Source organism: Odocoileus virginianus, chromosome 24, assembly GCF_023699985.2.
Source record: "Odocoileus virginianus isolate 20LAN1187 ecotype Illinois chromosome 24, Ovbor_1.2, whole genome shotgun sequence".
In the NCBI taxonomy this organism is placed as follows: domain Eukaryota; kingdom Metazoa; phylum Chordata; class Mammalia; order Artiodactyla; family Cervidae; genus Odocoileus; species Odocoileus virginianus.
Genome location: NC_069697.1, coordinates 50,655,366 through 50,727,454, shown reverse-complemented (window position 1 = coordinate 50,727,454; position 72,089 = coordinate 50,655,366). Strand labels below are relative to the sequence as shown.

General features: G+C 41.3%; 1 long non-coding RNA gene across 1 annotated transcript; it reads right to left on the bottom strand.

The window, feature by feature from the left end:
- Window positions 1–43,552: 43,552 nt before the first annotated feature.
- On the bottom strand, window positions 43,553–71,030 carry LOC110124765 (uncharacterized). The gene is made up of 3 exons (XR_002309880.2): window positions 70,438–71,030; window positions 61,137–62,164; window positions 43,553–43,892 (listed from the first exon to the last, which is right to left on the bottom strand). It is a non-coding gene; the product is annotated as an uncharacterized lncRNA (long non-coding RNA).
- Between the last annotated feature and the right edge of the window lie 1,059 nt (window positions 71,031–72,089).

The following is a 72,089-nucleotide window of genomic DNA, read 5'->3' as shown; positions in this document are numbered from 1 at the left end:
ACTGATTGAGGTGTGTGTGTGTCTGGTTGTGGTGGGGGTGTGATATTGTCAAAAACACACTGGAAGCATCCTAGGATCTCTGTTTCACCTCTGACTCTGTGCTTTTCTTGTAAGTTACTTAAATTTTTTTCCTTTTTTTCTGGTTCCTTTCATTTATGAATTTTTATTGGGGTATAGTTGCTTTAAAATGTTGTGCTACTTTTTTTTTTTTAAGTCTAGAAATAAAAGGGCAATAGTTATGAGACATCATGCAAAATGCCAGGCTGGAAGAAGCACAAGCTGGAATCAAGATTGTTGGGAGAAATAACAATAACCTCAGATACGCAAATGACACCACCCTTATGGCAGAAAGCGAAGAGGAACTAAAGAGCCTCTTGAAAGTGAAAGAGGAGAGTGAAAAAGCTGGCTTAAAACTCAACATTAAAAAAACTAAGATCATGGCATCCAATCCCATCACTTCAGGGCAAATAGATGGGGAAACAATGGAAACACTGACAGACTTTATTTTCTTGGGCTCCAAAATCATTGGAGATGGTGATTACAGCCATGAAATTAAAAGACAATTGCTCCTTGGAAGAAAAGCTATGACCAACCTAGATAGCATATTAAAAAGCAGAGACATTGCTTTGCCAACAAAGGTCCATCTAGTCAAAGGCTATGGTTTTTCCAGTGGTCATGTGTGGATGTGAGTGTTGGATGATAAAGAAAGCTGAGCGCCGAAGAACTGATGCTTTTGAACTGTGGTGTTGGAGAAGACTCTTGAGAATCCCTTGAACTGCAAGGAGATCAAACTAGTCAATCCTAAAAGAAATCAGTCCTCAATATTCATTGGAAGGACTGATCCTGAAGCTGAAGCTCCAATATTTGGGCCACCTGATGGGAAGAACTGGCTCACTGGAAAAGACCCTGATGCTGGGAAAGATTGAAGGCAGGAGGAGAAGGGGACAACTGAGGATGAGATGGTTGGATGGCATCTCCGACTCGATGAACATGAGTCTGAGGAAGTTCTGGGAGTTGGTGATGGACAGGGAAGCCTGGCGTGCTGCAGTCCATGGGGTCGCAGAGTCGGACACGACTGAGTGACTGAACTGAACTGAGTAATGAGACAGCAGAGTCTCTTATGAAAATTGAATTAGACAAACATGAATATTAACATAGCTACCTGTCATACTGTACACCTCTGCATTTCTAAGTGGTCACTATGCTGAAAACAATTGCTGTGTTAGTAAACGTGTGGTCAGAACTCTAATGATGTGCTTCCTTGTTGATGTAGTGTTGTTTTCCCACAATTTAAGACAATTCAAGAGAACAAAGCAAACCCATTGCGAGGGAGACCCTGGGGATACAAAGGCATCTGTGAGCTCAGAGTCCATCCAGACCAGGCAGATAGGTCTCAGTACATTTGTAGACATTTGAAGATGACAGATAAAGGTGTGATGTGGGTGGGCCTCCCAGGGGTGTGTGGGGTGCTGGTCATGGGGATGTGTCTTCTGGTCTGAAAGCCCAGAGACTCACTCTTAAAGATGATGACAGCAATTCACAAACTTTGCCACACTGAATTTTCCAGTAACCTTATGTGGGAAGAATTAACTATCCATATTTTCATCAATGTGTAAAACTCAGCTGGTAAAGAATCCTCCTGACATGTAGGAGACCCCAGTTCGATTCCTGGGTCGGGAAGACCCACTGGAGACCCACTCCAGTATCTTGGGCTTTCCAGGTGGCTCAGCTGGTGAAGAATCCACCTGCAATGTGGGAGACCTGAGTTTGATCCCTGGGCTGGGAAGATGCCCTGGAGAAGGGAAAGGCCACCCCCTCCAGTATTCTGGCCTGGATAATTCCCTGGACAGAGGAGCCAGGTCGGCTATAGTCCATAGAGTGGCAAAGAGTTGGATGTGACTGAGCGACTTTTGCTTTCACTAAGTGACTTAACATCTTGCAATTTGTAGCAGTAGGCCCTACCACCTATCCTCTCATGAGTCCTGAGAGGTCAGCAGGCGCCGGGGGCTGACCTGTACTAAGTCAAGTGCACTTGGGGCTGACCTAAGCACCACAATATCAAATTAGTAGTTGAGAGTGAGAAAGAACTTCATAGGAACCAGAATGAGCTGTCTGCTTAGGGCTATGTGAGCAGGTCATTTCCCCTATTCCTCAGCAAATCAGTGAGTAGGTCATAATTAAAAGGATTTAGTCAATCTCAGGAGAAATCCCTTAATAAAATCTCTCGGGAGCCTCCCTACCACTAGGGGCAGCCTTGACTTGGCCCGGTATACTGAGTATGCTGGTCAGGGCACCGTGCTCTAGGCCATTGTCTGATTTGCTTTTTCCGTTGTTCTGAATGTTTTCTGTTGCTTCTCTTTCTCTCTGCTTGGGAATTTAGGTATTCCACAGCTTTAACATGATAATGAATTTGTCTTCGAGTTCCCCTCGGATTATTTAATTTGAGGACATTTCTTCAGCCATTATGCCTGGTAACTCCTCCCAGTAAAAGTTCGTTTTTTAGTGTAACTGTCAAAGGGAGATCTTATTTCTCTCATTTCCAAGCTCATGGGAGATGATTTTCTATAGTCCTCTAGTATCAATGAGATTAATGAACAAAATGTAAATATAATTATATAACTCAATTAAGAAAGCCTATATACTGTGATAATAAAGTCCTATAAATATTAATTCTGGTTCGACAAATCCTACGTGAACAAAGGCGCACAGAAGAAAAAAATCCAAACGTTGGATGAGTTTTTATCAGCTCTGATCATGTAGCCAATATGTTGTGGTGTATTCCTACTGGTGTTTACCTCTGGTGTTTGTTGTGATTGGTAGGTGACCACATCATGCTGATGCTAAAATGTTTTGAATATCGTCCCTGGCTTCTACCAGGTTCTAGGCACAGTTTTCGGTGTTTTTTCATTTTAGTCAATTGAATCTCAAAGTATTGAATTCTATTTTCTCCACAGTCCTGATATCTAAAGCTCTGGCACTTTTGGAAGTTTATAATCTACTGAAAATCTAAAGTAGTTTGAAGATCAAAATTCAGGAATAGAGATGAGCATGCATGCTGTGTGTGTGTGGTGTGAATGTTTATAGGAGTTCAAAATACATGACAGATTTAAATGAAGCATAAAGCTTGAAGGCACCTCCAGAGAGCTTTATGTCATCTTTCTGCTATAGAAAGAAAAAGTTCGATATATTTTATATTACGTGCTGACCAATTTGTGATACTGGTCACGATATTTGGTCTCTGCCTGCAGTTCCTCACACAGAGCCCCTGAAACATTTCCCCAACTGATGGGAGCAATAGGCGGATCCTGCACAGAGCTCCTAAATCACCTGGAAATTCCCGGGTGATAGGAATGTCTTTTGCTCTAATGAGCTGACCCTTGGTGGGCTCCAGGATGGCTTCAGGATGGAGCTGGTCACCTAAGACCACGCCATGACAAGAAGCTTGGAACTCCAGTGCACTTCTCATTCTCTGGGGAGAGTGAAAGGGCTGGAGATTGAGTTAATAACTGATTGTGGCTATGTGATAAAGCCTCTATAAAAATCACTAAAGTATAGGGTTCATAGAGCTTCCGGGATGCTGAAAGTACCCATGTGTTGGGAAAGCGGTGCGTCCCAACTCCACAGGGACAAAGGTTCCTGCACTCAGGACCCTTCCAGATCTGGCCCCGAGGTACCCTCTTCATCTGGCTGTGTTTGTTTATTTTGTCATAAATAAGTAAACATAAGTAGTGCCACTTCTCTGAGTTCTGTGAGCAGTTCTAGCAAATTATTGAACCTGAGAAGGGGTTGTGGGTACCCCAGATTTGTAGCCAAGTCAGACAGAAGTGTGGGTAGCCTGGGAACCAAGTTCTTGAGATTGGCATCTGAAGTGGGGGCAGTCTTATGGGACTGAGCCATTGATCTGTGGGCTCTGTGGTAACTCTGGGTGGTTAGTGTCAGAACTTAATTACACTTTAGGACCCTCAGTTGGTGCCTGCAGAGAACTGGAGAATTGCTTGGTGTGGAACACCCACCTACACATTTGCACCTGGGGTTGTGAGTGGAGAAACAGTTTTCCCTGCAAAATGCTAGAGCAGTTGATACGCCACTTAGAGACCTTCATTAAGAAGTATCTCTTCACATACAGGCCCATCTCTTTTGCTGAACTCTTTTGTTTAGAGTGCATTCGGAGAAGGAAATGGCAACCCACTCCAGCGTTCTTGCCTGGAGAATCCCAGGGACAGGGGAGCCTGGTGGGCTGCCGTCTGTGGGGTCGCACAGAGTCGGACGAAGCGACTTAGCAGCAGCAGCAGCAGAATGTACAGTGGAATTTACATTTGGGGTCCTAAGCTCTGGAAACAAGATTGACATTTGCTTGCACAAGAATCTTCCCCATCAATTTGCAACGCAAAAGCTGTCAGCTAACTTAAATACAGTATTCAAAACAAGAAATCAGCTTTTTGGATATGGTGAGGATGGGTTGTACCATGTGGTGAAATTTGCTTGACAGCCTCTGTATTTTCTCTGGAGACAAAACAACCTTTCTACCAGCGAGAATGTTTCAGTGGGGATGGTAATAGTCATAGCTATATTTCAAATTACAGTTGATGTAGGTATTTTTCTCCAGCAGAGTTTAAGGTATACAATTATTGATTTATATTGTCCTCCTTCTCATATTATTTGGATTAAATGGTTAGCCTTTCAAAACATGGGAGGCAGACACAGTCTAGGAAGCCTTAATGGGAAATCACAAAGTAAAGGGAACAATGTCATTGAACTGTGTGTGAGCTAGTCAATCATAGACACCCCTTCTTCAACACAATGCACTAAATTGAAGAGGGTAGTGAGGGGTAATGATTTAAAATATTCTTATCGATATTTTGTTTTATAATAATTTATAAAAATAATATATAATCACTGTAAAATTAAAACCCTGAAAGGCAGTTTAAATAAAATAAAACTGATCCTTATTTTACCTTTATTCCTTTACTTGTTAAGGGTTACCACTGTTAATAGTTTGATATAAATCATTCCAGTTCATTTTGTATGAACTTGTAAATTGCGTGCACATTTGTATATGTATGTATTTATGTTTGCATATTTTATTTGTATAAAAATGAAATTACTGGACACTTCCGTGGTGGTCCAGTAGTTAAGACTCTGAGCTTCCAATGCTAGGGGAACTAAGATCCCACATGCCGTGTGGCATGGCCAAAAAAATATAAAAAACCAAACTAAAAATGAAATTACTCTATATATTTGCATATCCTCGTTATATTAAATGTGGAAAGAAAAAAAAAAGATGTAGGATAGTTTTCAAGATGCGGACACCAGACAGCACAGGCCTGGGGTCCCTGAGACGAAGGAATAAAATGAGTTGAGTTCTATGATTGCACCAGCTTACTGCCTTTTGCATCCATTCAGATTTCTAGCCCATCTCTGCATTAAAAATATACACATAAATGCTGAATATACTAGAAGGATGTGTAGGAGGAAAATTTTGTCATATCAAACGGAGAAGGCCTTTCTTAGGGTGTGTGTGTGCGCGTGCGCGCGCGCATTAGTCGCTGTCGAGTCTGACGCTTTTGCAACCCCCATGGACTATATAGCTTGCCAGGCTTCTCTGTCCATAGACTTTTCCAGGCAAGAATCCTGGAGTGGGCAGCTATTCCCTTCTCCAGGGGACCTTCCTGACCCAGTGATAGAACCTGGGTCTCCTGCATTGCAGGCAGATTCTTTACCATCTGTCACCAGGGAAACCCAGGATGTCATGGAAAGCAGAACTATTAGAAGGTAATTGAAAATTTCTGTAGAATAAACTATTTCACAAACAAAAGTAAAGAACAAAATTCTGGCTCACCCCTTAAAACTTCAGGGCTCAGATCTGGGCCCTCCTCCCCTCTTAGTTCCATGAGTTTAAATAGTATATATGTGCTGATGACTCCCAAATCTCTATCTCTAGTACAACTTACACATGAAATATCTATCTTAGGCATCCATCTTGGGCACTTGGATATCTTATAGGCATTTAAGACTTCAAATGTCCAAACTGCTTGATTCTTAATTCCTTGCCCCCATCCTCCAAACTTTCCTTCTCTCATCTTCATTTGAGTAAATGTTGCATCATCTACCTAGCTGCTCAACTAAAATATCTAGTGGTAATTTTTAATTCCTCTTTCTCCTCCTTCCCCGTGGTCAATGTATTAGCAAGTCCTATTGGTTCTACGTTCAAGATATATCCTAAGTTCAATACCATTTTTTCTGTTTCCACTGTTCAAAGGACATCACCATTTACTCGGATTATGCAATAACATATAATTGTTCTCCTGCCTTCTACTTTCTTGCTCTATTATCTGTTCTACACAGGGCAGCCAGAGTAATGGGCTCAGTATTAATTCAAGTTACTCTACTTGCTTACAAACCTTTAGTGACTTCCCAGTGGACATGTTGAGATATCTTTTGTCCATCTTCTTTCTCTATTACAAAAGTTCATGTCATGGTTTGTCTGGGGTTATTTCTTATTCTCTTTGTCTCTGCTTTTTAATACCTTTTTAGCCCTTGGCAGTCATTTTACTGGGATGTAGGAGAGAGGGGAGTATATAAGGGTCTGTTTTCAATTAATTGTGTTTACCTGAACTGTGGTGTTGGAGAAGACTCTTGAGAGTCCCTTGGACTGCAAGGAGATCCCATCAGTCCATCTGAAAGGAGATCAGTCCTGGGTGTTCATTGGGAGGACTGATGCTGAAGCTGAAACTCCAATACTTTGGCCACCTCATGTGAAGAGTTGACTCATTGGAAAAGACCCTGATGCTGGGAGGGACTGGGGGCAGGAGGAGAAGGGGAGGGCAGAGGATAAGATGGCTGGATGGCATCACCGACTTGATGGACACGGGTTTGAGTAAACCCTGGGAGTTGGTGATGGACAGGGAGGCCTGGCGTGCTGCGGTTCATGGGGTCGCAAAGAGTCGGACACGACTGAGCGACTGAACTGAACTGAACTGAATCCCTTAATTTTTTGCTTATTGTCCACTCCTCCCTTTGTCTTGCTTACCATTCTGTATCAGATCTCTAGCTGTGCCTGGCATAGAGTGTGGGCTTAAAAAATATTTGTTGAAAGAATGGATAAAGACATTTCATAAACATGGTTGCCTCATGGCTAATTTAAAAAGCATGCCGTGTGTGCTCAGTTGTGTCTGACTCTTTGCGACTCCACGGACTGTAGCCCGCCCGGCTCCTCTGTCCATGCGATTTTTCCAGGGAAGGATACTGGAGTAGATTGCCACTTCCTCCTCCAGGGGATCTTCCTGACCCAGGGATCTAACCAGCGTAGCCTGCAGCTCCTGCATTGCAGGCAGACTCTGTCCACCGAGTCACCGGGGAAGCCCTGTTGAGATAAAATTCACATAACACGTAATCAACCCATCTAAAGTGCACAGCTGGGCTTCTTTGGGGGCTCAGTGGTAGAGAATCTGCCAATGCAAGAGACATGAGTTCAATCCCTGGGTCAGGAAGATCCCACATACCTCAGAGCAACTAAGTGGTGAGCCACAACTACTGAAGCACCCATGCCCTAGAGCGTGTGCTCCGCAACAAGAGAAGCCAATAGCGAGAAACCTGTGCACTACAAGTGTGGAGTGGCCCTGCCTGCCCGAATGAGAGAAAAGCCTGTGCGGCACTGAAGACGCAACACAACCAAAAATAAAGTAGACAAAATTATCAAAAAAATAAAGTGTACAGTTCAGGGGACTTCCCTGGCAGACCAGTGGTTAACACTTAGCCTTCCAGAAGGCGTAACAGAAGGTTAACACTTCGCCTTCCAACACAGAATTGGAAGTTTTGATTCTTGGTAGGGGAACTAGATCCCACATGCCTCATGGCCAAAAACCAAAACATAAAACAGAAGCAGTGTTATAAAAGAGTCAATAGAAGACTTTAAAAAATGGTCCACATGAAAAAAGAAAAACTAAGAAAAAAAGGAACTTCTGTGATGGTCCAGTGGTTAAGAGCCTGCACTTCCAATGCAGGGGTTTGATGCCTGATCACAGCACTAGGATCCCACATGCCACAAGGTGCGGCCAAAAAAAATAAAAATGTACAGTTCAGTGGCTTTTAGTATATTCACAGAATTGTGAAACCATCACCATGATCAAGTTTAGAAAGCTTTTAACAACCCCCAAAGAAACCATGTAACTGTTAAGAGCCCCTCTCCATTTCCCCCAATCCCTCAGCCTTCATTGCTATTCAGTCACTCAGTTGTGTCCAATTCTTTGTGACCTCATGGACTGCAGCACACCAGGATTCCCCGTCCCTCACCATCTCCCTGAGTTTGCTCAAACTCATGTCCATCGAGTTGGTGATGCCATCCAAGCATCTCATCCTCTGCCATCCCCTTCTCCTCCCATCTTCAATCTTTCCCAGCATCAGGGTCTTTTCCAGTGAGTCAGTTCTTTGCATCAGGTGGCCAAAGTATTGGAGTTTCAGCTTCAGCATCAGTCCTTCTAATGAATATTCAGGGTTTACTTCCTTTAGGATTGACTGGTTTAGTCTCTTTGCAGTCCAAGGGACTCTCAAGAGTCTTCTCCAACATCACAATTTGAAAGCATCCTTTCTTTGGCACTCAGCCTTCTTTATGGTCCAACTCTCACATCCATACATGACCACCGGAAAAACCATAGCTTTCACTATGCAGACCTTTGTTGGCAAAGTGATGTCTCTGCTTTTTAATGCACTTTCTAGGCTTGTCATAGCCTTTCTTCCAAGGAGCAAGTGTCTTTTAATTTCATGGCTGCAGTCACCATCCACGGTGATTCTGGAGCCCAAGAAAATAAAGTTTGTCACTGCTTCCATTGTTTCCCTATCTGCTTGCCATGAATTCATGAGACAGGTTCTTAGCTTTTTGAATGTGGAGTTTAGCCTTTTGAATGTTGAGTTTAGCCTCAGCCTTAGGCAATCACTAGTCACTTTCTGTCTCTATAGATTTACATATTCTGGATACGTCATATAAATGGAAAAGACCATATCTGGCCTCTTTTAACTTGTTCCTTTCACTTAATGTTTTCAGAGTCCATCCATGTTGGTGGGGGTTGCTCAACATGACAGTGTAGGAAGACCCTGAGCTTACCTCTTCCCGTGTGTAACTGAATCTACACCTGCCAGTGAAGCGATTCTTCCTGAAGAAGATCTGGGGGCTGATTGGCCAGCTACTGCACCTAGAAGGACCACACAGAAACTGGTAGGAAAGGAGACATGGTAACCATGGGCACTCCACCCTGTCTTGGCAACCAGGAATAGTATGGGACAGAGGTGAGGGGCCCGAGTGCAGACTCACCCACCCTGAGACACAGCGAAAAAGCAGCATTTTAAACGATACCTAGACTATATGGGAAGAAAAATTTCATTGACTAACCTTAGGGCTTCTGCGAAATGAGCACCATTGTTTGATCCCCCTGGGAGGCCCCCTAGACCACACCCTCTCTAACTCCAGCCCTGCTTCCCACCGAGGCAGCCTCAGGTGCAATGCTCTCCAGGGACTGCCCATAGCATGGACTGTTCCAGCTTCAGTCAGCCTGCCCAAGCCCCAGGCACAAGCAGTCTACACAAGTGATGCTTCCACACAAGGCCACTCCTTCATGACCAGGAGAAGTAGCTGTTTTGCCTAATTCGTAGAAGTTCAGTTCAGTCTCTCAATCATGTCGAGCTCTTTGGACTCCATTGACTGCAGCACACCACTTTTCCCCATCCATCACCAACTCCTGGAACTTGCTCAAACTCATGCCTATTGAGTCGGTGATGCCATCCAACCATCTCATCCTCTGTCGTCCAATTCTCCTGCCCTCAATCTTTTCCAACATCAGGGTCTTTTCTGATGTTGGGATCAATACTTTGGTGCTCAGATTTCTTTATGGTCCAACTTTCACATCCATACATGACTACTGGAAAAACCATACCTATGAATGTATGGAGCTTTGTTGGCAAAGTAATGTCTCTGCTTTTTAATATGCTGTCTAAGTTGGTCATAGCCTTTCTGCCAAGGAGCAAGCGTCTTTTAATTTCATTGTTGCAGTCACCATCTGCAGTGATTTTGGAGCCCAAGAAAATAAAGTCTGTCACTGGTTTCCATTGTTTCCCCATCTATTTGCCATGAAGTGATGGGACCAGCGGCCATGATCTTAGTTTTCTGACTGTTGAGTTTTAAGCCAGCTTTTTCATTCCCCTCTTTCACCTCCATTAAGAGGCTCTTTATTTTCCTCTTTGCTTTCTGCCATAGGGGGTGTCATTTGCATATCTGAGGTTATTGATATTTCTCCCACAATCTTGATTCCAGCTTGTGCTTCATCCAGTCCAGAATTTCACATGATAAACTCTGCATATAAGTTAAATAAGCAGGGTGCCAATATACAGTCTTGGTGTACTCCTTTCCTAATTTGGAACCAGTCCATTGTTCCATGTCCAGTTCTAACTGTTGTTTCCTGACCTGCATACAGGTATCTCAGGAGGCAGGTAAGGTGGTCCGGTATTCCCATCTCTTTAAGAATTTCCCAGTTTGTTGTGATCCACCACTTAAAGGCTTTAGCATAGTCAATGAAGCAAAATTAGATGTTTTTCTGGAATTCTCTTGCTTTTTCTATGATCCAACAGATGTTGGCAATTTGATCTCTAGTTCTGCCTTTGCTAAATCCAGCTTTTTTATCTAGTCATACAAATGAGAAGGAGGAATATGTTCTAAATAAAAGAACAAAATATTAATAAAACCCCCCAAAACCCTAATGAAATGGAGATAACTAATTTACCCGGTAAAGAGTTCAAAGAAACAATCATAAAGAAGCTCATCAAACTCTGGGCAAGAATAGGGAATCTGAGTGACTCAACAAAAGCCAAAAATAAACAAACAGGTCTATATCTAACTAAAAACCTAAAGGAAACCAATAACAGTGAAAAGGCAACCTACCAAATGGGTGAAGATATTTTCAAATGGTATATCCAATAAAGGATTAATATCCAAACTATACAAAAAACTCATACAAGTCAACATAAAAAGCAAAGAATTTTATTAACACATCTGCAAAGGACCTGAATAAACATTTTTCCAAAGAAGATATACAGATGGTCAAGAGGCACATGAAAAGGTGCTCACCATTCATCAGAGAAAGGCAAATCAAAACCACAATACTTTTGTCACCTCACACCTGTCAGAATGGCTCTTATCATAAAAGACAGGAAACCACAGTGTTGATGAGGATGTGGAGAAAGGGAATCCTGTGTGCTGTTGGTGGAATGCAAACTGGTGCAGGCATTATGGAAAACAGCAAGGAGGTTTCTCAGAAAACTAAACATAGGACTACTGTAAAATCCAATTCTGTTTCTGAGAATATCTATATATGTATATCCGGGATTGTATATATAGACCCACACAATATATATAGTGTGTGTGTGTGTGTGCCAAGTTGCTTCAATCATGTTAACTCTATGTGACCCTTTAGACTGGAGCCCATCAGGTTCTTCTGTCCATGGGATTCTCCAGGCAAGAATACTGGAGTGGGTTACCGTGCCCTCCTCTAGAGGATCTTCCTGACTCAGGGACTGAACCTGTGTCTCTCGTATTTCCTGCATTGGCAGGTGAGTTCTTTACCACAAGTGCCACCTGGGAAGCCCACATATATATATAGTGTATATTATATATTTATATACAGTTCTTTTTTTGTGGTTGCATTATTTCATTTTATCTATCTATCTAGATAAAATGAATGAAATCTTGCCATTTGTGACAATGTGGATGGATAGTGTGATTACACTCATGTGAAATCTAAAAAGCAAAACAAATGAACCAAAGAAAGAAAATAGAAACAGACTTATAGATATAGACTTACAGAATGAACTAGTGGTTGCCAGAGGGGAATGGGGCTGGGGAACAGACAGAACAGGTGAAGGAGATTAAGAGGTACAAACTTCTAGCTTTAAAATAAGTCACAGAGTTGTAAGGTACATGCAGGGAATATAGTCAATAATGTTATAATAACTTTGTATGGTGGTAGATGGTAACTGGATTTACAGTGGTGATTGTTTCATAATGTATAAAAAATAGAATTACTATGTTGTATGCCTGTAACTGGGTTTTCCCAGGTGGCGCTAGAGGCATAGAACCCATCTGCCATTGCAGGAGACCTAAGAGATGAGAGTTGGATCCCGGGGTCTGGAAGATCCCCTGGAAGAGGACAAGGCAACCCGCTCCAGTATTCTTGCCTGGAGAATCCCATGGACAGAGGAGCCTGGCAGGCTACAGTCCATAGGGTCACAAAGAGTCAGACATGACTGAAGTGACTTAGCTTGCACACACGCACGCCTGAAACTAATATTGTGTGTCAAGCATAATTTATTTATTAAAAAATGCCAATTTATCCATGTTGTAACATATGCCAGTACTTTGTTTCTTTTTATGGCAGAATAATGTTCTGTCTTATGGATTGATTGGATTTTATTTATCCATTCATTAGCTGATGGATTGTTTCCACTTTCTGGATATTCTGAATACTGTTACCATTATTGTTGACACTAATGTATGTTTCTTGTTGTGTGCTGTGTTTCCGTTTCCCTTTATTATATACCTCGAAGTGGAATTGTGAGGTAATATGGTAACTCTATGCCTAATCTTTTGAGGAGCTACCAAACTGTTTCCTAAAGTTCTTTAACCATTTTATATTCCCACCAACATAGATAACAATTTCAATTTCTCTGTATCTTACATTCACACTTGTTATTACCTGTTTTTTTATTTTATTTTATTTTTTTGTTACAGCCACACTTGTGGTTATAAAGTGGTATCTCATTGTGGGAATTTTTGACTTTTGACTCAAATACACATTTGCTAAGTACCTAATACAGGCCCCACACTGTGCTCTGAGGATTTCAAAAGCAAATGAGTCAAGACCCTGGCATCCTACAGGGATGGCAAACACGTGACATTTGAGCTGGGTCTTCCGATTGCATTTTCAGTTCTTGCTCAGCACCCTTTTCTTCCTTCGCTCTTTCTTTCTTTCACTCGTAGCTAAATCTAGTCTTTATTATGACCGAGGAACGATGAGCAGTGTCCCTCAGTTCCTCAATGAGCAGTGCTAGTGAAATATCTGTATTTGGCAAATAGGGAAGCTCCACATTCTTAAGTGAAATGAGAACTAATTAGTCCCAAGAGTGCTCAAATTCTCATCTGGATAGCCTCTGCGCACTTCTGTCTACTTCGCGGCATGGCGTTCCTTTCTTCACCTTCCTGTCCAACTCCTGCAAGGGCCTCCTAATCTCTCCGGGCCGTTGTGTTCCTTTTGGACCTTAGGACATGTCTCTAACCTTCTCACTTTCTTTGTTTTCTTGTCCCTTCCAGGCTCCGGTTGCTTCTTAGAGGTAGGCACTCAGAATATTCCTGTTAAATGAATGCTTATTAAAACTGCTTTTAAAAAAAGCATCAATATTCAACATAACCTAAGTGCTGATAATTTACTTTGGAGTGGATTGCTTTTCTATTTTTTTAAATCATTAATTGGAAGAATTGCAAAAGTATTTGCTATTGATTATGTTTTTCTATAGTCCCCCTGGCATTGAGTCTTAATTTAAATACAATTCTATGAGTTGTCTTGGCACCAACCCACGGTTTCTAATATTATTTCTATGGGGAAAGTAGAGTTCAAATTCCAAACCACTGTTTACAAAGATTTTGAATACCGGTTGGTTGTAAATGCAGAGGTCCTTATCAGTTAAACCAGGGTATCGAGCATAATATCCTTTTTAGCAGAGAAAGGATAAGCTAATTTTCCAGTACCTGGAGTACTTCAGTACCCGTAGCAAGAGGCTGCATTGGGAGCCGCATCCCACTGGGCAAATTTCACTTGAAGGTCACTGTCATACAGTGGAAAGTGTATCTCAAAGGAGTAAGGTGACCTTGGACAAGTCACCAATTCTCCCATCTTCCTCAACTGTAAAATGAAAGAACAGGATGAGGTGATAAGGGGCTCTTCTAGTTCCCACGAGCTATAGTATATAAAAGCTAAAACCACTATGTTAGCTTGTGAGTTTTCATTCCAAGTTTAAGATCTTTTGTTTTAATAATTGATTCTTCATTCCTCACACAGACTCATAAACACGCTACCCAAGGTAAAATCCAACTCCAGCTGAATTGAGGTCACAGCCTCCCATACAAAGTCGGAGCTGTTGGAGATTTTCCATTTATCTGCTGGAAGTGCTTGCTCCAGGTTTATCCTTGAAGTCATTGGACTGCTGACAAAAGTAATTAAATCCAAGTGTACAATTCACCTAGTCTGCTTTTCCATAATAAAAATCAATAGTTCCTTTCCATGGGTGAACTACACCGATATATTTACCTCATCCAGGAAAGGGTACATTAGCGATGGTAACTAAATAAATCCCAAATTCGCAGCCACAGACTGGGGTTTCAGAGCACCAGAGTGCTGGGTGTCGAATGGGGGTGTGGGCTGTTGGTCTTCCTCTGATGCTGTGGGTGTTTCAGGACCTGTTAGAAATGTTCTTTAATTTTGTGACCTGAGGGGTGGGAGTCTCGGGAGTGCTTTTGCTGTATTCTGTTTTCTTTGATGGAAGGTGAAGAGGCTTAGAATGAAGGCGGTTTTTCTGGGTTGCAGCTGTGTTTTGTTAAACTGCTAATTGTCCTCCGCTTCCTCCCCAAGGAAGCTTCTGGCCTTTGGCTTGGCAGATGACAGTTAATTTGCCAAAATGTTTGGATGCTTCGTGTGAACAAAACTAAGGCTCTATTTATATACAGATCACACTTCTTGAAAAAGATGGCGTTCAGTCAAACCCTGGGCTCTGCTGAAATACGTGTTAGTGACCATTTGCATTTTGGTTCTTTGTGCAATCACTTCTGTAGAGTAGCCTGAAGAAGCATTAAAAATTTTTGTAGGTGGTCATTCTTGGGGACTTTTCATTTTCCAGAGTCTTTAGCTCTGGGCACTTTCAGAAAAGCCAAGGTACAGTAGGATTCCTACAGTAGGCACTGAATTCCTTGCGTCAGTGTCAGAGGAGTTAGGGAGCCTATGGTTAAGTGTGGCCCCACTCCTGGGGGCAGGCATGAGTCCCACGGTCCTCATTTGCTTTAAACAGCGTCGTTGCTTCACTTCTCCAGGTAAGTTGTCTAGTCCTGATACTCCCGTGCAGCCCCGGACGTGAACCAGCCGGAACCCTGTGACTGCAGACATCCCCACCATTCCATTTGTCTCAAACCCTTGACATCTTTTAGATGTACCAAATAATAAAATGGGACAGATGTGAGCTGTGCTTTCCCAGTACCACTCTAATCAGAATGTGTATGTGTGTATGTGATCAAAGCACATCTTATCTGGTACACACACGTGTACTTTTCACATCCTTAGTATCTCACTTTAGCTAACTTTGCTTTTTCTAGTCCCGGACTCTGGATGCCAGATAGCCACAAAACTCAACCCTTATTTCTTTTTTACTCTGCCTGTCCCTTTTAAGTGGGCCTTGATTTCCAATTCTTCCCCAGAATGGCATTAAGGTGCTCATCATGGGGCTCTGGGGAGGGTTCTTTCTTCTTAAAAAAAGCCAAAACAATCTGAGAGTGAAGTTTTTTTTTTATTTTCTCTCTCTCATGCACACATTGGGGTAGGGAGGGTTTGTGACACCCTGCTCTGAACGCAGCAGAAAGTAGTGGAGCTGAACTCTGCTTCCATGAAAAGTTATTGTTAAGTTTTAGGTGATGGTAAGAGAAGTCATTTTCAGGCTCACTAGGATAAGCTCTTTCTCTTGCATCATTTCATTTCTTCTCTTCAAGAACCCTGTAAAGTGAATGCTACCAGTATTTCCATTTTACAGACAGGTAAACAGAGGGCCAGAGGTTGTAACCGGCTCAGGTTCACACCGCCTGTGAGTGTACACCCAAACTGCATCTATCTGACTCCAGATCTGTGTGTTTAATTACAGTGCTCACTGGCTATGGATCTGTTGAATCCCTGAGAAACCTGGAACCTCCTCTTTCCTCACCATTTGACCTTCACCTTCTGCAGCGGATTGTGAGTGTTGGGGGAGGGTGATGGCTGGGTGTGCAGACTTCTTCCTACTTACAAGATCCCTTGATCCCTTCCTTAGGCTGATCTCGGCTGATCTTTCTGCCACCACTTTAATATCTTTTTTTCCCCCTTTGTTTATTTTACTTTGAATGTATCACTAATGAAACCTTCCAAGGAGGATAGAAAGTGAGAAAATGACTTGTCAGGTGTTGAGTCAAGTTTCATATGTTGTCAGCAGCCTGTCAAGAAGAAAGGAAAAGAGTGGGGGGGCTGGCCACTGCATTCATGAATGCAAATCCCACTTTGGGGGTTGATTTTAGATATTTCCTCTCCATGGAAACAGCTCTTTCAAGGGTCGTCCATTAGACACAGAATCCTCAGCGTGGTGTGCCAGGCCCTCCGCTGGTACGTGTGGCACCAGTCAACCTGACCGCAACAGCCCAGGATCCGAGTGCCTTTTCTGGAAGATGCCCACCCTGTCAGCCTTTGCTTGTGCCCCACCTCTCCACCTGTCGATATCCTACCCACCGACCCACCTCAAATGGCACTCACAGGGTCATTGACCCTGCCTTTGAACCCTGCTAAATCTTTCTTTATGACATGGATGATGCCACTTACGAGAAGAATCTGTGTACTTTTATCTCTCATCTTGTTTTCCTCATTAGACCTTGAGCTTTTGGAAGGCCAGGACTATTGCTTAGTCAACTCTAGATTTCTAGGGCACAGGACAGGGTTATGCCAAGGCTCCAGGGCTTGCAGGCAGGGATTGAATTAGGAAAAGCAACATTGTAAGGAGTGTCTGATTGGGCCTTGTATTCTGGGGCCACGCTCCTTCATTCTCTTTATTTCTCCTTTCTGGTATTTTAGGTATAGAACAGATAGGTGGGCAGGTACAGAACTGATGCCCTAGCTAAGTCTCTAAATTTTAGTGTCACAGAGAAGGGGACACTATATCACGCTCAACAGAGACTTATTGTATTCTTTTTTTTTTTAAATATCACTCTTGCTAGTTGTTTTCAGTGAGCTTCCCTGGTGGCTCAGATGGTAAAGAGTCTGCCTGCAATGCGGGAGACCTGGGTTTGATCCCTGCGCTGGGAAGATCTGCTGGAGGAGGGCATGGCAACCCACTCAAGAATACTTGCCTGGAGAATCCCATGGACAGAGGGGCCTGGTGGGCTACAGTCCACGGGGTCACAAAGAGCGGGACACAACTAAGGAGTAACTAAGAACAGTTGTTTTCAGTAGATAGTTGTTCTGGGAAATGCCCTAGAGCTCATCGTTTAGCTGAACAAGTACCGTAAGTAACTGTGTGACTCTGTAATCCTGTGCTAAACTAGGTATTTTGTAAGTTTTTAATCTATGGCTTCATGACTAAGTTGAAGTCCCCTAGGAGCTTTTTGGGCTAAGTGTTAGGAAAGGCATCAATTATCTCTAATCTTCTACTTGTCCCCTCTTGGGTGTCATATTATCTGTGTCCTCACAAACTTGTTGGCAAGAGAGGCTTAATTTGGGCACATGGTATAGTGAAAAGATCATGGCCTTTATGACTAACTGTGAACTTCAGTTCAGCCACTTAGGAATGCCAGTCTGATCCTCAGTTTCTTAATCAATGAAATGAAAAGTAGAATACTCACTTCTTGAGGTTAATATAATGAGATAACATGTTATAAGTGACTGATAAACTCAAGTCAGTACCTAAGTAACAGAAATTCACTCAATTAGAACTAGTATTACTAAGTATCTAAAATGTAAGAAATCTATCTGCTACATTTAAATAGTAACATTTATGTGGTCCATCATAATGCTGGGGAGGATGTGTGTGAGGATAACACAAACTTTTAAAAACCCAGTTTAACTCAACATTAGAAAACTAAGATCATGGATTCCGGTCCCATCACTTCATGGCAAACAGAAAGGGATAAAGTGGAAGCCGTGACAGATTTTCTTTTCTTGGGCTCCAATATCACTGTGGACAATGACTGCAGCCATGAAATTTAAAGACACTTGCTCCTTGGAAGGAAAGCTATGACAAACTTAGACAACATATTAAAAAGCAGAGACATCACTTTGCCAACGAAGATCCATATAGTTAAAGCTATGGTTTTTCCAGTAGTCATGTATGGATGTGAGAGTTGGACTATAAACAAGGCTTTCATTTCAGTTCAGTCACTCAGTTGTGTCCGACTCTTTGCAACCCCATGAACCACAGCATGTCAGGCCTTCCTGTCCATCACCAACTCCTGGAGTCCACGCAAACCCATGTCCATTGAGTCAGTGATGCCAATGGACATCGTCTGTTGTCCCCTTCTCCTGCCCTCAAGCTTTCCCAGCATCAGGGTCTTTACAAATGAGCGAGCTCTTCGCATGAGATGGCCAAAGTATTGGAGTTTCAGCTTCAGCATCAGTCCTTTCAGTGAACACCCAGGACTGATCTCGTTTAGGATGGACTGGTTGGATCTCCTTGCAGTCCAATGGACTCTCAAGAGTCTTCTCCAACACCACAGTTCAAAAGCATCAATTCTTTGGTGCTCAGCTTTCTTTATATTTCAACTCTCACATCCATACATGACCACTGGAAAAACCATAGCCTTGATTAGACGGACTTTTGTTGGCAAATTAATGTCTCTGCTTTTTAATATGCTATCTAGGTTGGTCATAACTTTCCTTCCAGGAGTAAGCATCATACAGGGACATGGGGAGAGGGGAGGAGAGGGTGAGATGTGGAAAGAGTAATCTGAAAACTTACATTACCATATGTAAAATAGATAGCCAATGGGAATCTGCTGTATATCTCAGGAAACTCAAACAGGGGCTCTATAACAACCTAGAGGGGTGGGATGGGGAGGGAGATGGGAGGGAGGTTTAAAAGGGAGGATATATGTGTATATCTATGGCTGATTCATGTTAAGGTATGATAGAAAGCAACTAAATTCTGTAAAGCAATTATCCTTCAATTAAAAAAAATAAATTAAAAAAAGAAAACAGCTGGGGAAGAAAACTCTCAGTGAACAAAATGAATCTACCAAATGCGTATTCCATGACTCTCACGTACATTTCTACCCTTAAAGAGTATTTTTGCCACGGACCTTTTTTACCCTTTGTGTAATTTATCTGTGTATTAGTTGCAGGAGTACTTGTCTTTAAAATTGTTAGTTTTCTGTTAAGTGTTTTACAATCCCTGTCTTGAAATCTAAGCTCAGAGAAAATAAGCAATTTTAGTGGAGGGCATGAAGATATACAATTTCCTTAAGAATCCTTGGAAAACTTTTTAAATTAAATACCACGTAAGCCTAAAAAAAAAAAAAGAAGAAGAAGCATAATGGTAGGCATCAAAGACTTGAAACAATTTTAAAAAAGAAAAAAAAAGTCAATTTAAGTGGTTGGTTAATGTGAATATAAACAATGAACTAACATACTAAATTCCTTATTTTGGATTCTTTCAAAAGTGAACACTACACACATTAGTCACATAATAGATTATAGATAAGGGAAATCTAATTTCCTAGAACTAAACCAAATCAGAAACATTAAAAAATTAGTTACCTTAGTGTTTGAAAAATAGCCTAATACAGAAATGATATTACTTACTTTCATTTGATAACTACATATATTTTCTAAATCTGAAATAAATTTTTAAGGAAAAATATAGAAAAAGAAAGTCCACTTTAGCTCTTTCATTTGAAAGATTTGATAGCACAGTAATGAAGGCAAAATGGAAAAACTGGTATAAAAGCTAAGTGGAACAGTAGAACATGGAGACGTGCAACAACGTGAAGATTCATCTCCCAATTATGAGGAAACAGCCTTGTTTCAATGTTGGCAAAAATCATTTGCTGTCATTAGTTTCAGGCTAGAGTAATTTTCTTTAGAACTGTACAGTGTTTGGATGATGGAAATCATGCCTGAGGGGGATTGGTTAGACTGGAGACCTATACTAAGATGCACCGAGTGCCCTATCCTGGGTTTAACTGGGATGGCAGTATGCTACGCTCTGGCTGCCCAGCCAACCTGGGCATCCAGAAGTTAGGTAAGAGCTCTGTGCAGTGTTGATATGCTGTCACACAAACACACACACTCTCTCTCTCTCTCTCTGACTCTGTGATTTATGTAAAAATACTGTAGAGGTTTTGAAGGGGGAAATATCACCCTTTAATGAGGTTCTTTTCAGAGGACATGAGATAGGAGTTGAGTTTTGAATGATGGGTGCTATTTAGCTAAACCGTTATGGTGGGAGGGTTTTCTTGCGGAGGTCACAAAATTGACAAAGTTAAGATGGGCACACACTTGGATCTTTGGAGCAAAATGTATTTATAAATGAAAAAGCTACAGTTTCATAAAATAAGTCACTTACAGGTTTGAACTTGTGAGTTGAGGGCGAAAAGGAATGTCGAGTCAAACATTTAGAAGCCTTGTGTTGGGGTGGTGTTTGCTAGAGCCCTGGAGAAGTTCCAAGGAAAGGAGGGGAGTCCCTGCTGGCGGCCTGCACACCCAGCGGCTCCTGATGCTTTCTCATCACCCTGAAGCTCCTGTTCCCGGTCTCAGAGCTGCAGAGAAGGCATGTGAAGGTAGGCTAAGACTGTCTGGAGTCAACCCCGTGTCTTTTCTTTCCAGAGCCTTCCTTCTCTCTCCTCATAGACACCCAGTGTTCTGCGGTAACTGCAGACCTCTCTGGTTCATCCACTCAACTCTGTCCTTAATAGCAGTACTGTGTCTTGGATGTTTGGTTATGAGCGAATACTGTCACTCAGAGATTGACCCCCGTGTGGCAGGCTACGGGGGTGGCAGCTTTGGCTGGTAGGGAGGAGCATCTGGGCTTTCCCATTCCTCGCAGGGCACCTTCTTGGAACCGGTGATACACTGCGGGGAACGTTGGGAGGAAGCCTGGTCACAGTGGGCGCTGCTTGCCTTTCCGCGTCATAGGAATGAGACTGGTCATTTCTTAGGGGGAGTGAACCAGCCTTCTGAGTGTGGTTATACTTTGTGTCTCATGTGCAATTCTCTGAGCCTGATGGAGGGAGGGGAGAGTTAAGAGCCTGAATCGGAACTTGTCACCTGAAGTATCCAATCATGGTTGATAACCAGAGTGAACTTTGTGTTTGAGACCTATCTGATGTTTGAGAGATTTTGGAATGTAAATGTTTTTCAGCTCTTTGTCTTGACAGACTGAGATGATGTGTGATGTCGAAGGAGATGAAATGAGCAAGGCTACAACGTGTGGAGATGTTTTGACAGGGGACTTTTAGAAGACATTAGAGAAGCATGGATCTGCTTCTTTAAATGACACCTTGGTTCACTGTCTTTCACCCTGACTGACAAATAAGATGCCTCTCCATCTCCTCCTAAAGAGCTCTCAGGGGAGTAAACTGACTGTGTGCTGCAGCGGCTGTGGCTTAGGTTTAGACTCCTGCTTACTTTTAAGTCAAGTGGAGCTTTAGTTTCAGTTATTTAACTGTGAAAACTGAAAAACTGTGTTTGGAAAAGATTTCCTCCCTTCTATTTAAATGTCCTTTCTCCTTAAAAGTTAAGCTTGTTATTTTAGAGAAAAATGATTTTCAAGCCTCATGAAATAAATTCCGATGTTTGCAATTCTATGATGACTTCACTGGGGATTAAAATCTCCCATTTTGTAAGGAAATTTCATCCACCAAGGTAGCAATCTTGGTGGAAAGCTTTTTGAGGCATCAACTGAGTTCATGATTATTAGCAAGAGATTTCCTTTCAAAGCATCGTCATTTTAGGTGTGGCTGGAGAGGTGAGCAACGTCACCTGTTCCTTTGGATACTCTTCCAGGTATAAAACGGGCTCGTGGTCTTAAATTCAGGAGAGTACTATAATATCCTGTTTTAATTTATTGCTTCTGAGTGGGATAAACGAAATTCCTCTGTTCAACATATTTCTTGGTTCTATTAGTTATAACCCTCACTGCTCTCCCCCTTTCCCTGCCAAAGACAGGATGCATTTTTGATATTTTCCCAGGGAGACTATAAAACTCCTATGAAAGCTTTCACGTGTTCATTTACTCACCAAAGAAATTGTTGGGTGCTTTTATTTTGCAAGGCGTTGTGAAAAATGCTAGGAGAGAGAAAGAAGAGCTGGGCACAGATTTGCCTTTAAGTTAAAGACCGATGGGGGGTAGACACACACACAGTGATTTCACAGCCCTCTGCTTCATTCTGCCCTGAGCTGGAATCAGGCACTTGCTCAATCAGTGCTTTTCGGCTGGCAGTTAACTAGGAGAGTCCGTGGCTATCATCCTGTCCAATTCATCCATGCCACTGGGGAGGAAAATACTCAGAAAGGCTTTGTGACATGCCCAAGGCAACACAGCTAATTAGATACCAAGCCAAAGACATCTGATTCCAAGTCTGAGGCTTTTCTGCTTTCTAAATAAGCTGCTTCTCCTGATTTTGAAAAAGAAAAGAAAATGTTAGTGGCTCAGTTGCATCCGACTCTTTGCGACCCCATGGACTCCTAGCCCACCAGGCTCCTCTGTCCATGGGGATTCTCCAGGCAAGAATACTGGAGTGGGTTGCCATGCCCTCCCTCCAGGGGATCCTCCCAACCCAGGAATCGAACCCAGGTCTCCTGCATTGCAGGTGGATTCTTCACCATCTGAGCCACCAGGGAACTGCTTCCAAATCCATCCTTCAGATTCACAGGCGGAGGTAAATCACTGACTTCCCTTGAGGATTTCGCCACGCCCGAAATTAAGTTAGAAGTTGGGGACTCTGTACTGAGTTAATACAGAGAGATCACGTTTGACTTTTGTATGTTAACAAAGTCTCATTCAAGTATGTAACAGTTTCTTCTTTCTTTTGTTTAATTTTTTTGCATCTCACATTTTTGTTCTCAGAGAAGGGGTTGGTAAGAAGATTGAAGATGAGTGTCAGTTTAAGGGGCTGCCAGTTCCGCTACCAACTTAATTATTTTTCAGCGTGCAAATAATGTGATTGAGGCGGGCGGGAGTGTGGAGAGAGGAGGGGAAGCTTTTCAGGAAGTATAAGTATTCACAGTCATCTCCACATATATTTTTTTGCCTTTAATTTAAAACCAGGTTGACAGAAGGGTGGGAAGGGGAAGGAGGTGGAAGAGCGTTTCGGCAGGGAGGGGACATTTGTATACTTAAGGCTGATTCATGTTGATGTATGGCAGAAAACTAACATGGTATTGTAAAATAATTATCCTCCAATTAAAAATGAAATAAAATTAAAATAATTATAATCAGGCTTAAATTATTCCTGGTTTGCAATCAATCTGTTTTCATTGAGAAGTTATTGCTGAATTCTTCAATTTCAACTTATTTTTCTTATATGTGTCACAGTTGGTCTGATGCTAGACTAATGTGTGTGGAATTGATTTCTGACAACAAAAATATCTAGATCTATTTGGGAAAATATATTCTCTGTATTTGCATGTTTTCCCAACTGTAATGCAAAACCCGTATATTTAAAATACATAAAAGGCAGACCCAAAGCACATTGCAAAAGTCAAAAGGGGGAAATCAATACTCTATTAGTGATAACATTATACAGAATTTCTATTCATAAATAAGGGAAAAAAAAAACCCTTTGATTTTATCTTTTGTCAAAATAAATAACTAGGTTTATTTTAAAATCAATTCCCCCCTTTTACATTTAAGTTTTCAAGCCTTTAAACTGTATACCAAATGACAAAACAGGAATTGAGATAATTAATACCGTCAATAAGTTGCAATTATCATGTGCCACAGTTTTTTATAAAATCAATTCTCTCAACACCGTCTCTCGTGGAGTGAAATGCTCAGCTTAAATGAGCATGGTAAATTCAACGCAACCTTACTATTTGAGAAGTTAATATTGTAAGAACTACTTTTTCTTTCATTGTCAAAAGAAAGTGGCTATCTAATTAGAGATAAGTGGGGTCCAAAAAATATTATCAAATTATTGGCTAACTAGGCCTTTGCCTCCTGCTCTCTCCACTCAGACTGTGTTCACGGAGAGGCGTATAGGTTCGAGCGCAAGGGGCAGGAGACAAACGCAGTCTCTGCGCAGCTGGCAGCCCCTTCCATGTATCCGTCTCCCGCTTGCCTCCTGTCCTCTTTTTCCCGCAGGGTGACCAGGGTTAGCAGAGTGACTGCACTTGGCAGGGAAGGAGAAACAGAGGCCCTTCTTATCCTTGGTCCTTCCTGTCCTTGGCTTTTCAGCTTCGGGAGGGATCTGACAAAGTAGCTTCTGCAATCAGCTGTGAACTTAGAGAAGCTTTGTTTTCAGTATGTTTCTGCTGCTGATTTCTGCCAAGGCAGATACCTATGGCATGTTTGATACTTTGAAGAGATAAGTCTTTTAAATAATCATGTTTTGCTTTTGGTAACACCTGTCCTGTGAATATCTTTCAAAATTCAGAGTACGTGGAGTGATACCTCATAGAAGAACATGCTCTGCCTTAGGCCTCACTTGGATCAGGTAGGAGGCCCTGCGGCGTTTGCTGAGGGGTCTTGTAACAGGACGGAGATGTCCAGACCTGGCCAGCTGTGCCCTCTCGCCACATCATGCCCGAGTCCACTAGAGATTCCCGGGGCGGGGAGGGGTGGCCCCCACCTCCAGGACCAGTGAGGTAGTCAGTTCCCAATCCCCATGGTGCTTCCTGCCATCTCTTACATGAGGACAGAAGAGCCCATGGTAAGGAACACTTAGTACAAATGCTTTATACACGAGGGGGGAAAGATCAGCAAAAATATTCAGAAGTGCTAGTGCCTTTACTTCTCTGAGAAGGCTTTGTTGTGGCACTGTTTTAACCATCAGCTATTGAGAAAGAGCTTAATGGACAACTGACTTTTCAAGGGCCTACAACAATGTTTGTAATTTCTTTTTTTCCAAAATTAAAAAAGTTCAATTTGATAAAATTGATATTAATTAACATTTAATTTAAGTATCTTTTTCTTTTCTTTTTTTTTTTTTTGAGCAGAGAAGATTTTGTTGCCAGACCAAGTATGGACAATGAGTGGCTTGTGCTCAAAAAAAAAAAAAAAAGAAACCATGAGCACTTTAAATATGTTTAGAACATAACATTATATCATCTAGTCTTCTGCAACTCAACCAGTCAAGTTATAAGTGATTTGCATGGTTCATTTTAGTATGTTTGAAATGGTGGTAGTACCTCTGAAGTGAGAACTCCTAGACTTTTCATGGGTTTTTGATGGTAATGGTGGTGGAGGATAGGCGGGAATGAGGGTGGCATAGGGTGAAAGGAAGGGATGAGGTTTTGGATAGAAGGAAAACTTCTTGAAAACTATGACCCAAGTTAAAAGCCATGTGTTAAATGTGATAATTTCTGAGAAACTCATAGGTGACTTCAAAAGTGCTCCTTAAAAACCAAATTCTTCCCTTCTGGACAAAGACAGCAACTTAATTTTGAAATGATAAACAGGAATAAATAGAAGTTGTGATATACGACTCAGGTTTCTGAATTGGCAGTCATCATTCCTGGAGCAACGAATTAGAAAATCTATTCTTAAAGACCTTAATGAGCATATGCGCAGGTTTGCTTTTCTTGGGGGAAAACCTGATCTACTGAGACGGGAATTCACAAAACAGATACGTCAAGGAGTTGCTTTATCAAATGATTCTTTGTATAAAAAGGGTTTCCTGTAAATTATTTTAAGGGCATGCACATGCTTGAAACATTTGTTTAGAGACTACTGCCTATTTAGGGGGCTGATTAGAGAATCATAAAGCTCAAACCCAACATATTTGTCTTAGTCTGGGCAGTTGTAACAGAATACCATAGACTGGGTGGCTTATAAGCAGCAGTAATTTATTGCTTACAGTTCTGGAGGCTGCAAGTCTAAGCTCAGGGTGCCAGCATGTCAGGTTCTGGTGAGAACCCACTTTCTGGTTCCTTTTTGGTATCTTTTTGCTGTGTCCTCACATGGTGGATGGAGAAGGAAACGGTAACCCACTCCAGTATTCGCGCCTGGAGAATTTCATGGACTGGGGAGCCTGGTGGGCTATGGTCCGTGGGATCGCAGAGTCGGGCACGACTGAGCACACGGCACACGGTGGAAGGACCTAGGCAGTTCTGCAGGAGTCTCTCGTGTAAGAGCGCTGATCTAAATCAGGAGGGTCTGCCCGCCTGACCTAATCACCTCCCAAAGGACATACCTCCTAATGCCATCAACTTGGGGATTAGGATTTCAACACAGGAATCTGAGGGAGACACAGACCTTCAGACCATAGCCAGGTCTAGAACTCAATCCATGACCATCTAGAGTTAAACCCATTATCACCCCTCTTCAGAGCCTCTGCCTGTCCTATCCTCTACCTTGCCCACCTCAGTTCAAGGCACCTTTGGTCACTCCATTGCTTAAGCCAGAAGACTCTCTCTCCCCTCAACCAGTTCTTCTCCCCTTGCAGTTACCAGTTAGTTCTATTACCTGTGCCTTCTCCATGGGTCTTGTCTTGGAAGGAGATCTTTTTGTTATGTATTTTTCTTTAAGCAATTCTTTTGTCTATGGAAGGATTTTTGCAACATAGATGCTCTGTATATTTTCTGTGCATCATCCTAAAATCAGTCCTTGCAGTTCTCTTGTAATATAGGTTATCTGGATTAGGAACAGAGAGGTTAGGGAAAGTGAAAGTAGGGATGCCCTGGAAGAGATAACAAACTAGCATTCACTGAGCCCCTATTATGAGTCTGGCTTTCTGTTGGCTTCATATATGTTATCCAGTTTCTTACATCCACGCTTGATGTAGGAATTGTGCTTATTTTTACTAACAAGGATGCAACTGAAGCCCAGGGATTAAAACATGTTCAAGTGCACACAAGTGGTAGGTGGTCAGATAAAACTTGGGAGGCAGGCTGGTTTCTCATCATTATACCATTCTCCTTTCACTGTATTCCCTGGCAAGGAAATATCATGCTTAAATTTGAAGTCTTTTGATTTCTAGTCTAGTTTCTAAATGCCTTTCTTCTGCTAAATCCTTTTAACAGGTTAATAGAGCTGACATAAATTAATAGAATACACGTGGATAATTAGTAATAGTTCCAATGAGAGAGGACTCTAAGGCGGTTTGAAAGACTCTAAAGCATTTGTTTGCCTGCTTTACTTTAAAAAATATATATTTTTTAGTTCTTTTTAAAGGAATCTTGCTTCTCCAAAAAGACCTTAACAGCTCCCCAGAAATAGCAATATTTTACACTTAATGGAATGTCAGTGGATTTTCAGTGGAATTTTTAAATCTCAGATGAGAATGTATGAGGGCACCGCCAAAGCTGAGCTGCCTGGAATCTTTCCTTACTAAGCATGGTGCTGAGGGCCTGAACAGAAAGGTTCAGATTCATAATTCTGGACATTAACAGAATTGAGAGTTTATTGACAGTGGAATTTGTGTAGCATAAATATAGGCAAAATGAAGATAAATACCAAAAAGTGGGTTAGCTCAAGACAAGCAGTCAAAAATTGATTACTTATATGTAATTTAAGATCCCATAGTAAATATGTTGAAGAGGCCTGTTTTTTTTTAAGTTTTTTTTTTTTTTTTTGATGTGGATCATTTTTAGTCTTTATTGAATTTGTTACAATATTGCTTCTATTTTGTGTTTTGGTTTTATGGCCATGAGGAATGTGGAATCTTAGCTCCCTGACCAGGGATTGAACCTGAACTGGAAGATGAAATCTTCACCCCTGGACCACCAGAGATGTCCCAAGAGGCCTCTTGATTGCTTAGAAAAAATGGGATTAGGAGAAAATTGGCCCTTTTTGGGTCAATGAAAAGATCCCTGATTTGGGGAGTTTTGCCACTGACTGGCCATTTAATGGTGAGTGAGTCTCCTATGAAAAGAAGGGCTAGACTAAGGCCCTTCAGCTCTCACATCCCAACAAACACCAAGATTCAAATTTGTTGCGACTATTCTTTTCACCTTGTAAAGAGAAAGATAATAATTCACTTGTTTCCATATTCATGAAGATTAATGTCATAACAGCTCTCAGTCTTCACATTTGTTCTCTTTATGAATTGCAACCCCATAACTTGTGCTGTGCTGGATTCAAGGGAAAACAAATGACTTTCATGCATAATGAGGCTCCTATCTTGCTAATCTGTCTTGTAGAAGCGAAGTCCCTGAGGTATAGCAATCATTCTTAACTACACATTTGTTTAGATTTCTTGATGTGCAACTATAGTTATTTAAAAAGAGGCTTATGCTTTTATAATTCTGAAATAAGACATTGATTTATTATTATTACTTTTCCGGAAATGATTCCATCTATTTGCAAAACCACAGTTGAACAGAATCACCTTAAATAATATAAATAGGTACAATGAATAAAGCAAAAATTCAAACTGCCCCTTAGAAGATGCCTTATTTTCTAGTAAATTTATGTTGATTAAGATATGAGGTCAAATTCAGATATGAGGTCAAAAATGTATTTCAGAACCCCAGAAAAGAGCGAAGGAATTACTGCAGCTTAAAGGGCAAACTTTTAAGCCTGACCACTGAATGCGCCCCTCCGCCTCTTCCGTCATTTCTGGTCTCCGTGCTGAGTCACTGCCGCTCTCTACAGGGGTGGGAATGAAAGCGCTCAAGTCCCAGCCGCCCTGTGGGGGCTGCTTCACAGGACACTTCTGAGCAGGTTTTGTTTGTGAGCCACAAAACTGAATCCATAACAAAGCAGGTGATGGAGTCTCAGACTAAAAAGCCAGAGATTTACAAGGCAAACGAACCGAAGTGCCTGACAATGCTTCATGGAAGGAGAACATTTCACAGAGTTGAAAGAAGCAAGGTATAGAAGACTGGGCCAAGCAAAAACTTGGAAGTCTGAGTTGGCGTTACTCAATTTTTAAAACAGGTTGATCCCTTTAAATGCTGGGCGGTTAGAAAGAAAGGGTTTTCTTTAGGAAGATGCTGCTGCTGCTGATGCTAAGTTGCTTCAGTCATGTCTGACTTTGTGCGACCCCATAGACGGCAGCCCACCAGGCTCCCCCAGTCCCTGGGATTCTCCAGGCAAGAACACTGGAGTGGGTTGCCATTTCCTTCTCCAATGCATGGCAGTGAAAAGAGAAAGTGAAGTCGCTCAGTCGTGTCCAACTCTTAGTGACCCCATGGACTGCAGCCCACCAGGCTCCTCCGTCCATGGGATTTTCCAGGCAAGAATACTGGAGTGGGGTGCCATTGCCTTCTCCATCTTTAGGAAGATGAGCTACTAGCAACTCCATTCCAGGAGGGCCAAGGCTGGGTCTGTGAAGTGGGAAGCTGGCTGGGTTTCCCACCACCAGCCCCTCTGCCTGGCTCCATGAGACGTCCTCCTGCCCATCTTACACTCAACATTCCTAATATCTTATAGTTTATCAAAGGGCTCTTCATGTCACTTTGCCTGCAGATTCTGACTGCTTGTCAGCCTTGTTATCTACCAAGGGAAGCTATCACACCTTAATTTTTTTCTTACGAGTATGTCATGCAGCATGTAGTCTGTGGAGTGGAAGAGAAATGTCCCTTGAAACTGAACTCAGAGAAGCCTTCTTCGGTGGTTTCTCTGACCTCCCCAGGGAGAGGAACAGTAGAAGTTAATATTTATTAGGGAGCTTATGGTGTTTCAGGCACCATAATTTAAATGCATTGTCACTGAATCCTTACAACAGCCTCATGAGTATACCCCAGGCAGACCTCCTTTTACTGCACTTTGCAGGTATTGTATTTTTTAAAACAAATGGAAGGTTTGTGAACACCATGCATCAAGCATTTTACTAACAGCATTTGCTCACTTCATGTCTCTGTGTTACATTTTGGTAATTCTTGCCATATTTCAAATCCTCTAAGCAAGATTGTGACTTGCTTAAGACTCAGATGATGGTTAGTATTTTTTAACAGGAAGGTATTTTTTTAATTAAGGCATTCTAATTAAACCTGGGATCAAACCCAGGTCTCCTGCACTGCAGGCAGATTCTTCACCATCTGAGTCATGAGGTTAGCCTACTGCACACTTAATAGACTTAACATAGTATAAACATAACATGTATATGCGCTGAAAAACAAAACTGTGTGACTGCTTCACTGCGATATCCAGTTTATTATGGTGGTCTGGAACTGGACCCGCAATGTCTCCCAGGTATGCCTGTAGTTTTGTTTCCATTTTACAGATGGAGAAGCTGAGGTACATAGAAGGTAAGAGGACCTGGCTATTCCACTGTGCTGGGTTAGACTTCTTCCATTTCCTCTCCCACCTGTCTGCTGGACCTATCTCTTACCTTTAGCCCGGTGGCTGCCTGAGCTCTTACCGGAAACTCTTCTTTGATTTGGTGATGTAGATGGTGAACATGGCAGATACCACCTCTCTCATCCCTGCCTAGCTCCTTAGAGCTTACCAGGGAAGAAGTAGCTGATGGCCTCCAAATAGCTGGCTTTGTTTCACCTGGGCTAGAAATCTGCATTTGGAAAAGGCTTGTTTACTAGTGGAGTGAAGAGCAGAACATATTTCATTTCACATCTCCGTTTCCGCCTCTCTCCTCCCAGAGCTCCGTATTATTGCCTGGCCGTGACTGTACAGTTCCCGGGTGGCTCTGAACTAAGAGTCCACCTGCTAAGCAGGAGACTCAGACGTGACCCCCGGGTCAGGAAGATCCCCTGGAGGAGGAAATGGTGACCCACTCCAGTATTCCTGCCCGGGAAATCCCATGGGCGGAGGAGCCTCGTGGGCTGCAGTCCACGGGGTCACAAAGAGTCAGACACGACTGAGCAAATCAACAGCAACAGCGTGACTGCACAAGGGAGCCTGGCGCCCCCGAGGGCAGAATGCTAGTGAGAGTGTGGTTTCAGGGGTGAGCCAGATGGCTTCGAGTCGAGGACAGGAGCTCCAGTTCTAGCAACTGTCTTCCTGAATGAATGCTCCAGGAAGACTGGACTGTTTCGGTTCCGTTTATCTCCCAGCACCAGCAAGGTGTCTGGCACATACTAAGAGCTGTTGTTAGGAAGCATTTTTCAGGAGGCTTTCTGTGTGCTGTTTTGGATCTGTCAAGACTCCTCTGGTCCTTATTAATTCCTGAATATTCAGGAATTAAGAGGAGAGGCCCGCCTTTCCCAGGGCTGAGGAATCCAGGCATTTCCTTTGTTAGTTTCTCATTATGGTGATAAGTACCCTCTTCTCTCTTTAATAGGGATCGCCTTGTGTTCTGTAAGTCTGGAATTTTAGTCTTTATCTTTGCTGAGAATAACTACCTTGTAAGACAGTATATACGCCCACACCGTGCTGATTAAAGCACCTTTGCTCCATCAGCTTTGGTCCCCATGTCTTTCTTTATCTCTCTCTCTCTCTCTCCCTTACTTCTTATCGTCGACTCTGGACCACCAGGTTCCGGTCCATTAAAGGACCAACACTCAGTAAATACGTATAGAAGGAAGACCTGACTTCTATATTCTATATATATACACACATATATATATATATATATATATATATTCTATATATATACTTCTATATTCTCTAATGACTATAGAGTAGGAGAAGGCAGTGGTATTGGGCAGACTGTGGAGTGGGAGGTCAGAGCAGGGCCACTCAGATGTTTAGGCTCGGTCCTCACACATCAGGTGCTGGGTCGGCTAAGAGCGACAGGAACCACGACAGCCCCCGCCCGATGGTGGTGCGGAGGCCCCAGATAGACTTGCTGCTTCCTTCATGGTCTGGGTTAGTAATAGAGAAGCAACGGCTTGTGGGCAGATTCAGCAGGGAGCTATTATATATATAGTAGCAAAGACACAGTCAGGAGGACTGTGGACCATGGCTGGGAGGAAAATGTGGACCCTCGCTGGGAGCAGAGGCTGTCACTGTTTTTCTCTCTTCCCGTCAGCTTGTTTCTGGATAGGGCTCACTCTGTGCTTTGGGGTTTCATAGAAGCTCAGAGTCTGCACACACACAGTCTGCCTGCTGCAGGTACATGAGTCCCCTTTCTTTCATAACCAACTCAACAAAGCTCTGTTTGCTGAGGCCCTTGGGCGCTTTCCTGAATCAGCCTCTGTCAGCGTGCTGTTCAAAACCCTCACAGCTCCCGTTCTTCCTGTCTGCAGCCCTTCACATTCTTCCCCTGTCTCTCATCTCAGGTCTGTATCCTCAGGGTCTGGCACAGTGCCTGGCTTAGGGTTGATAGTCAAGAAATGTTTACTAAATGAGTGAGTGAATGAATACAAGAGTGAGACGTATCACCTGTACACACATTGATAAGGTCGACGGGGAGGCACCCAGCATTGTGGAATCTGACACCAGTTTTTTTTCATGCCAAGAACCTTTGTCTTTCTTTTCAGTCTATTTTCCTTACACACATCTAAACAGAGTTCTCAAGACTTTTCATTTCTTGTATTTCATTACTGTGTATATATTGTTTTGTGCTTGAATAAGGCAGGCATTAAAGGTTTTGACAAACTTTTAAAATTTTTTAAATACAATTTTTTGAATGAGCAGTGAAGGTTTTGCACCTCAAGAAATAAACATCTCGAGAGAAAATCTTGAGTGAATAAGTAGTATGGGCCATCTTAATTCTAGAATAAAAATGTTAAATATTTTTATTGGACCTTATTCCTTTGACTTATAATGTTGAAATTATTACACTAAATATTAACTTGTTGATATAGAGTTTTCTTTTAATTCAGCCTGGGTAATGAATTTGGATGATGAAATTACATATCTGAATAGGAAACCTACGCTTGAACGTGAAAAATAATGAGGGCAGGAATAGCAGAGGTAATTGAAGTGCCCTCCCCCGACATCTACACATCTAATTTTATCATTTTTTCAGTCTCACTAAGCTTTTTAGCAAGTAGCAAGCAGAATGGACTGATGGCTTCTCTCCTCTGTGTTCACCTTCCTGCAAAAGTCCCGACCTGCAGTGCAGTGGCCAGGAGCCCTGAAGGGGAGGCAAAAAGGAAGCAGAGATTCCGGTTAATTCACAAATTGCCCAGTCAGCTCCTGAAATAATTGAGAGTCAGCTGTGACAAATCTGGTTTTCATCTCAGGCACGAATAATGCTGGGCATCAACTCTGTATTTTTATTTTTTTCCATCTCAAAACCATTCCCAGCCATAAGATTCCTTTTCTATTACTTTAAACATAATCCAATAAAGAATAAACCTGTATCTTTTTTGGTCCCCAATACCTGGCATTTCATCTAGAGAAATAAAAATCTTAAGAGCAGTTCAGCAAATGAGCAAATAAAACGTATTTTTTTTTTTATTTCAGTGTGACACCTGGGATGGGTATATTTATCTTTTTCTTTTTTTTTTTTTTTGTTGCTTTTTCTCCCCCCTGTGTCTGAGAAATGAAAGAACTAGTTTTGATTCATTACTTGCAAATGCATTGGAGATTTACTGCTTTGTCAGGAAAAAACTATACAAAGTAATGGGTGTTTGCAACTGTTCGCTCCCCTTACCTTCCATGGAGGAATGGTCCTTTGTTCTCTTGGCCTGAGACAGGGCCCCTGTTGTGCTGAATGAGGTGTGGGGTGGGGAGTGGGGAGGAGAAAGGCAGAGTTAGGAATAATCTTGGTTACTCTATGTCAGGGGCTTCCCAGGTGGCCCTAGCTGTAAAGAACCTGCCTGCCAAAGCAGGAGATGTCAGGGATCTGGGTTTGATCCCTGGATTGGGAAGATACCCTGGAGAGGGAATGGCAACCCACTCTAGCATTTTTGCCAGGAGAATTCCATGGACAAAGAAGACTGGTGGGCTACAGAACATGGGGTGGAGAAGAGTCGACACAACTGAAATGACTTAGCCCACACTCTGTGTTAGGAGAGGGGAGGACAAGGAGATTCAAGGGCAGAAGCAGGCAGCGAAGAAGAGAGAGAGCGGAGGAGGGGGAGGGAGAGAGAGACAGACGGACAGACAATCAGCTCAGTTCAGTTGCTCAATCCTGTCCGACTCTTTGCGACCCCATGAACCGCAGCATGCCAGGCCTCCCTGTCCATCACCAACTCCCGGGTAGTGATGTCAGAGACCCTTGCCTTCTTCAAGTTAGCCTTGCTTTCCTTATGAACTCTTTTCTAGGCAGTGTGCTTTCAGTTATAGAAGACACACAGTTATACTCTGGTTTGCTATTTTAAAGTGCTAGCCTAGAGGGTTGGGATGGGGGGATGGGAGGAAGGCTCAGGAGGGAGAAGTCTCAGTTCAGTTGCTCAATCGCATCCGACTCTTTGTGACCCCATGAATCGCAGCACGCCAGGCCTCCCTGTCCATCGCCAACTCCCAGAGCTTACTCAAACTCATGTCCACTGAGTTGGTGATGCCATCCAGCCATCTTGTCCTCTGTCATCCCCTTCTCCTCCTGCCCCCAATCCCTCCCAGCATCAGGGTCTTTTCCAATGAGTCAGCTCTTTGCAAGAGGTGGCCAAAGTATTGGAGTTTCAGCTTCAGCATCAGTCCTTCCAATGAACACCCAGGACTGATTTCCTTTAGGATGGACTGGTTGGATCTCCTTGCAGTCTAAGGAACTCTCAAGAGTCTTCTCCAACACCACAGTTCAAAACCATCAATTCTTCAGTGCTCAGCTTTCTTCACAGTCGAAATCTCAACATCCATACATGACCACTGGAAAAACCACAGCCTTGACTAGACAGAACTTTGTTGGCAAAGTAATGTCTCTGCTTTTTAATATGCTATCTAGGTTGGTCATAACTTTCCTTCCAAGGAGTAAGCATCTTTTAATTTCATGGCTGCAATTACCATCTGCAGTGATTTTGGAGCCCAGAAAAATAAAGTCAGCCACTGTTTCCACTGTTTCCCCATCTTTTTGCCATGAAGTGATGGGGCCGGATGCCATGATCTTAGTTTTCTAAATGTTGAGCTTTAAGCCAACTTTTTCACTCTCCTCTCTCACTTTCATCAAGAGGCTGTTTAGTTCCTCTTCACTTTCTGCCATAAGGGTGGTGTCATCTGCATATCTGAGGTTATTGATATTTCTCCCAGCAATCTTGATTCCAGCTTGTGCTTCCTCCAGCCCAGCGTTTCTCATGACGTACTTTGCATATAAGTTAAATAAGCAGGGTGACAATATACAACCTTGACGTACTCCTTTTCCTATTTGGAACCAGCCTGTTGTTTCATGTCCAGTTCTAACTGTTTCTTCCTGACCTGCAAACAGGTTTCTCAAGAGGCAGGTCCGGTATTCCCATCTCTTTCAGAATTTTCCACAGTTTATTGTGATCCACACAGTGAAAGGCTTTGGCATAGTCAATAAAGCAGAAATAGATGTTTTCTGGAACTCTCTTGCTTTTTTGATGATCCAACGGATATTGGCAATTTGACCTCTGGTTCCTCTGCCTTTTCTAAAACCAGCTTGAACATCTGGAAGTTCATGGTTCACGTATTGCTGAAGCCTGGCTTGGAGAAGTTTGAGCATTATTTTACTAGCGTGTGAAATGAGTGCAATTGTGCGGTAGTTTGAGAATTCCTTGGCATTACCTTTCTTTGGGATTGCAATGAAAACTGACCTTTTCCAGTCTTGTGGCCACTGTTGAGTTTTCCAAATTTGCTGGCATATTGAGGCAGCACTTTCACAGCATCATCTTTCAGGATTTGAAATAGCTCAACTGGAATTCCATCACCTCCACTAGCTTTGTTCGTAGTGATGCTTCCTAAGGCCCACTTGACTTCACACTCCAGAATGTCTGTCTTTAGGTGAGTACTCACACCATCATGGTTATCTGGGTCATGAAGATCTATTTTGTATAGTTCTTCTGTGTATTCTTGCCACTTCTCCTTAATATCTTCTGCTTCTGTTAGGTCCATACCATTTCTGTCCTTTATTGAGCCCATCTTTGCATGAAATGTTCCCTTGGTATCTCTAATTTTCTTGAAGAGATCTCTAGTCATTGCTAACCTATTGTTTTCCTCTTTTTGTTTGCGTTGATCATTGAGGAAGGCTTTCTTAGCTCTCCTTGCTATTCTTTGGAACTCTGCATTGAAATGGGAATATCTTTCCTTTTCTCCTTTGCTTTTCACTTCCCTTTTTTTCACAGCTATTTGTAAGGCCTCCTCAGACAGCCATGTTGCTTTTTTGCATTTCTTTTTCTTGGGGATGGTCTTGATCCCTGTCTCCTGTACAATGTCACGAGCCTCCATCCATAGTTCATCAGGCACGCTGTCTATCAGATCTAGTCCCTTAAATCTATTTCTCACTTCCGCTGTATAATCATAAGGGATTTGATTTAGGTCATTCCTGAATGGTCTAATTGAAGGAAGTGGGGAAAACCACTAGACCATTCAGACAGACAGTAAGAATGAATAAATCTGGGAGTATGATGAGGAGGAGCATGGAGGGGAGAGACAGACGTAGGATGCGCCATGCGCTCAGGCTGGACTCCAGGAAGCCCCCTCTTATGCAGGTTACACCGTTAAGCACAGAGGGATCAGTATTCGTACGTGTGACAGTTCTCACAACTAATTACATGCAAAATCTTCATGACTTTGTTCTTTCCTCACTTTTTTTCTGAGCTGTGTTTTTGTATTATCTTTCATTTTCTTGAGCACAACCAGAACAACAATGATAGACATGTCGTTTTTATAACATGCAGTTCTATTGAGGGTTAAATTTAATTTTTATGGTCTGGAATTGGAGTGGTTCCTCTCAGGAACTCTTAAGTACGCTTTTCTCTTTAACGTATTTTATGTATTTATAAATTTGTAAAATTTGAGAAAACTTCATTGGGAAAAGCAAAACTAAGCCATAGTCTGTACTCTGAGAATGTTATTACATGCCAATGTAAACATGACTTTGATACCATACCAATGTGAATGTCTTTTCCTCTCTTTTTATTTTAATGGAAATCGGTGGGTTTTTTCTTCTTTTTGCACTGGTTCCTAAGATAATTTCAAAAATCTGTATATATCTTATTTTTAAATCTTTTGCTCCTTGTCATTAATTGTGTTTTCTAAAATTAATTTTAAAAATTATTTTAAAATTAGTTTTTACTGGCGTATAGTGGCTTTACAGTGTTGTGTTAATTTCTGCTGTATAGCAAAGTGATTCATTAGACATTTCTGCTCTTGCTGGTGCCTCACTTTCAGAAGCCTTTTTGTAGTGCTCTGTGCAATAAAGTCAGTTTCCTCTAGTGCATAGCATGATTGATGTTCAGTTGCTTGGTTGTGTCTGCCTCTTTGTGACCCCATGGACTGCAGCAAGCCAGGCTTCTTTACCATCTCCTGGAGTTTGCTTAAACTCATGTCCGTTGAGCTGGCAATGCCATCCAACTGTCTTGTCCTCTCTTGTCCCCTTCTCCTGCCTTCAGTCTTTCCCAGCAGCAGGGTCTTTTCTAATGAGTCAGCTCTTTGCATCAGGTGGCCAAAGTATTGGAGCTTCAGCTTTAGCATCAGCCCTTCTAATGGATATTCAGGATTGATTTCTTTTAGGATTGACTGGTTGGACCTCCTTGCAGTCCTAGGGACTCTTAAGGGTCTTCTCCAAACCACAGCTCAAAAGCATCGATTCTTTGGCACTCAGCCTTCCTTACGGTCCAGCTCTCACATCCATAGGTGACTACTGGAAAAACCATAGCTGTGACTATATGAACCTTTGTGCACAGCATGGGGCTTTGCATAAAGTAAACGCTTATGCATTGAATAAATGTAGACTAGTAGAGTTCCCCAATTAGTTTTAGGGGACAGTGGGTATGATAGCTTCTTGATGTGTCAGCTTGGCTGTACTGAACAATAGTCCTTAGCTATTCAATCAAACACTAATTTAGATGCTACAACAAAGGAGTTTGAAGTTTGAAGTTCTTAATCAGTAGACTTGAAGTCAATCGAAAGGAAGATTACCCTGGGTGGGCCTGGCCTAGTCAAGCGAGCCCTTTCAAAGAGGCCCTCCCTGCACTCCAGACTCCCGCAGCTGCTGGGTCTGCATTTGCTTTTCTTCACTGGATTTTGCTTCCCTGCTGGCTCAGACAGTGAGGAATCTGCCTGCAATGCAGGAGATGCGTGTTTGATCCCTGGGTTGGGAAGATCCCATGGAGAAGGAAATGGCCACCCACTCCAGTATTCTTGCCTCGCAAATCCCATGGATAGAGGAGTCTGGCGGGCTACAGTCACTGGGGTCACAGAGTCGAACACGGACACGACTAAACAGCCAACACACGCTGGATCTTGGGATTGCAGCCTGCTCATACTTTCCCCTCTTTAATGGCCCAGGGGCAGTAAACTTCAGCCTGAGCCTTGTTGCTTTCATCCTGCTTGTGATCTTCCTTTGTGATTGCCTCTGGACAGGAGCTTCAGCCTGTGCTCACAGGTAACAGCTTTTCCTTTCTTCTATTTTTTGAATGTCGACCCCATGCAGTTATTTAACTGGTCCTCACCGTTGCATAAACCAATTCCTTGTTAATGTACACACACAGTTTTGGCTGGTTCTTCTTCCTTTGTTAAACTCCGACTGATTGAGTGGGTATCTGATTCCTCCTCTTTTATCCCCAGTGACACTCATTAAGTTTAGTTCTCAACTAGACATCTTGGTTGAACGATTTCCTGGAATCATCAAGGTCTAAAATGGATTCCAGTTGAAATATAATTTTAACAAATCTATAAAATAGTTTGGTTTTGACAAACTAGTGTTGCTTTGGGAGGTCAATGTTTCCTTTCTAAAATTTCTAATGTTTTCCATTTTGTCTTTTATTGTGTTTTGTTTTCCCTTTTGTTTTGATTAAAGAGCTTGAAAATTTTGAACATATTCAGTGAGCCAGGAAACTGACCACAGACCCACCCCAGAAAAGGTGGCTCTGTTGGAGTTACCAACAGCTACTAACAGCCCCATCCCATCCAGTGAAAGACGCTTGAGGACGAGGGCTGGTTTTATCCAAGGCTGCTGAGCTGGGAGTGTTTTCAGCATACACTCTCATTTCCCTCCTTCCCTCCTTTGCTTTCTCTCCCAACCCCCACTTCCTTCCTTGCTATCTTCTTCCCTTTCATTTCTTCCCTTCCCCTTCCTCTCTTCCCTTCCACAAGCAGTTATGGTGAGGTAAAACTGTGATAAGCTGGGCCAGGAATATTTCTCATTGGCAGGTCATCAGAGACTTGGAAGGCCAGGCCAGGCCTGGTTTGAGTGGGGGTTGGGAATCAACACCAGGAAAGGAAGCAGGAAGTGGACAGTTTGATCCTGCTTTGATCAGGGGCTGGCCCGAAGACATTCATTTATCTGTATAAATGTTTTTCTCTTGGGAAGCTGGTGCTAGGATTGCCTCTAGCCTGGAGGCACCCCAGGGAAGAAGCAGGACCACAGTGGGACCCAGATGGCAGGAGAGGTGGGGGTGGAGGAAGCGGGTCATCATCCAGACCTGTGCCAAAGGCAAGAGAGAGTCTGAGGCTCATGACTGGCCTGGCCCAACTCACCATAGGCGGGAGAAGGCAAGGTCAGGTGTCCAGCCACTACGCACATTTTCCTGGAGTGTCTTCTTGCTGTATCTTCAGGGAAATATGGAAGTGAGTGGTCATGGTGCTGGAGGAAGTAGCTGCTGTGGGCTCATGATAGATGCTCTTGGATTTAGGCACTCAGAATCTTGTCTTTTGGACCCACAACTAGTGGAAAAGTGTCTTTGTTCTGACTGGTGGGCTGAGACAACAAGTCACTTCAAAGATGTCTCATTTTCCTCAGTTCTGATCCTACGGTGTTTGCTTTGTTGAAGCAAATAGAAGAATAAAAGAAAGAGAGGATTACCTGGAGTTTTGGGGGGACGTATTTTGTCTTGTGATAAAGAATAATTCTAAGGAACATTGTGCTAGAGAGATTGAAAGAAGATTAAGACTATGAAAATATTCTTTCTTGAATATAGACGTTTGTAATACTTTTAAATCACTGTCGAGAAAATAAAAGGATGTGTTATTAGGTAGTGTTGTATGAAATACATAGAGCAGCATATATTACTATTACTATATGTTTTACTTCTGGGAATAGCAAATGATGGAACAATTGTATTATGCACCCCAGCATTATAGTTTATCATAAAAGGGTCACATGCTCTATTACCTTATGAGAGAAATTTTATTTGAATTTTAATTCATTCCTAAACCTTGTGAATGATTAGGAAGAGGTTGAGTCTTTTGTAACACAAAGGGCTGCTGACGAGAGTTACAGTTCCCATTAACAGGAGTATAAGTGAAATAATTTTGTTTCAACAGTCATAGCCTCAGGGCAAATGGATCATAGGGAGTGATTAAATTGAAAACATGAGCCCAGTAATAATCACTATGTATGTATCCCCTGTGGATGACCTCACTTTTTTTCCTCAAGACTAGCTTTCTCAAGACATTTACCCCTGGATCCAGATATACTGATAACAATAATAGGGTGATTGAATATGCCATTAGATTTTTCACCATAAAAAGTATTCTCAGCACAGGAGTCAACATATTGATATTTCTTTCTAAATTGAAATATTATACAGAGGGCAAAAGGATTAGATAGATTTAGCAAATAATCTGATGGCAAGAAAAATGCCATAGATCAGCAACAGTGAGCTTTTGTAGTAAAAGCGTATGAACAGTAATGATGAAAACAACGATTTGCAAAGTTACAGGGTATATATTTGAATCAGAACAGCTCTTTACACATAAAATAATGAAAACATTATGAATGTTTACTCAAAGTAGTTATTCTGACCTGATAATTCTGAACAATTGGCAAAAATGGGGATTTATGCTTTAGCTCATAAAAGGATGATTCTGCTTCAGGAAATTATGTATATCTTCGGAGCAGTATGACTCTCTGAAGGCTGCTTATTTCTGGTGTATTTTTGGAGTTCCCTTGGCTTGGGCCACAGTTGCACTCTGAATTATATGAGAGTTTATATCCACATTAACTGCTCTATGTACCCTCCTTGCAGCTCGTATAGGAGGAACACTTTGCCTGACAGACTTGGCTGGCTGATTTGTGTAGGTTTTAAGTGTTAACGGTATGCAAGACCTTCTGTACTTTTTAGGGTCATCATAGGCATGGAAGAAGAAACAAGAGCAGGAGCTGGGCGTGAATGGAGGGCCAGAGACAAGCGCAGAGCAGCGAATCTGGAGAGGACCATTCAGACACATGAAGAAAGAAAGGGCGTGGAGTACATTAGAATTAAGCTACAGTGATGGAGAGAAAGAGAATGGAGGAGTGGGACGAGGAGGTGGTGGTGTAAGGAAATTCTGGAAACTTCCATGAGGCGAGGAAAGAAGCTGTGAATATGCTTGCAGAGGTGTGTGTGTATGTGTGTTTCCTGTGTGCATTTTCTGCAGGAAGCCTTGGTCCTTTACTCTGAGTGATTTTACTGTGCTGAACAGATAGATACTCCCCTTTACCTGAAAGATACCTGAGCTTTTGATCTAAGCTTTGCTGACTTTTGGAAGAAAGCCCTGAAGCCTGAGAAGAGGGTGAGAGGTGGTGGTGGTTAGCAATGGTGGGGCAGTGTGAGAGGGAGGGTGGTGCACTGTCGTCACCCCCTTCCTTCGACTTTGCGATTGAAGTTGTCTCCGCTTGACCCTGTGCGGGGACTTCCGACGTGGCCCCCGCGGCGCTTGCTGTGTTCATGGAGCTCGTCCCCCTTTGGCTGTTTACCATCCTACACCAGTCTCACCGCAGGACAGAGAACTCTGTAGCGTCTCCTCCCAACCCACCTTCCCAACAAACAAATTCTCTTTACAGAGTAGAAGAGAGAGGTTGTTTCATTCAAACTGCTTATTGAATGAAGGAATGGTTTATCTTCTGCCTGCCTGCTAACTGCACTTAGCCATTTCCAAACTTCTAAGCTGTCTTCCCCACTCCTTTCCTCAGGGAATCTCCTATTCCTTCCTGGGTTGAACTTTATTATACATCCCCAGATCCTATTCGTTAGGATGTATTTCTCTTTCTTGAACTTCAGATCTGTATTTACAATTTACAATTGTTCGTTGTGTGCACTAAACGTTTTTAAAACTCAACATGTCTATGTGGAATTCATTTCCTTCCTTAAGTGTGATTTTCCTTCTCCTTTATTCACTCAACCCAGAAATTTTGTCATGCCCCTTATTTCCTGCATCTAGTTAGTTAAGAAACCACGTTCATTTTGTATCTTCAGGATTTCTTGACTCATTCCCTCTTGGCCATTCCCATGGATACTGCCCTAGTTCAGAACCTCATTATTTCTACATTGTCATTTGAATTATTCCCTGAAACACCCATAGCCATGTTATTTCCCACCTGAAGTGCTTAGCAGAGATGCAATAGAATGGAAATAGTCTCTGGCCCCCAACTCTCTGAAAGTTCCAAGAGAACCCAGTCTCTAAGGAGACAGTCATGCTTTGCATTTGACGGTGTTCTGCAAAATGCATGACTGAAAAATTCTTTAAAAAATTCAATATATTCCAGAGATGAAAGTGCTTCTGACTTGATTCAGCCATGACCTAATTGTCTTGGTGAGAGCTATTAATATGTCGGAAGGAATTCCTTCAGGCCCTCTCCTTTTCATAATGATTTTTTAAAGGCAATTCTCAAAATCAAGGTCAGCTCACAAGTGCATCCTTTGTCATATACCGGATAGAGATTTTAAGCCAGTCTGATTTTGAGGTTTAAAATGTTTTTCATGTAAAAACTAAAAGCTAGTTAATTTAATTTAAAAATCACAATGCCTATCTTATAATACAAAGTGGCCTAGTGACATTTACTTTTTCCATAATAGCACCCATAGATATCTGAAATGGTGGTTTTAAGGCACCTGGCACAATAGAAGGAATTTCTTGACCATCAAAATGCCATCTTGTGCTTTTATAATATGTAATTTTTTTTCTCCTTTGCCACCTTGGTCCCCTTTGCTTCACTAACATTTATTTCTTTATTGGACTTTCTAGCTCAAATTAGCTTTTAAAACCTGTTTTCTGCTGCTGCTGCTGCTGCTAAGTCGCTTCAGTCGTGTCTGACTCTGTGTGACCCCATAGACGGCAGCCCACCAGGCTCCCCCGTCCCTGGGATTCTCCAGGCAAGAACACTGGAGTGGGCTGCCATTTCCTCCTCCAATGCATGTATGCATGTAAGTCGCTTCAGTCATGTCCGACTCTTTGCGACCCCATAAACGTGTTTGTTTCAGTGAATTAAAATATTGAGTTATACTGATTAGGGCTTTAAACTATATTTGTTTGTTTTTGGCTGCACTGGGTCTTCGTTGCCGCACAGGCTTTCCCCAGTTGCAGCAAACGGGGCCTACCCTCTAGTTGCGGTGTGTGGGCTTCTCCTCCTGTTGCGGAGCACAGGCTCTGGGGCATGGGCTTTGGTAGCTGCGGTCCATGGGCTTTGTTGCTCTGCAGAGGGTGGAATCTTCCCAGACCAGGGATCGAACCCATGTCCCCTGCACTGGCAGCTGGATGCTTAGCCCCTGGACCCCCAGGGAAGTCCTGATGAGGGCTTCTGAGTTAAGCCAGTGGTATTGTGTTTTCATTTTAAGGATGTGGTACACGTGAATGCAATATGTTTCAGCAACTCTAACTCAGACTGACAGGTGTCTAAAAGTGTTGCCTTTCTGCCTAAAAGAGAGAGACATAGATTTCTTTCTTTCTTTTTTAATAGGAGTTGTGGTTTTGATAAGGGGTCTCTTTTCTTTAATAACTGAAAATACAAACCTAAGAGTAGTAGGGAGCCAGTTTTTAAAAAGCCGGAAGATGCAGTGTTCTGAGCAGAGAAGATGCAGTGTTCTGACAGAGTGCAGCTAATTCGGTTACAGGGCTTGGTTTCGAGTACACGAGCTGCAGAAACAGGGATGTCTGTGTAACTTCCTCAGGCAACGGAGAGTCCCTGGATGGAGTGGGGCGGAAGACGGGAAACAGCAGGCCACCATCTCTGCCCTTAATTAGGCATGCAGAACGGCATTTGCTTAATCCAACGCGTGAGGTTGCATATCTCATGGAACCATGATTGTTGATGCCTGCAGTCGCAGAAGATTACACACTTTATGAAGCAGAATTATAGATTTATCCAACTTTAACATCTCACATACCAAAATCTGATTTTACGAAACAAGAAAATTAAGTTAATAATTTGCTTTACAGAAAGATTCACCATAAGATTATTTAAAATTCAAACTCCCCTAGCATACTTCAGATGTGCTAGATTTACATAATTGCACCTACCCAGAACCATCAGAATTTTGCGCAGGGTGAGGAGCATCTCTCAGTAGCAGTATGAACTTGGTCTGAGCTTGCTTCTGTGTAAGAATGATCTGAATGAAGGGCATCTACAGATGCTCTTTCTATCCCGTTGGGCCATCAGTTTAAGCCAAGTTTCAGAAATGCTTAGTTTCTTAGAGGCACAACTGTATAAATTAATGTGTTTGAGAGATACACTTATCTCCCTCCCCAGGTTTATTGAGATATAATTGACATGTAGTATTGCATAAGCTGAAGGTGTACAAAGTGTTGATTTGATACAGTCATATATTTCAAAATGATTACCAGCATAGCATTAGCTGATACCTGTCTCAAGCCTCGTAACTACCATTGTGTGGGGCTGTGTGTGTGGTGAGAACATTTAAGATCTATTTGCTTAGTATATAACCTTCAGGTAAATAATATGAGATTGCTAACTGTGATCACCATGCTGTGCATTAGATCCCCAGAACTCACTCATAATTAGAAGTTTGGACCTTTTGACCAACATCTGTCTCCCCCAACTGCCAGCTTCTGGAAACCATCATTCTGGTTTCTATTTCTATGAATTTGGATTTTTTTTTAGATTCCATATATCAGCGAAGACATAGGTATTTGTCTTTCTCTGTGTGACATATTACACAGCACAATGCCCTCAAGTTCTGTCCGTGTTGTCGCCAACGGCAGTGTTTTCCTCTTAAGGCTGAGAAGCACTCCGTTGTGTGTGTTTGTGTTTACATGTGTCAAGTAGCTTGCTCAGAGTTGAGTGGGATTTCTCTTTCCTTCGAGTTTGTTGTAGGGTGGGTGAAGAATCCACCTGCAATACAGGAGACATAGGAGACCTGGGTTCGATCCCGGGCTTGGGAAGCTCCCCTGGAGGAGGAAATGGCAACCCACTGCAGTATTATTGCCTGGAGGATCCCATGGGCAGAGGAGCCTGGTGGGGTGCAGTCCATGGGGTTTCAAAGAATCGGGCATGACTGACTAAGCATGCATGCATGCATGCGTCTGTTCTTAAACACTGAATGAAATAGTAAAAGTTTATCCCTTGCTCAGTTCACCAATCCTATTCCAGTTTTCAGAGACACTTTTCTGTCAATGGTCTGGGTTATAAACGTCAGATTTCCTTGAATGCAAACATATATATTACTAACAAAATCAGATTATGCCATAAAAACTGAATTTAAAAATTTTGGCAATCACGTTTTTCATCTCTGAAAAGTTTTTCTTGTCCCTGATTGTTCATTTTTCTTCACAATCAGTTGAGAATACTAATAACTTTGAGGATACTGATTATACATCTACTATTAATAAATAATAAATTTCTCCTCTTCCCTAAGTTGTTGCTTTTTTGTGCTCCCAATGTCTATTGAGCTCTGATAGTTAGTGCTTGATAAACTGGATTCATTAGCATAGGTAGCAAGCTGGATCTCCGCCTTGATTGTGTAGATTTTTCTATTCTATGTGTCTTTTTGGTGAGTAGCTTTTAGATGCAAAAGCTATAAATTTTGTTGTCTTCCAGTTTTCTAACTAGTCATTTTACCATTAAATACTTTTACCATTTAATTCCTTCTTCCTGCATTTTCCAGGTTTATTTTGCTCTTTTCTCCTAGCTTTGGAGTGTACTGCTCATTCTGGCATCCGGGCAAAACACAGGCAAAGTTATTTGGTGATTTTTCCCAGTGCATCTGTTCTCGAAGACCAGAAAGAAAAAATATTTAGTTCATTGAAACTTTCAGGGGACGTTATGAAGTAAAATTCAGAATTTACAAGTATGTTCATGATAGGAGAGTGTCTTGAAGCGAGTTGGGAGGTTGGTGAATGAGGAGTGGCTGCTTGGGGCTGAATCTCGTCTCCGGAAGGGCTTGATTATTGCTCACCTCTGTCTCTGTGGCCTTTTTGGTCCATACATCAAAGCACTTGAAGCCATAGCATCTCACTGCCAGAGCAGATGGTCTGGTCTTGCTGAGGACTAGCCTGAGTGGTGTGTGTGAGGTGGGATGGGTAGAGACCTTGATGCGGCTTTCTGGGGACTGTGGAAGCTCCCACAGAACCACCAAGGACTAGCGAATCCATTGTCTCTCCTTCAGTGTGCTGGCTCCTCCTTTCTGAGAGAAAAGCACTCCTGCTTTCCTCTGAATGGGCTCTCCCCAGAATCCTACCCTTTGCTTATGCAGACTTTATTTGCTTGCAAGGTGAATATGATGCTCTTCCTCTCTTACTGTTTGACTTTGTCTCGGAGCTTCTTTTACTGGGTTAAGCCTTGGATTTTAGGAAAAATTTCAGAAGCAGAAGGTTTATAGGGAGCATTGGCTACTGCAGAATGGGCTCAAATTTAGGGGTTCAACTTTCTAGATTGTCACATTATTTTCTCCAAAGGGCAGAGTGGAGAGACCATGTTACATGCTGCACACTTCCAGTGGAGCCCAAAGCAGTCCATACACTATGTGCATGTATTTCAGCATAAAAATATTTCATTTCCCCAGATTTGCATAAATATCTAATAAAGAGACACCACATAGTTTCTTATCTCCCTGAGGCTGAGTACCCTGGTTTGAGAAGGAAAGAAAACTACAAGAATTGTATATAGTAACTTTTGTTTTCATTTGGTCTTTTGAAGAGACAAAAATCTCAGGAGATTAATTGAGATGGGGCTTCAAGAGCCTGGGAGCATTGAGGAGGGAGGGAAACAAGCCTTTACCGAGGCCCTGCTGGGGACGCTGGCGGCTCAGATTGTAAAGAATCCGCCTGCAATGCGGGAGACCTGGGATGATCCTTGGGTTGGGAAGATCCCCTGGAGAAGGGAATGGCTACCCACTCCAGTATTCTTGTCTGGAGAGTTCCATGGACAGAGGAGCCTGGCGGGCTGCAGTCCATGGGGTAGCAGAGAGTTGGAGGCGACTGAGTGACGAACACTTTCAGTTTGCTGCGTACCAAGTGCTGTGCTTATGGCTTTGTAAACATTCACAAGATGCCTCCGTCTTCACAGACATCAACAGCTGTGCAGATTGACGGTGTTAATGGCCCAGTTCTTCCCTTTTGCCATGGCGCTGTGTAAAACCATTCCACCTGATTCTATACTATGGTGTGTGACTTGCCTTGGTCGTTTGAGGTAAGCGAATGTGATGCAAGCAAGGATTAAAAGGAGTGTGTGTGATTGGGTTTGTTCTCTCTTAGCACCCTTACCATGTCATGGGGAGACTAGCTTAGCTGGCTGGAGGATGGGAAACACATGAAGCAGCGCAAGATTGCCCTAACTGGATAAGCTGAGGCCATCCTCGATCAGCCAACTGCAAGCCCAGCCCTAGCAGAGCCAACCTATAGACATGCACAGGTCAGCCATGCTGCAGACACGTGAGTGTGCAGAGCTAAGCCTGGTTGCACTCAGCCTAAACCAACCAAGCCCAGCAGACTTACCAGCTAAATAAATGTTCACCATTGTCTACCACTGAGATTTTGTGGTTATTTCTTGTACAGCTTTGTGCTATGTGTGCTCAGTTGCTCAGTTGTCTTTGATTTTTTGCGACACTGTGGACTGTAGCCTGCCAGGCTTTTCTGTCCATGGAATTTTCCAGGCAAGAATACTGAAGTAGGTTGCCATTTCCTTCTCCATGGAATCTTCCCGACCCAGGGATCAAACCTGCGTCTCCTGCATTGGCAGGCAGATTCGTTACCGTGCACCACTTGGGGAGCAGCATTATTGGGGCAATAAATCACTGATACTGCCAGGTTTGTATTGCCAATCACCTTTTTATTGATAAGGAAGCTGAAGCTCAGAATGGTTAATTGATGTACCTAAGGTTAGGAGTACGTCAAGGCTGTATATTGTCACCCTGCTTGTTTAACTTATATGCAGAGTACATTATGAGAAATGCTGGCTGGAAGAAACACAAGCTGGAGTCAAGATTGCCAGGAGAAATACTAATAACCTCAGATATGCAGATGACACCACCCTTATGGCAGAAAGTGAAGAAGAACTAGGGAGCCTCTTGATGAAAGTGAAAGAGGAGAGTGAAAAAGTTGACTTAAAGCTCAACATTCAGGAAACTAAGATCATGGCATCTGGTCCCAACACTTCATGGCAGATGGATGGGGAAACAGTGGCTGACTTTATTTTTTAGGCTCCAAAATCACTGCAGATGGTGATTGCAGCCATGAAATTAAAAGACACTTACTCCTTGGAAAGAAAGTTATGACCAACCTAGACAGCATATTGAAAAACAGAGACATTATTTTGCCAACAAAGGTCCATCTAGTCAAGGCTATGGTTTTTCCAGTGGTCATGTATGGATGTGAGAGTTGGACTATATAGAAAGCTGAGTGCCAAAGAATTGATGCTTTTGAACTGTGTTGTTGGAGAAGACTCTTGAGAGTCCCTTGCACTGCAAGGAGATCCAACCAGTCCATCCTAAAGGAGATCAGTCCTGGGTGTTCATTGGAAGGACTGATGCTGAAGCTGAAAGTCCAATACGTTGGCCACCTGTTGTGGAGAGCAACATTGGAAAAGACCCTGATGCTGGGAAAGACTGAAGGCAGGAGGAGAAGGGGACGACAGAGGATGAGATGGTTGGATGGCATCATCGACTCGATGGACATGAGTTTGGGTAAACTCTGGGAGTTGGCGATGGACAGGGAGGCCTGGTGTGCTGTGGTTCATGGGGTCTCAAAGAGTCGGACACGACTGAGCGACTGAACTGAAGGTTACATAAGTAAGTGACTGGGTCAAATGTGATCTAAGCCCTCCGGACTCCAGCAAATTACACTGAATGGGGATTAGAGCCAGAAAAGATGTTATGATAAATTTATAATCTTTGAAATAACAAGCTTAGTCTCCTCCTGGTCCCAGTGGTTGTTCTTTTTTTTTCTTCCCCAATGGTCATCCTTTAAACACATGGCCAATTATGAAAAGAAACCTAAAAGTAGATTAGTTTTCAGGAAAATAAAGCCATTAAAATATGTTTTAATGTACTTACTAATTTTTTCTTTTTACATATTTTAAGCTGAAACTGCTCCTCAAGTGCTCTTTCCTTTGTGTTTATTTGATATATGCCATGAAGACTATGTAAAATCATAAAAGGAACTCTTACCTTTCTTAGGCAAAGAAAATAAAAGTATTATGTAGTTTTCTCTGTTGGCATAAATGAGTAGATTAAACTTAAGTAGGAGATTCAGCATATCTCTATTTCCCCGACACAAAAATAGTGCATTTGACCACTTTTTTGTGTTTTAGTACATTTTTGTCAACAATGTTTTATTATATAAAAAAACCCATCTCTACTTCTCACAGAAGTTTTAAAATCATTTCACAGCTGAGTGGAACCCTAAACAGAGCTATCTTAGTGTAATGAAGCAGAAAACGATTGCTTCTTAACAAGACTGGTATATGGTGACAAACAGCTCATAAAAATCCCATCTGCCACAAAATCCTTCTATTTTAGCTGCCTTAGAATCTAAATAGTATATTTCCTATTTCTTTTCAGAAACAACAAAGGATGTATAAAGCCTTTACCACCATCAAATTATACTCTGACAAGGAAAGGCACTTGGTTCTTAATGGACTGACGTGGTCCATTCAGAGGACCACACATGTCTGGTGATGCCCTTCGGGGACTTTGACTGCTGCCTTCCACCACCCATTATAGACTCCAAAAGTGTTATATAATAAAGCAATACCATTTCTGATGTTTCAGCATCAGGGAGTGGCCTGTGCATCAATTGGCTTTGGGTCTTGTTTAGTAAAAACAAAGGACAACTCCAGAGTTTGTAAAGAAATGGGACCATTTGTAGGATCTCTGATTTTATGAAAAACTGCATTTTGTAAGGGGAGGCATTGCTGCCAGCTTCTATTTATGGTTTTAGATGGCAACTATGTATATATATATATATATACATATATATTCTTTATTTGGGTGGTATTTTCAAAGTGTTTTTCACCCTCCTACTAATTCCATGTATTCCTTCAGTTTTCAAAACATTTAAGCTCAATAACTTGATAAAAGTATAAATCCACACTAGGAATCAAACCATGGTTTGATACTAGGTAATCTAGTATACTTTTTAAGATGCAAATATATTCCTTGATAAAAGAAATAAATCACCCCCTTCAGTTAGAATATAAAATATAATATTTACAAACTTATTCAAAGACATTTGCTTTTAGAAGAACCTGGGCTATTTTTTTGGAAAGGGCCAGTGAGAATTCATATTTAAATACATTCAACTTTTAAGTAGAATGTTATGGGATTTTCTGGTTGGGGATATGATGACAGGCTTTCATGAAATGGCTGTGACTCGGCTCCCATGTTGCTTGATAACAGGTGGAATTTTGCTTTAAAGGGTAAAGTACACTTGATTTTCATTGATTGATTACTGTACCAGTGACTTGTATTGTTTCATTTACCCTTACAGCAAATCTTCGACATGGTTCTGTTAGCATCTCTACAACATAGGGAGTATGCAGGCTAAGAGAGATCAAAGTCACACAGAGATGAAATAGCTGGTCAGTGGTGGAACCGTGGTTTGTTTCCAGAGCTCTATACACCATGTTGTATTGCCTCGTGGAGCAGTAGAAGGAGCACTGAATTCGGAGTCAGGTCACCTGGGTACTTGCCTTGACTCTGCTTATACCCATGTCTGCTGAGCATGTTGCTTCATGTTGATGAGGGGTTTGGAGCAAATGTTGCTGAAGCTTCATCCAGCCCATTATAGGACCTTGTTACTGAAAGTGGGGTCTGGCTGTTCACCACTGAAAGTTGATACTTGAGAGGCAAGGTTGATAGAAAGGAAAGTTTTCTTTATTTCCAAGACTGGCAGTTTGGGGGAGAAGGTGGACTCATGTCCAGAGGCCAACTCCCCACTGAGAGTCAGTAGGCAAGAACTTACAAAGGGGAGTTTCAGGGATGTGTAGGCTACAGGCAGGAGGGGGCTATCTGCAGAAATAGCACAGTCAGTTCTGACAGTCATCTTGAAATTTGTTCTGCAGTGGTCTGATCACAATCATCCTGATTGTGTTGAGTATAGATAATCTTTAGTTCTAGGGTTGATTTGTTCCCGTTCCTTTGAGGCCAGTTCTCAGAAGTGTGGCAACATATGTCCTGGCTACTGTCTGGTCAGAAGAAGGTAGTTAACTTCTTCCACCTGGTGAGGGTTTCAGTATCTACAAGACAGCTCAAAGGAGACGGCTCAGAATGTTTTCTATAGCCCGTAAAGTTTCCTCCTCAAGGGACCTTTGTTTAATGACTCAGTTAGTATTGTTTTGTCCTGTTTGACTCTTAGCCTTTGCTTCTACATTTTCTCACTTCTCTGATTAAATCTATTCTTTGACTAATGTTTTTCTACAGACAAAAGGCAGGCAGAGGACATGGGGCGGGAATCCCACTCTGTTTCAATCTAACAAAGGACGTTTGTACAGGAAAGCGTGCAGACTGAAGTGAAGGAATTCGGTACTGGGTGCTACGTACTTCAGTTTAAATGTTGTTGTTTGCCTGCTTATCATACACAGAATGTTACTCTAATGCTTAAAAACCCAAATAGTTTATATGTTCTCCTGTTGATGGACATTTGGGTTGATTGCAGGTTTTAGTTATTCTGAATAAAGTGTAAGTACATTCCTGTGGAAATATTTTGTGGGAATGTGCGCTCTTTCTCTTGAGTTTATAAGTGGGTGTGAGATTTGCTCATCCAAAAAATATTTATTGGAAAAGTACTCTGCTAGGTGCTGTATAAAGCAAGTCACTCCCTCCTCTTCTTTACACTTTACAGTATCTTTAGATATAAGCATTATCCTGCCTATTTTGATTATTAGCAAACAAAGGCTTAGGTACGTTTAGCAACATCACATAGTGTTCATAGAGCTTGTGATGCTCATTCTGTTCAACTCCAAAGTCTGGGCCTTTTCCTACAGGTCCACATGGTCTTACCAGTGTGATTTTGTTGTTTAGTTGCTAAGTCGTGACTGACTGACTGTGACCTCGTGGACTGTAGCCCACCAGGCTCCTCTGTCCATGGGATTTCCCAGGCAGGAATACTGGCGTGGGCTGCCATTTCCTTCTTCAGGGGATCTTCCAGAGCCAGGAATCAAACCCAGGTCTCCTGCTTGGCAGACAGATTCTTACCACTGAGACCTTCAGGAAGCCCAATGTGTTTTTATGTATCTCTAAACTTAAGATGTTGGATTACACACTTTATATATTTTATTTAGGTAAAAAAAAATACATCTAGAAATGACTTTAATTTCTGGAGTAATCAGAGTTTTGAATAAAGTGACAACTCATACAAGAAGGGGGGGTAAAATGCAAAGAATTATTAAAATTGCCTGTTATAGGTTTAGCTACTAAAGAGTTAAAAGAAATGAAGCTGTAAAATATGAACATATTGATTCTGTTTTCTAGAGCACACATTTTGATAGAGAATATTGAGTTAGTCTTGCCACAATAATTAGACTATAACTTCTAAAATAAATGTTATGCACAACAGAAAGAAGATATTAGATGACCATGGTTTGAATATAGATGGGGAAGATCTCATTAGAAAGGAATGAGCAGAGGTGAAAGACGCTTATTTTTCCAAGAACTACCATATGTTCACAAAACTGTATCCAACTATTCCATATGAAATGTTTCTGGTTTTCTTTAAAAAACAAGGAGGAGAAGGAATTTGATCCACATAAATCAAATTCCCACTAAATATTGTCCCTTTTGCCATAAGAATCTGGCATATATCTATTTATAAATATATATATATATATTTTTTTTTTTTTGCTTGCAGATTTAGGCTCTATTAACTGCCGTCTTGGAGAATTAGAACAAGCAGCTGCTGGTCTCTCTAATTTTTAATGATATAATGGGAAAGAATATATTAATGCAATGTGCTGTGTCTCTTGATGGGTTCCAAACTCAGATTTTATTCCAATTCTTTAAAATGGAAAATATCATAGGCCAAGACTGCTCAAAAGTAAGGCCTAAGTAAACACCCTCACAAATCACAGAAGTTCATGCGGCAACAGCACAGGCTGCTGAGAAATGATCGTGGCTCAGAAGCCCGGTTTTCATCCTTTGTTTCAGGGAATGTCTGTGATCTATCTTTCCAGATTTCCTTTCCAGTCACTTCCACCCCCGCTTTCCCCCTTTCCCTCCTTCTTCCCTTTTGGTGTGTGAAGGCATATTGTTCTAATTTCCTTTGTAATGAACATGAGACCATATGATATTAAAACCATTCTTTTTAAGAAATGAGGGACATCAAGAGTGTTTTTTTTTCTCTTTTCCTCCCAGTTCCTTTCTTCTGTCTGCTGGCTTCCATTCTAGTCTGTTTCTCTGTTTCATCTGCCATTTGGAATGACAGGTAGGTTTGGAAATGCTAACTCTTTTTCAGATGCTGTCATTCTTTATGATTTTCTTTGGTAGTATAAAGATAAAGGCAACCATAGTTCATATTCTACAGCCTACACCTAATGTATTAGAGGTGAAAGAAGCATTCCATTACATCTTTTGTTGGCCTTGAGCAGTATTAATTGCTTTATTATATTGCAAATACTCTTATGTTATATTTCTGCCAAAGTCATACGAGTGAGGCAGAAAAAAATATTCAAGTGGCTAAAAATGAGGTTTATTTTATAAGACTATGGATATGGCTTCCTTGGATTCTATAAATGGCAAGAGTTCTCCATATATGGCAGTAGAGATATAAACTGACAGCAGATGTTTCGGGCGTGAGGAAAAAGATGAAAAACAGATCACACTGAGTTAATAAACTGAATTCTTGGCTTTGACACTTCCCCGACAGGAAGGAAACAGTACTGAATGAATATAAACATTCTGACACACACAAAATAAGGTGTACAGTGTTGGCTAAATTCTCACTTCCATCAGTCTCTGGGACTTCCTGGCCTCTGACTGTCACACCTAACACAAATTCTTGTCTCATTCGGGGTGAACTTGGGGTGAAGTCTACAGACTCGAAGTAGATGGCAGTAGGAAGACCAAGTCTTTACAGGCTTGTTTGGGCTCCATAACTAGCCACTGGTTGCCTGGATAGAAAAAAATTCAGCCTGCCTGGAAATATGTACTAATTTTAGGCTGTTTGAAGTGAATTAAACCAACAAGAGGTAATAAGGTGTTTTTACCTTTCACTCCTCATATCTTGGTGTTTGAATAAGAATATTCTAACCTCTGCTCTTACTTAAAATGGGAATAGGCCATAAACTCATTTCTTTTCCTCATGCCACCCCTTTCCTCTCTAGAATGAAAGACGAATAAGCCACACGCTCAGAATTCAAATATGAGTGGTTCTCATAGGACTGCAAGTCAATGAAAGGAGGTTTCCCTTTCCAAGAGGACCCCTAAGTGGTGGACTGTCCGCAGAAATTGACACAAAACACAAAATAGTGCCATACTTAAGAAAACCCCTGTGAGAACTGCTGGTGAGTTGCGATGGCAGTTTCACTGGGGCAAAATGCTAAAGCTGATGGAAATAATCAGTTTAGTTTTCATTTTCTTTCCCCAGATGATGATGTGATCTAGTATGCATGATGCTATGTAAGACACAGGCTATGTCCATGAGAGGTGGCATTAGAGAGCTATGTACCTGTCAAGGATATTGGGATAAAAGCTACAGAAACTGACTCTTGGTAAAAAGAGAATTTGTTGGAAGGGTATAGAGGAGCAGCAGGACTGGAAAAGCAGATTCAGAGCAGGAAAAGGACTGAGGGGGCTTCAGGAGTCCATGGGCTCATCAGAGTGCTGCTGCTAGCTGAATGGGGGCTCAGGGTCAGATTCTTGGGAGGAGGATCTTACTGGATCAGCAGGGTCATCCCTCTCTACCCCTTTCCTCCCGCGGTTAGTGCCAACAGGTTTCTTACTGAATGATCTTATCCCACTGTATCCAATGGAGGAGGGATAATTCCTTAGAAGAACACCACAATGGTGTTATTAAAAGAAGGGAAGAATTCATGTTTATCTGCCCAAAGACATAATTGTCCACTGCACAGTGTAATGCGCTGTTGATCTTATGCCATATTTTCTATGGCTTTTAGCTCTTAAGTCTATATAGTTTGTCAGAAAAAAGGGAACATGTAGGAAGAGAATGAGAAATACTCTTATCATTGCATACTATACAACCTGAAGAGGTGTAAGTAGTTGACATGAGCACCAGGTATAAATGGTTAAACTCTCTAATCTGCTGCCATCAGTAAATATGTTGAGTTTTAATCCACAGGAAGTATCATGGCCTTGACTTTTTGCCTCATGGGGAACTTTGTCTTAGCTGGCATCTGCATTTTAAGATATTCTTTTTTTACCAAATAGAGAAGTTAACATAATCTCCCTCCTTGTCAAGGAAGGGACAGAACACAAAAGTAATGAACAAGGGACCCCCAGGCAGAAGAGCCACAGTCCTCACAAACTGAAGAGACACACATCCCCAGCAAGGAGTAGTAATCAGTGTCAGGTCTGTTTTGCAGAGCATGTGGGAAAGAAGGAAAACCTCATTAGCAATATTGTTGATAAATATCATGTATTTACAATTGCAGGTGTAAATACTACTAATTTTGTACAGATGGTGATCAAGGCCCAGGCATTATAATGGGAATGTCCCAGAACAGGTTGGCAAATGGCAAGAGCAGAAGAGGTTTAGCAAACCCCAAGCAAAATGAAAAGAGAGAAAACCAGAATATTTCCTCATGGAGACAGTTAGGCAGCTAGATCAGAATTCCTGTGGACTGAGAAATAGGCATTAATTATGCTAGCATCTCCCTGTATATTGTTTATAATCTATTGTATTTAATTTTGCATGAATTAGCTGTAGTAAACAGTTTGAGGTTTTCATTCTATAGTGGTCGATCAGGCTTCCTGCTATTTCCAGATAACTCCTGGAGGATCAGAGAAGAGCTTGGCAGATCTCCAAATGGACCCAGAGGGCTCTGCACTGTAACTTAATGGGCAGGAAGAAAAGAAGCAGCTGCAACCGCAAAACAGAGTATGTTTGAGGACATCGTGGTTGTGAGATAAAAAGAACAAGATTTGTAGAGCCTTTGGGGCTTCAACACAACTGGGTTTAAATTCTGACTTTGCTTTTTACTTAGCACTGTGACCTTGGAAAACTCAATCCCTCTGAACCTACTTTCCTCATCTGAAAAATGGATGTGATGAGAAAGTCTCTATCCTGTGGGGAAGTACCAGAAGATGAGGCATGTATGTCATAGGCACAGCTCTTGCATGTAGGAAGAACTTAATATATGTTAGATACGTTTTATAAAGGGGCAAGAATCAAGTTATTCATAGAGCAAATTAATGGGAAAGTAAATTTTTAGTAAAGCTTTGGCTGTAGAACTGGAGGGTGCTTAGGTTGTTGATAATACACAGGATATACATAATGAAGTAACTGTAAATATGATAACATGAATTCATGGTCAGCACTGTGTGAACTCAATGTCTGACCTATGTGATTTTTCTGCTCCAACTCAATACAATCTCAGGTTGCATCCATGAAAGCATGACGTCCTGACTATTTGGAGGTATTGTCACCATTATATATGATTCTCATTCGATAATGTTTGTGGCATTCTGTGCATTTCTTGGGGTGAAACACATTTCAAGAGGGCCACTGATGGAATAGGCTGATGGAATTGGTAGAGGGTCTGGTTTCCATGCCAAATGAGAAATGTTCGAAGGAATTGGGGATGAGTTGGAGCGTTTGAGGCTGAAAGGAGATTTGATTGCTGTCTTCAAAAGTTGAAAGGCTGATCGTGAAAGAGATTTGCCTGAGTGCAGAGGATGGAACTAACATGGAAGCAGATGATGGCAGAATAAGGAGGCTAATAATTAGAACTTCTCTATGTTTGGATGGTCCTCTTCCTAAGCTGATTTGGCTCCTGGAAGATTCACACATAGGCTGGACACGCTGACCAGAGGAGGATATTTTTACCTGAACTTAAAGAAATCAGAAAACCCTGGAAGGTTGTTACAGGTTTCTGTTTACTTATGGCTGCGCTAGGCCGTTACTGCTGCATGTGGGCTTTCTGTAGTTGTGGTGCACAGGTTTCTTGTGGTGGTGGCCTCTCTTGTTTCCAAGCGCAGGGTCTAGACTCTTGGGCTTCAGTAGTTGTACCTCTCAAACTCTAGCGCACAGGCTCAGAAGTTGTGTCACATGGGTTTTGGTGACCCTTGAGGTTTGATGCCCCACAGCATGTGGAATCTTCCCAGACCAGGGATCAAACCCATGTACCCTACATTGGTAGGCAGATTCTTAACCACTGGACCACCAAGAAAGTCCTATTCTAGCATTTTGACTCTAAAATTTGATATTCTCCAAGGACGGAAATAAAAAGTAGCTGCCATGAAGCCAGAGGAATCCCTAGTGCTTCTTAAGGATGATGGAAAATTTCTGTACCAGGAGGCCTGCTTTCCCAGGATCTCAGGAGTCAGTGTCTCTGTATCCAGTTGTGGAAAGGTGTGACCGGACAGTTAGAGGCTCTGAGCATCAGGGGCTCAAAGTAGAATAAAGGTACATGTGAAAAAGTGGCTACACTTTTCTCTTTGCATCCTCTTGATTGTCAATCTGCTTTCGTTACTATTGACTTCTAAAGTGAAGAGTATTCATGATGTTAGGATCAAGTTTCTCAGTGCTGGTTGTATCAGACTTGGAAGGGACCCCGTGTAGTTTACTTAAGCAATTCCCCAGATTTCTTAACCACCATAGGCAGACCATGTTTTTAAAGATGACTGCCGAAGAAACAGGAGAGCATGCTGTCTACGCTCTTGACCATCATGCCGTCCTACCTGGAGGGGATGCAGGGGAGGGTTGAAGGACAACAGTATGTGGGATCAGAAACCAGCAGCCTTCTGGAGACCAGCTCTGGAGACCACGGTCAAACTGCTCATACAAAGGCCCAGGCTCCTGGTCTCGCAAACGGAAGCAATGATAGTATCCGCCTCATAGGTCAGTAACAAGGACTGATCAAACCATGAAGTGATAAAACACTCAGCCTAGTGACTTGCACTTTGCAGGCTCTCAATGAACACTGTGAATATTGGGAATACCAGACCAGCTTACCTTCTCCTGAGAAATCTGTGTGCAGGTCAAGAAGCAACAGTTAGAACTGGACATGGAACAATGGACTGGCTCAAAATTGGGAAAGGAGTACATTAAGGCTGCATATCATCACCCTGCTTATTTAACTTATATGCAGAGTACATCATGTGAAATGCTGGGCTGGATGAAGCACAAGCTGGAATCAAGATTTCCGGGACAATAACCTCAGATACGCAGATGACACCACCCTTATGGCAGAAAGTGAAGAGGAACTGAAGAGCCTCTTGATGAAAGTGAAAGAGGAGAGTGAAAAAGCTGGTTTAAAACTCAACATTCAAAAAACTAAGATCATGGCATCTGGTCCCATCACTTCATGGCAAATAGATGGGGAAACAATGGAAACAGTGACAGGCTATTTTCTTGGGCTCCAAAATCACTGCAGATGGTGACTGCAGTCATGAAATTAAAAGACACTTGCTCCTTGGAAGAAAAGCTATGGCCAACCTAGACAGCAACAAAGGTCTGTCTAGTCAAAGCTATGGTTTTTCCAGTAGTCATGTATGGACGTGAGAGTTGGACTATTAAGAAAGCTGAGCACCGAAGAATTGATGCTTTTGAACTGTGGTGTTGGAGAATACTCTTGAGAGTCCCTTGAACTGCAAGGAGATAAAAGTGATCAATCCTAAAGGAAATCAGTCCTGAATATTCATTGGAAGGACTGATGCTGAAGCTGAAGCTCCAATACTTGGGCTACCTGATGTGAAGAACTGACTCATTGGAAAAGACCCCTGATAATGGGAAAGTCTGAAGGCAGGAGGAGGGGATGACAGAGGATGAGATGGTTGGTTGGCCTCACCGACTCAGTGGACATGGGTTTGTGTAAGCTCTGGGATTGGTGATGGACAGGGAGGCCTGGTGTGCTGCAGTCCATGGGGTTGCAAAAAGTCAGATAAGACTGAACGGCTGAACTGAACTGAATGAACACTGCTATTATAATTGGCTTTTACCCATTTCTCATGCTCTGTCATGCTAAGAATGACACAGATGGTTGACAGTTTTAATACAACTTCAAGTACTTGTTACTGTTATTATCAGCTTTCTAATTATTTGGGGAGAAATTAATTCAGAATCTGGCAATCTTGTTTACACAAAATATTTACTAAATATTAGTTATTTCTAGCCTTAAGTAGAGAGCTCTTCAAGTCTTTGATATCTTTATTAAATTTTAGCACTCCAAATGGTAAATGGAATATTTATTTGCAGACTTTCCTAGAATATACTTCCGTGTTTAAAGCTACATAAGATAATAATTGAGAATTAGTTATGAATTATTGAAGCTACAGTAGTTATAGTCACCCTGAAAATTCATCATGTAGACCCGAAAGTAAAGTGCCTGAAGAATTTCATATACCCTTAAACACTTATATTACAAGTGGAGAAGGAAAGTATTGAGTTTCTTTAATAGTGATTGAAAAATGTGTGTCAGAGAAACCTGCCTTTAAAAGACTAATAGAAAAGGGGTCCAGCGGATTCTAATTACATTTGTGTGAAAAATTTCTTACTTCCTCTCAGAAATGTAAATTACTTCTTGTAAATGTTATAAAGCAGCTGTTCTTTAGCCCTTAAATTCATTATGTACTTAATTATTACAGGAGAACATATTTTACAACCAAATGGAAATTTCAAAAACTACCACAGATTACATTATGCTGTATTTTAAAAAATTTGATTATTATAATACTATTATTTCTAACCTTCCATCAAAGAGAATAAAACAAAATCTATGCCTGATTGAAACATCTATAATCAAGCAATATGAGGAATTAAAGACAAAAATAGACTGTGTTATAAAATTCCAGGCCCAAAGTTACTTTGCCTAGGTCATTAATATTTATAACTAAACTGTCCTTTCATTTGCATTAATAACATACCTTGGGATTACACAAATAATAATTCATAAATATTCTGGAAAGGGGGAAGATGCCATAATTAAATCACAGTAATTAACATGGATATTGGGTTATTATTTGAATGAATCAGAAATTCTTACTATGCAGGTTGACTTTTCCATTATATTCAGAAGGTTAATAGTCAGCAAATGAAAGATGTTATAAAAGTAACTTTTTTAGAAACACAACTGTTTCTAAAACCTGTGCTCACAACATCAACTTGTCATTGAGAAAACAGCATGTAACAAAGTTATATATTCAGTTTTTAAATATTTAAGTTGTGTATTGTGGGGCACCATGTTAATTTCATTAGTGAGAGTTTCAAAATATTAGTCCAATCAAATTGCACTGATGTTATGCTTCTTAACTGATTTTTTAAATGCAAATTTAAAAACGAGCTATTGACCCATCTATCAAGAAATGGAAGTAACTTATTTTAATATTTAATCTTTATGATGTTTGGGAGTCCTTTAATCTTCAGGCAAAGCAATTATGTACAGACCAAATTTATTAATAATTTAAATTTTCTTCTAGACTTAAAAGACTTCTCTGTGTGGTACTATTTTATAGAAACTGTATCAAACCATGGAAATGTATTATCAACATTCGAGTTCTAAACCTTAGCTGGAATTTTGACCTCTAGATATTAATTGTTGTCATTGCTGTACTATTTTTATATCCATACTGATTAGGTGATTTATCTCCAGTTTAGGTGGTCCCCAGAGCAGTAAGATAAGGTAACTGAGGCAGATGGCTCACACCGTTCTCTTTCCCCTTGTCCAGAGAATGGTGTGAGCATCTGCCTCAGTTACCTTATCTTGGTGTCTTGACTCCTTCCTCACTCCCACCTCCTGCCACAAAACCCAGAGCCCTTCTGCCATCTCAGCATCTCTTGAAAACGTCCCTTTCTTTCCCGCTTTCCCACCATCTTAATCTGAACTGCCATGATCTTACAGGTTTGCAGGAATAGTCTCCCTTTCTCCAGTCTTGATCCTTTCAGATCTATCATCCTTGTTGTAGCTGGGATGTTTCTATTGATAAAATACAAACCTGATCAGGTGTTTTATCTGCTCTTCAGCTTTCCGCACCATCAGGGTCCTGTAGCTGACTTAGCCAATACTCTGATGTCTTAGCCATCTCATCCCCAGTTAGTATTCCTTCCACTCCAAGTCAGCTACGTATTCTCTCACTGCTTCAATTTTAAAATCCAAATTTCACAGTAAATTCATGTATCTCATTCTCTGAGGAACGTCTTTCCTGTTTAGCTCCTTGGTCACCTATAGAAACAGTTCTAAGAAGACTCTGAGAGCTTTAACCCATGTTCTCTCTACCCCTCCGCCCTCTTGTGTCTTTATTCCCCTCCTCCTCATCCACTTTGAACCCATGATAATTTTGATCATATAGTATTTAGTATAATGGAGTCGTCACTCTAACTCCTCCGTGTAGGTCCGGCCTTCTCCCACCTCCATGCATATGCCCACACAGCAAGTGCTGCTGCCTGACAGCCAGGTCGGAAACTGTCGCTTCCCGATCACCCCCCTCAGTGCCAGTTCAATTCTGCACTCTCCCTGACTGCTGCTTTCTGGTAAGCTCAATCGTTCATACGCTGCATGGATTTACATCTTCCAGTTTCTTAGACTTCCACTGAAGTCTGCTCCTCAAATTCACTGAGAAAACAAAAGTCAACAAAAAGGACTTTCATCAGCCTTTCCTCTCAAACTTCTATGTCTGTATCATGTTCTCCTTTCCTGAAAGCATAGAAGTTTGTCTCTCCTTCCCACAAGGAATTATTTTTCCACGTGTGCTGTGAACCCTTATTCCTTATCAAAGCCCTATCTTTGTTAAAGACAGTCACCGAGGCTCTTTCCTCTCTTTTCCGTACCATCGATCTTTCCCCTTCATTTGATCCATTTTCATTTGTTTACAAACACACTCAATTGTCTCCCATTTTAAATAAACTCTTCTGGACTCCACGTACTGCTTTAGCTGCAAAGCTATATTTCTTTGTTTTTTGTAGCTAGACTTCTCCAAAGAGTTTTTTCGACACTCTCTAATTTCTCGTCTTTACAAATTCTCAACTAAAAAAAAAAAAAAGAAAGAAAAATTAACATTTATTTCTTGAGTGGCTACAATGTACCAAGCACTGTTCTAATGTTTTACATACATTAGCTTATCTAAACCCAAACAGCCCTCCTAGGTAGGGAATATTATTAACTAAAATAAACAGGTGAGGACACTGGGACAGAGAGTGGCATAATTAGGATTTGAGCCCAGGCAGTCCAGCCCCTGAACCTGCACTCTTAATCATGATCCAGTACTGCGTCTCTAGAAACAGAACATACTTATAAAGCCTCTTTGCAGTCCCCAACATATCCCTTCATTCTGTGGCCACCATTATCATTATTTTGGCAAGTATCCTTTCAGTTTATGTTTTGATACTTTAAGGCATATATATCCAACTGTGAAGTTTTCTCATGTGTTTTCAGTATTTACATAAATAAACATAAATTTACTATACTTACCTTACCATTCATGTTCTTGTTTTTGTTACTCATTATTGTATTTTGGAGATCTGTCATATTTCCATATATTCTATTATATATATATATATATATATATATATATATATATATACACACACCACATTTAATTTATTCTTCTATTTTGGACTTTTGTTTGCAAATTTTATGACATTGTAAAGATGCATTAGTGAGCACCCCGTTAAGTATTTGTTTCTACTTTAATAGCCTATTTTTTTTCCTATCATCAGTTCTTTAAACGTTATTAATACTTCTTTTGATTTTTATTACCTGGTCAATTTATGTAAATGCATCATGTGTCCCTGCAAAGAATACACATTTGATATCTGTGGAGGAAAGATTCTTTATAGATGTTAGTTCAAGTAGTTTACTGTGCTGTTTCTATATTTCCTTAACTTTTTCTGCTTAGTCTGTTGCTTTCTATAAGGAGTATATTAAAAAGATATGATGTTACGTACTTATTGATTCACAGTTTTTACCTTATAGTGTCTCTTCTTTTTCTTATTAATGCTTTTATTTTTCTTGTTAATATTAACATTCTAGCCTATATTTCTTTTGGCTCTTAGTATTTGCCTGGTATGTAATTTTTACTTTTCTGTTAATTTTACTTTAAAAAGATCTTTGAGAAGTTTATGACTGGCTTTGTTTCTGTTTTAAATTTATTACCTTTTAATAGGTAATTTAATCCAATTGCATTAGTTTTTATTAATGCTATATTTATAATTATTTATTACATGGATTTTACTTTGCTTTTTCCTTGCTTACTCCCTCCCCCTTCTGTAGGGCTTCCCTGATGGCTCAGTTGGTAAAGAATCCGCATGCAATGCAGGAGACCGGGGTTCGATTCCTGGGTGGGGAAGATCCCCTGGAGAGGGGATAGGCTACCCACTCCAGTATTCTTGGGCTTCCCTTGTGGCTTAGCTGGTAAAGAATCTGCCTGCACGTGGGAGACCTGGATTGGGAAGATCCCCTGGAGAAAGGAAAGGCTACCCACTCCAATATTCTGGCCTGGAGAATTCCATGGACTGCAGAGTCCACGGGCTTGCAGAGTCAGACATGACTGAGTGACTTTCACTTTCACTTTCCCCTTCTGCAGCAAGATCCAGATTTCTTTATTCCTGTTCTCCATTTGCTGTTTTGGAAGTTATCTATTCTATTTTCATATCGATTTCCCCTAAAATTGACATTTATCCTAAACTTTATAATATTTAAAATTGATCAGTCTCTTTATTTTCCTCTGGAACAATTTTGGGGAGGGGTTTAGAAAGTTTTAAGTCTGTTCCTCAGCCTCTTCTAACAACCTTGTTGTTCAGTTGCTCAGTTGTGTCTGACTCTTTGCAACCCATGCACCTCAGCACACCAGTCTTCCCTGTCCTTCACTATCTCCCGGAGCTTGCTCAAACTCGTGTCCATTGAGTCAATGATACCATCCAACCATCTCATCTTCTGTTGCCCCCTTCTCCTTCTGTCCCCAGTCTTTCCCAGCACCAAGCTCTTTTCCAATGAGTCGGCTCTTCGAACTAGGTGGCAAAAGTATTGGAGCTTCAGCTTCAGCTTCAGCATCAGTCTTTCCAATGAATATTCAGGGTTGATTTCCTTTAGAATTGACTGGTTTGGTCTCCTTGCTGTGCAAGGAACTCTCAAGAATCTTCTCCAGGACCACAGTTAGAAAACAACAATTCTTCGATGTTCAGCCTTCTTTATGGTTTAACTCTCACATCCAGACATGACTACCGGAAAAACCATAGCTTTAACAAGATGGACCTTTGTCAGCAAAGTAATGTCTCTGCTTTTTAATATGCGGTCTAGGTTTGTTGTATCTTTTCTTCTAAGGAGCAAGCATCTTTTAATTTCATGGCTGCAGTCACCATCTGCTGTTATTTTGGAACCCAAGAAAACAAAGCCTGTCACTGTTTCCATTTCCCCACCATCTGTTTGCATAAAGTGGCAACCTTGTTCAATTTAAATTTTGTCTGTTAAGTTAGTTAAAACTTGTTTTTCATACCCTGCCCAAATTAGTCAATTATTATTATAAATAAGCCATTGCTTACTTATATTTACCCACATAAATATAAATTTCTTTCCTCACTGTTGCTTCATACTCTTTTTTCCTTCCTCCTGGGTTTAATTTCCTTTTTGCTGTAGTATGTCACAGTAGTTCTCTCAGAGAGTGTCTATGAGTGTAAATCTCAGTCTCTGATGTTCTAAAGATGTTTTTATTTTGCGTGAATTCCTCTATCCTAATTTAGATGGAAAAGCACTTTAGGTTGAGCTATTTTCCATGAGTGCTTTAGCAATAATATCTCCAGCATCTATTGTTACAGATTCTCAGTCTAATTTATCATTTTATAAGTTTTTTCCTTAGATTACACTTAACATATCTTTTATATCTTTCAACTACTGCAGTGCCAAGAAGAAAATTATAACTGTGGCCTTTCTTGTTTTCTTTTTTATTAAAGTATAATTGACTTGGAGTATTATAGTAGTTTCAGGTATACAACATAGTGATTTGATATTTTTATATATTACAAAATAATCACCATGAGAAGTCCAGTTGCCATCTGTCATCATACAGTTATTACAATATTATTTGATTACATTCCCTAGGCTCTATATTACATTTCTGTGATTTATATATTTTATAATTGGAAGTTCAGACTTCTTAGTCTTCTTTAACCACTTCCCTACTATTTCCCCTCTGACATCTACCAGTTTGTACTCTGTATCTGTGACTCTATTTCTATTTTATTTCTATAAAACACTTGCTTGTTTTACTTTTAGATACCACATATAAGTGAGATGAAACAGTATCTGTCTTTATCTGACTTGTTTCACTTAGCATAATATCTTCTAGGTTTATCCATGCTTTTGCAAATGGCAAGATTTTATTTTTTATGGCTAGGTAATACTCCATTATATATATATATACACTATATATACACACACACACACACATATACACACATGTATATGTATATATGTATGTAGTATAGGTATGGTATATATATTATAGTCACCATACCTTCTTTGACTGTTTACTTATCAATGGACACAGGTTGTTACCATATCTTGGCTACTGTAAATAATGACCTGATGAACATAGGGTTGCATGTATCTTTTTGAATTAGTGGGTTTTTTTTTTTAGAATTTAGAATTAAATTAGAATTTGTTTTCTTCATGTAAATACCTAGAAATGAAATTGCTGAATCTGCTGGTAGTTCTATTTTTAATTTTCTGAGGAATTTCCGTACTGTTTTCCACAGTGGCTATACCAGTTTGTAATACTACCAACAGTATGAGGGTTCCCCTTTCTCTCCAACCTTGCCAACACTTGTTATTTCTTGTCTTTTTGATAGTAGCCATTCTGACAGGTATGAAGTGAAATTTCATTGTGATTTTGATTTACATGTCCCTGATTATTAGTGATTTGTGCCTCTGTGCATCCTCAGTCATGTCTGACTCTTTGCTACCCTTTGGCCTGTAGCCTACCAGGCTCTCCTCTCCATGGGATTTTACAGGCAAGAATATTGGAGTGGGTTGCCATTTCCTCCTCCGGGGCATCTTCTCGACCCAGGGATTGAGTCCATGTTTCCTGCAAGTCTCCTGCATTGTAGGCATGTTCTTTACCTTCTGAGCCACTGGGAAAGCCCTGTTACTAGTTATATTGAGCAGCTTTTTGTGTGCCGGCTAACCATGTTTCCTTTGGAAAAATGTCCATTCAGATCCTCAACCCATTTTAAATAAAGCTATTTGTTTTTTTGATGTTGAGTTTATGAACTCTTTGTGTATTTTGGATATTAATCTCTTATCAGATATATTAGTTGCAAATATTTTCTCCCATTCAGTTGACTGCTTTTGCATTTTGTTGATAGTTTTCTTCACTGTGTAAAACTTTTTGGTTTCATTTGCTCCCATTTGTTTATTTTTGCTTTTGTTTTCCTTCCCCAAGGAGACACATCCAAAAAACTATTGCTAAGACTGAAGTCAAAGAAGCATGCTGCCTATGTTTTCTTCTAGAAGTTTTATGGTTTCTGGTCTTACATTCAAGTCTTTGTCCATATAGAGGTTTTGTGTGTGTGTGTGTTTTATGTATGATGTGAGAAAGCAGTCCAGTTTGATTCTTCGGTATGTAGTTGTCTAGTTTTCCCAACATTATTTAGTGAAGAGGCTATCTTTTTCCCATTGTGTGACCTTGCCTCCTTTGTTATAGCCTAACTGACCATGTAAGAGTTGTACAATAAAGAAGGCTGAGTACAAAAGAATCGATGCTTTTGAACTGTGGTGCTGAATAAGACTCTTAAGAGTCTCTTGGACTGCAAGGAGATCAAACAAGTCAATCCAAAAGGAAATTAACCCCGAATATTCATTGGAATGATTGATGCTGAAGCTGAAGCTCCAATACTTGGGCTACCTGATGCGAAGAGCCGGCTCATTGGAAAAGACCCTGATGCTGGGAGAGACTGAAAGCAAAAGGAGAGGGAGGTGGCAGAGGATGAGAAGGTTAGATAACATCACTGACTCAATGGACATGAGTTTGAGCAAACTCTGGGAGATAGTGGAGGACAGAGGAGCCTGGCCTGCTGCAGTCCATGGGGTCGGATAGAATCAGACACGACTTAGCCGCTGAAAAAAAATGAGTATGGTTCATTTCTGTGCTCTGTTTTCTTTTCTCTTGATCCATGTGTCTGTTTTTGTTTATGAAACCATACTGGTTTGATTAGTTTGTGCCCGTACCAACTGCTTTGATTATACTACTGTAGCTTTGTAGTATAGTTTGAAATCAGAGAGTGTGTGGTACTTCCAAATCTGTTTTTCTTTCTCAAGATTGTTTTGGCTAGTTGAGATGTTTTCGGGTTTTCACAGAAAGTTTAGATTTATTCTGTGAAAAATGCCACTGGTATTTTGATAGAACTTGTATAAATTTGTAGATTGCTTTGGGTTGTATGGTCACTGTAGCAACATTAGTTCTTCCAGCCCATAAATATGGTATATCTGATTTTTTAAAAAATTGTTTATTTGACTGTACCAGATCTTAGTTAAGGCATGCTGGATCTTTAGTTGTGGCATGTGGGAATCTAGTTCCCTGACCAGGGATCGAACCCTGACCTCCTGCATTGGGACATGGAGTCTTAGCCACTGGACCACCAAGGAAGACCCAGCAGGATATATATCTTTCCATGTGTTTGTGTCATTGTCAATTCTTTCATCAATGTCTTAGAGGTTTCTGAGTGGATATCTTTTCCTCCTTTGTTAGATTTAGTTCCAGTTATTTTATTCTTTTTGATGTAGTCATACATGGAATTGTTTCCTTCAATTCTCTTTCTGATAGTTCATTGTTAGTGTAACAGGTTTCTATATACTAACTTTGTGTTCTACTTTACAGAATTAATTTACTAATTCTAATAGATTTTGGTGACATCTTTAGAGTTTTCTGTATATAATATGCCAACTGCAAAGAGTGACAATTTTACTGCTCTTTTTCCGATTTAGATGCCTCTATTTTTTTTTTTTCCTTGTCTAATTGCTGTGGCTAGGACTTCCAATACTATGTTGAATAAAAGTGATGAGAGTGGGCATCTCTGTCTTGTTCCTGATCTTAGAGGAAAAGCTTTCAGCTTTTTACCACTGGGTGTGTTGTTAGCTGTGAGTTGATCATAAGTGGCCTGTATTATATTGAGGTATGTTCCCTCTATACATATCTTGCTGAGAGTTCTTATCACAAATGAATGTTGAATTTTGTCAAATACTTTTTCTATATCTCAAGATGATCAAGTGATTTTTGTTCTTTAATTTGTTAATCATGTGTATCAAATTGATTGATTTGCAGATGTACTATCTTTGGATCTCTGGAACTAATTCCATTTGATCATAGTTTATGATTCTTTTAATGTATTGTTAAGTTTGGTTTGCTAATATTTTGTGGAGGATTTTTGCATCTATGTTAATCAGTGGTCTCTAATTTTCTTCTTTTTGTGATGTCTTTTCCTGGTTTTGGTATTAGGATGATACTGGCTTTTTCGAATAAAATATTGTATTGTATATTCAGAATACAGAAATATTCCCTCCTCTTAAATTTTTGAAATAATTTGAGAAAAGCACATGTTAGTTATTTAAATGTTTGGTAGTATTAGCTAGGTGTCCATCTAATATCAAGATAATTTTTATTTTTAAATGAATTTCTGATCACAAAAATTTATTTTTGCTTTTTGTTTATTTCTTATTACTGTTATTCCTTCTGGCATTACTTATTATTTATTATTTTAACTTTATTTCTTCTATTTTTTCTGTGTTTGCTTTTCTTATTCTGAAAGAGATAATTTAAATTATTTTCATGAGTGTAAGGACATGGTGATCCAATAAAAGACTTACTCATATTAGATCTTGGTTTTCAGACTTCCTGATGGATGCTTAATATGCTAGGTCTTATTTCTCCTCTGGGACTAAAGTTACAGTACCAGAACTGAGATAAACTTAACCCTAAATTATGTGCTGTCAATATATTTTAATCAGAAGCCTAAAATTGCTTCAGAGTTTGATTCTGAAAGTCACAAATTTTGAACTCTGCCTGTGTTTGATTGCTCATGTAATATTAAACCCTAGCTGAGCCTTAATTTCAAGAAATATGAACCAAATGAGGATTTCAAGTACTGCTGAACCTATGGAAAGTAGTTTCTTTACACTTGCTAAAATATACAAATAATGAGCTGTTTCTGATAGATGTTTTTGAATTCACTTGTCATATTTTAAAAACGGTCATATTAGTGGTCAGGATACTGTTCCACATGTTTTCATTTCATGGTATTTCTATCTGGATGACTGCTAGGCATCTCAAACATAATGCGAAAACTCTTCACATTTACCTCTCCTTCCCCAACCTATTTTCCTCCAGCCTTACATCTTAATAAAATCATCAGTTGTCACCAGTCATTCCAGCCCCAAACTTGGAAGTCATTTTCAATTTCTTCTTTTCTCTTTCCTCCCATAAGCAATCCATCAGCAAGTTCTATCATTTCAGTTTCCAAAAACACAGTCTTTCTTTCCAGTTCCTCTGCCACAACCTTGGAGTAAGTCATCATCTTCTCCCTCCCGGCTGCTCCTACCGCCCTTTCTCTAACTGTTTCTGCTTCCCAGGCCGTTTGGCCATGAGCTGTGTGCTTCTAACCACTGTAGCTGGCTGCCTCTTGCCTGCTTGTTTCTGCCCTTGGAATAAAACCCAAACTCCTTAGCATAGCCATTGCCTTTGGCAGCATGGAGCGCATTAACAGCTTCTGTGAGAAACTTTAGTGAAGCTGTGCCTTGAAGAGCCGTCTGCTGAGGGGGAAGGAGCCAGCGGCAGTTCAGAAATTGTGGCTAGCCAGTCAGCATTTTGGGAATTTTGATATGAAGATGAGGGGAGAGGTAACGGGGAAACAAAAGATGGCCTGAGGGATAGAAGAGTGTTTTTTTTCTTTCCTCTTCTTTTTTTCCCCTTGGCCACACTGCACAGCTCGTGGGATCTTAGTTCCCTGACCAGGAGCTGAATCTGGACCACAGCAGAGAGAGCTTGGAGTCCTAACCACTGGACTACCAGGGGATTCCCAAGGAGTGGCTTTGTTTTGTTGAGAAAAGGGAGACTTGGCGCAATCTCATACAGGGAAGGAGGCAGAGTAGAAAAGCTCGAAATACAGGGTGAAAAGATGGCAGAATAATGCCTCTGAAGGGGCAAGGAGAAGTGGGTGATTTAGTCTTGGACTCTACACTAGTTATCGGTTGCTAAGTAACAGATTACCTGAAAATTTAGCAGCTTATATGATAAACGTTTAATATCTTACGTAATTTCTGAAGGTCAGGAATCTGAGAGCTGCTTAGCTGGGTAGTTCTGGCTCCAGATGTCTTGGGAGGGTGCAGTTAAGCTGGCGGCCAGAGCTACAGTCTCTGAAGACTTGACTGGAGCTGGGGCAGCTGCGTCTGAACTGGTGACAAGGAGCTTATGTTTCTCACCACACAGGCCTCCCCATAGGGCTGCTGCTGACAAGGTTTCTAGGGCAAGCGATCCAAGAGCGTGCAAGAAAGCAGAAGCCCAAATAGACGCTGCTGCGCCTTTTGTAAGCGAACGTTGGTGTGATGGCGTCGTTTACCATCATTCTGTTTGTACGCGTTAATCCTGGGACAGTGTGGGAGGACTACAAACGGCGTGAACACCAGCAGGCGGGGATCACTGGGGTCCACCTGAGAGGACGGCTAGCACAGAACTCACGTGTCCTTCTGCTCTGTCAAAGGCAGTGTGGGAGACGCGGGAGGAAACCGAGCAAGAGGCTGACCTGTGGCTTCCGGTCTCTCAGTGAAGCAGGAGGCAGCGGCGTTTCCTGAGAGCGAGAGGGTGGAAGCGGGAGTTTGGAGGCGGGGGCTGAGGTTTGGAACCCCTCCTCAGGAGAATGGGAAAGCAGCCCCTTCCATGTGGAGAACCGCCAGGCCAGGTTGGGGTGAGAGCTCGTTCTGATGAAATAGAAAATAAAAAACATGCAGATGCACCATCTTGCCTGATGGTGTGATTTTTCTCCCTCAGATGCAGAGACGCAGAAATGGTGACGCTGGATGTTTGGTGCGATCCAGCATGGGGCTTTTGTTTAAAGAACGGTGTTGAGGCAAAAGAAGACAAGATAATTGTGGGAAATGTTTTGAGAGTGATTGAGATAATTCATCATGGGCTGAGAGGAAGGACATGAAGCCATAGGTAGTTGGAAGATGTGAGAAAATGGAGAGACCAAGGAACTTAACGTTTTGATATGATTGAAGTGAAGGTAAAACTAGAGGGAGCGGGGAGGGCTGGATGCAGGAGACGGCGGTTTAGAGATGACTTTGGGGTTCAAGAGATTCCACGCAATGGACGTGAGAAAATGCCTTAGGAAAGTATGTTTAAAATGAACTAGATTTTTAAAAACCTAGACTTGTATACTCCATACAGCAGGGGATTTATTTATCAGTCAACATGTGTTTGTTGAGCTAAAGCTACATGTCCACAAATGTGTGAGATCCTGTGGGTGATTAAACCAATGAAAGTATGCTTCTTTCCACCACAGGCTCTACCACCGAATTTCTTTATTTACCAAAGTATTTTTCACTTTGTGCTAGAATACATCACAGGTTTTCTAAAATAACAAACATTGTCCTCTCTAGGCACTGTACCATAGAATTGGAAATACACAAATGGATGTTGCAGACCAATTTAAACAAATGTCTTGTGTAAAGTAAATGTAGGTGCTTTCTCAGTGTTCCTAGTTTGGAAAATATTTCCGAAAACTACTTTATTACAATAAATTGTTAGCAACTCTAAGAAGAGTGGTTCTCAACCATGTGGTCCCAGTAAGCAGGATAGATACCACCTGGAAACTTGTTAGAAATGCAGATTCTAGGACCCCACCTGAGATCTGGAAGGGAAAGTGCTAGTCGTTCAGCCATGTTCGACTCTTTGTGACCCAATGGA